This window comes from Cherax quadricarinatus, unplaced genomic scaffold (assembly GCF_038502225.1).
Source record: "Cherax quadricarinatus isolate ZL_2023a unplaced genomic scaffold, ASM3850222v1 Contig2419, whole genome shotgun sequence".
NCBI lineage: Eukaryota > Metazoa > Arthropoda > Malacostraca > Decapoda > Parastacidae > Cherax > Cherax quadricarinatus.
Genome location: NW_027197445.1, coordinates 1 through 61,457, shown reverse-complemented (window position 1 = coordinate 61,457; position 61,457 = coordinate 1). Strand labels below are relative to the sequence as shown.

The window sequence follows — 61,457 nt, the reverse complement described above, 5'->3', positions numbered from 1 at the left end:
TAAAATTTCTTTTTGGTCTTATTACATGCACAGAATTGCCATCCAATTTAATTTTTTTTTTTCAAAATATTTGGAGTGCAAGCAATGGAAACATGGATCAACATTTGGACAGTTCAGTTAAATTGGTTATAGCACTCTCAGAAATCTGAAGGCCACAACCCTGTTAGTAGAGCACTTTTCATGAAAGTGACCCATGTGAATTCTGATCGTCCACTGTACTAATGGACATCATGCGATGCAAGGCAGAAAGTTGAAAGTGAACATAGATAAGGGTAATGTGAAGAAGAAAAATTGAATATCACATTGCTGGGAGGGAGTATGGAAGAAGTGAATGTGTTCAGATATTTGGGAGTTGACTTGTCAGCAGATGGGTTAATGAAGGATGAGGTTAACCATAGAACTAATGAAGAAAATAAAGCAAGTGGTGCTTTGAGGTATCTGTGGAGACAAAAAAATGTTATCTATAGAGGCAAAGAAGGGAATGCATGAGAGTATAGTGGTACCAACACTCCTATATGGGTGTGAAACATGGGTTGTAAATGTTGCAGCAAGGAGGAGGCTGGAGGCAGTGGAGATGTTGTGTCTAGTGTGAATATTATGTAGAGAATTCATAGTGCGGAATTTAGGAGGTGTGAAGTTACTAAAAGTATTAAGTCAGAGGGGTGAAGAGGGGTTGTTGACTTGGAGAGCGTATAAATCTGTAGGGAAAGGAAGGTGGCGTAGGGGTCGTCCTAAAGAGAAAAGGCTGGAGGTAAAGAAGGTTTTGTGGGCGAGGGGATGGGACTTCCAGCAAGCGTGCATGAGCGCATTAGGAGTGAATGGAGATGAATGGTTTTTGGGACCTGATGAGTTGTTGGACTGTGAGCAGGGTAATATTTTCTGAAGAGATTCAGGGAAACAGGTTAGTTGGACTTGAGTCCTGGAGCTGGGAAGCACAATACCTGCACTTTAAAGAAGGGGTTTGTGACATTGGCTGTTTGGAGTGACATCTAAACTGTCATATCTGAGTGCCTCTGCAAAGACAGTGATTATATATGAATGATGGTGAAAGGGTTGAATGATGAATGTTTTTTTCTTTCTTTTTGGGTCACCCTGTCTAGGTGGGAAATGGCTGACATGTTAAAAAAAAAAAAGTATGTAAACTACATTACCTATATACTGCAGAAAAGAAATAAATTATTTGTATTTGTATAGAAGAGATACTCTCACATGTGACAATGGGTTATCTAGATCAAATATAAAAATTGCAGTTTGCATGCTCTTCAGATATGACTGCTTCCATCCTAAAAGCTTTCCAAAAATTCTATGTGAAATAGTGGCAACAGCCAACAATTTGATAAAAAGACTAATAAACAGAAGGACGTTTAATTATAAAAGTACACAATGCTTCTTTCACTTGTAGTAAGCTTTCTTGAGTGAATAAAGAAAATCAAAGACATTCTCATATGGTAGAGGAGGTAAGTTGGTCAGGTGAAGGTGAAGTGGCCAGTGCATTAAAGTGTGGAAGGGCTGGTAGGCCTACTGCAGTTCTCAGCTTCCTGAGAATGTTGATACAAGGCTTGAGTTGTACAAGTGTGTTAGCCTGAGGTTTGTTCCTATTTGTGAGTATGATACAAGTGAGGAGACACTGCTAAACTGAAAGCCTCTCTGCTCTTGGGCTCTCTTCAACTGACAAAGTCAGCCCCTTCCTGGTCCACAAGATGCAAGATTGTGTTCTTGTGTACTACACAAGCAATTTTGTTGATATGACAGGTGTTTGCCAATGGAAGTCTTTGGGTTTCTCCCAGTTTTCCCAATATACTTTGTTGCAGCCTTTTGCAAGGATGCTGCACACATGTGGAATGCTAGTCCATCATTTAGTTTAGGTCCTGTGAAGTCCCTGAGAGTTTTTGTGGCAACTGGAAACCCATCTCATCTTCTGCAAGATTAAGGCTTGAGTAAAGGCTGTCCACTCATCATCAGCAAGGAAAACCCTGTTGAGGTGTCTTTCTCAACTTTATGTATTTGGAGGCTAGTGGCCTCAAGTTGGCAAGTGTTCATGTTGTTTGACAATTTTAGGGATATGAAGGCTTTACCAATAGTTATGTAGGCAAGCTCATCGTTCAAGGACTTAGCATTGCACACTCTAAGGGCTCTGAAAATAAAAATACTGTATCATTATTAATTTAACTAATTTCTTAACATATTCTCTCTCACTAATACCTTCTTATTCAATATATACCAATATGCTCCCTTCGTTCGTCTCTAACATTTTTTTTTTATTTTATTAACACATCGGCCATCTCCCACCAAGGCAGGGTGTACCGAAAAAGAAAATCTTTCACCATCATTCACTCCATCACTGTCTTGTCAGAGGTTAGGTTAGGTAAGGTTTGTCAGGACACAGGACAAGTGTTTCCTGACGCAGGTCAGAGGCATGCTTACGCCAGTTATAAAACTGCAACATTAACCCTTTGACTGTCGCGGCCGTATATATACGTCTTACGAGGTACCGTGTTTGACGTATATATACTCATAAATTCTAGTGGCTTCAAATCAAGCAGGAGAAAGCTGGTAGGCTCACATGTGAGAGAATGGGTCTGTGTGGTCAGTGTGAACCATATAAAAAAATCCTGGAGCACGCAGTGCATAATGAGAAAAAAAAAACACCGACCGTTTTTTTTTAATTAAAATGCCGACTTTGGTCTATTTTCGTATAGTATTTATGGTTGTATTCTCGTTTTCTTGGTCTCATTTGATAGAATGGAAAACATATTATAGAAATAAAGGTGATTTTGATTGATTTTACTATAAAAAGAACCTAGAAATGGAGCTCAAAGTAGGGGAAATGTTTGATTTTTGCCAATGTTCAAAAGTAAACAAATGATGCCATTGTCCAATAAATGTCTAACTAGCCATTCTAATATGCAGTCATGAATGGGTTGATGTTATTTATACAATTATTACAGTATTGCAGTAGTCTGCATAATAGTAAGTCTTCTATTTTTTGTTTGAATAAAAATTCAAAATAGAAAGCAAGAGTAATATCAGAGGGGCCTGGAGACATGACTGATGAGCAAAGAAAATGTTATTTTAGAGCTAGGAATGTCTGCATTGTTCATTCTGGACCTTATTTTTAAATTGTCATATTTTTTAGTTTTCGTGAAATTGGCCAAATTACAAATTTCTGACCACATTATTAGGTAGTTGAAATCGGTAAATGGGAAGTTTCTTGTACTCAATCGATAGAAAAAATGGAGTTCTAAAGAAATAGCTGAGTTTGGGCAACTGGAACAATGGAATTAGCCGAAAATAGGGCTCAAAGTGGGCGAAATCGCCGATTTGTAAACAGCGCCGAGGTCGCTAACTTCACGAGAGCATAATTCCGTCAGTTTTCCATCAAATTTCGTTTTTTTTGGTGTCATTACAATCGGGAAAAGATTCTCTATCATTTCATAAGAAAAAATAATTTTTTTTTTTTAAATTTTGCGACACCAGGAGACACCTCAGGATTGGGGGTTGCGACAGTCAAAGGGTTAATACCCCTCCTTCAGAGTGCAGGCACTGTACTTACCATCTCCAGGACTCAAGTCTGGCCTGCCAGTTTCCCTGAATCCCTTCATAAATGTTACCTTGCTCACTCTCCAACAGCATGTCAAGTTCTAAAAACCATTTGCCTTCATTCGCTCCTATCTAACACGCTCACACATGCTTGCTGGAAGTCCAAGCCCCTCTCACACAAAACCTCCTTTACCCCCTCCCTCCAACCTTTTGTAGGCTGACCTCTACCCCGCCTTCCCTCCACTACAGGTTCATACACTCGTCATTCTATTTTGTTCCATCCTCTCTACATGTCTGAACCACCTCAACAACCCCTCCTCAGCCCCCTGGATAATAGTTTTGGTAATCCTGCACCTCCTTCTAATTTTCAAACTAGGGATTCTCTGCATTATATTCACACCACACATTGCTGTCAGACATGACATCTCCACTGCCTCCAGCCTTCTCCTTGTTGCAACATTCACCACCCATGCTTCATACCCATATAAGAGCATTGGTATAACTATGCTTTCAATACATTCCCCTCTTTTGAACAAATGCACTTTTTATTATTTTATTACACTGGCCATTTTCCACCAAGACAGGGTGATCAAAAAAAAAAAAAAAACTTTCACCATTAATATACCGGCGTATAAAAAAAAAAATCATTCATCTCACAGTCTTGTTGGACCATCCATTAGTTAATTTGCATACTTTTTTTTTTTTTTTTTTTCAACAAGTCGGTCGTCTCCCACCGTCGTCACCCTAAATAAATTTGCTTTTAATATAATCTGCCTTCCATTATTTTTTCCATTCCCAACAATATACACGTTTTCCAACTTTCCAAACATGCAAGAGGGCACACAAGTTTGACAAATGGATGAAGTAGTAGGTTGGTAGACAGCAACCACCCAGGGAGGTACTACCGTCCTGCCAAGTGAGTGTAAAACGAAAGCCTGTAATTGTTTTACATGATGGTAGGATTGCTGGTGTCTTTTGTCTGTCTCATAAATATGCAAGATTACAGGTACGTCTTGCTACTTCTACTTACACTTAGGTCACACTACACATACATGTACACATTTATTTATACACACTCATCTGAGTTTTCTTTGATTTTATCTTAATAGTTCTTGGTCTTATTACTTTTCCTTTTATATCCATGGGGAAGTGGAATAAGAATCTTTCCTCCGTAAGCCATGCGTGTTGTAAAAGTCAACTAAAATGCCGGGAACAATGGGCTAGTAACCCCTTTTCCTGTAATAATTACTAAAAAGAATAAGAAGAAAATTGTCAAAGTGGGAAGTCTGAATGTGCGTGGATGTTGTGCAAATGATAAGAAAGAGATGATTGTGGATGTTATGAATGAGAAGAAGCTGGATGTCCTGGCTTTAAGTGAAACAAAGCTGAAGGGGGTGGGAGAGTTTCAGTGGAGAGGAATAAATGGGATTAGGTCAGGGGTTTCAAATAGAGTTAGAGCTAAAGAAGGAGTAGCAATAATGTTGAAGGATAAGCTATGGCAGGAAAAGAGGGACTATAAATGTATTAATTCAAGGATTATGTGGAGTAAAATAAAGGTTGGATGTGAAAAGTGGGTTATAGTAAGCGTATATGCACCTGGAGAAGAGAGAAGTGTAGAGGAGAGAGAGAGATTTTGGGAAATGTTGAGTGAATGCATGGGGAGTTTTGAACCAAGTGTGAGAGTACTTGTGGTTGGGGATTTCAATGCTAAAGTGGGTAAAAATGTTGTGGAGGGAGTAGTAGGTAAATTTGGGGTGCCAGGGGTAAATGAAAATGGGGAGCCTTTAATTGAGCTATGTGTAGAAAGAGGTTTGGTAATAAGTAATACATATTTTATGAAAAAGAGGATAAATAAATATACAAGGTATGATATAGCACGTAATGAAAGTAGTTTGTTAGATTATGTATTGGTGGATAAAAGGTTGATGGGTAGGCTCCAGGATGTACATGTTTATAGAGGGGCAACTGATATATCGGATCATTATTTAGTTGTAGCTACAGTTAGAGTAAGAGGTAGATGGGACAAGAGGAAAATGGCAACACAAGTAAGAGGGAGGTGAAAGTGTATAAACTAAGGGAGGAGGAAGTCCGGGTGAGATATAAGCAACTATTGGCAGAAAGGTGGGCTAGTGCAAGGATGAGTAGTTGGGGGGTTAAAGAGGGATGAAATAGTTTTAAAAATGCAGTATTAGAATGTAGGGCAGAAGTTTTTGGTTATAGGAGGGTGAGTGCAGGAGGAAAGAGGAGTGATTGGTGGAATGATGAAGTAAAGGGTGTGATAAAAGAGAAAAAGGTAGCTTATGAGAGGTTTTTACAAAGCAGAAGTGTTATAAGAAGAGTAGAGTATATGGAGAGTAAAAGAAAGGTGAAGAGAGTGGTGAGAGAGTGCAAAAGGAGAGCAGATGATAGAGTGGGAGAGGCACTGTCAAGAAATTTTAATGAAAATAAGAAAAAATTTTGGAGTGAGTTAAACAAGTTAAGAAAGCCTAGAGAACGAATGGATTTGTCAGTTAAAAACAGAGTAGGGGAGTAAGTAGATGGGGAGATGGAGGTATTGGGTAGATGGCGAGAATATTTTGAGGAACTTTTAAATGTCGACGAAGAAAGGGAGGCGGTAATTTCATGCGCTGGCCAGGGAGGTATACCATCTTTTAGGAGTGAAGAAGAGCAGGATGTGAGTGTGGGGGACGTGCGTGAGGCATTACGTAGAATGAAAGGGGGTAAAGCAGCTGGAACTGATGGGATCATGACAGAAATGTTAAAAGCAGGGGGGGGTGTAGTGTTGGAGTGGTTGGTATTTTTGTTTAATAAATGTATGAAAGAGGGGAAGGTACCTAGGGATTGGCAGAGAGCATGTATAGTCCCTTTATATAAAGGGAAGGGGGACAAAAGAGATTGTAAAAATTATAGAGGAATAAGTTTACTGAGTATACCAGGAAAAGTGTACGGTAGGGTTATTATTGAAAGAATTAGAGGTAAGACAGAATGTAGGATTGCAGATGAGCAAGGAGGTTTTAGAGTGGGTAGGGGATGTGTAGATCAAGTGTTTACATTGAAGCATATATGTGAACAGTATTTAGATAAAGGTAGGGAAGTTTTTATTGCATTTATGGATTTAGAAAAGGCATATGATAGAGTGGATAGGGGAGCAATGTGGCAGATGTTGCAAGTATATGGAATAGGTGGTAAGTTACTAAATGCTGTAAAGAGTTTTTATGAGGATAGTGAGGCTCAGGTTAGGGTGTGTAGAAGAGAGGGAGACTACTTCCCGGTAAAAGTAGGTCTTAGACAGGGATGTGTAATGTCACCATGGTTGTTTAATATATTTATAGATGAGGTTGTAAAAGAAGTAAATGCTAGGGTGTTCGGGAGAGGGGTGGGATTAAATTATGGGGAATCAAATACAAACTGGGAATTGACACAGTTACTTTTTGCTGATGATACTGTGCTTATGGGAGATTCTAAAGAAAAATTGCAAAGGTTAGTGGACGAGTTTGGGAGTGTGTGTAAAGGTAGAAAGTTGAAAGTGAACATAGAAAAGAGTAAGGTGATGAGGGTATCAAATGATTTAGATAAAGAAAAATTGGATATCAAATTGGGGAGGAGGAGTATGGAAGAAGTGAATGTTTTCAGATATTTGGGAGTTGACGTGTCAGCGGATGGATTTATGAAGGATGAGGTTAATCATAGAATTGATGAAGGAAAAAAGGTGAGTGGTGCATTGAGGTATATGTGGAGACAAAAAACGTTATCTATGGAGGCAAAGAAGGGAATGTATGAAAGTATAGTAGTACCAACACTCTTATATGGGTGTGAAGCTTGGGTTGTAAATGCTGCAGCGAGGAGGCGGTTGGAGGCAGTGGAGATGTCCTGTCTAAGGGCAATGTGTGGTGTAAATATTATGCAGAAAATTCGGAGTGTGGAAATTAGGAGAAGGTGTGGAGTTAATAAAAGTATTAGTCAGAGGGCTGAAGAGGGGTTGTTGAGGTGGTTTGGTCATTTAGAGAGAATGGATCAAAGTAGAATGACATGGACTGCGTATAAATCTGTAGGGGAAGGAAGGCGGGGTAGGGGTCGTCCTCGAAAAGGTTGGAGGGAGGGGGTAAAGGAGGTTTCGTGGGCGAGGGGCTTGGACTTCCAGCAAGCGTGCGTGAGCGTGTTAGATAGGAGTGAATGGAGACGAATGGTATTTGGGACCTGACGAGCTGTTGGAGTGTGAGCAGGGTAATATTTAGTGAAGGGATTCAGGGAAACCGGTTATTTTTATATAGCCGGACTTGAGTCCTGGAAATGGGAAGTACAATGCCTGCACTTTAAAGGAGGGGTTTGGGATATTGGCAGTTTGGAGGGATATGTTGTGTATCTTTATACGTATATGCTTCTAAACTGTTGTATTCTGAGCACCTCTGCAAAAACAGTGATTATGTGTGAGTGAGGTGAAGGTGTCGAATGATGATGAAAGTATTTTCTTTTTGGGGATTTTCTTTGTTTTTGGGTCACCCTGCCTCAGTGGAAGATGGACAACTTGTTAAAAAAAAAAAAAAAAAAGTGATGCTCCAACTTACTCCAGCTTGTATCTACATATTTTACAATTCTTTCTTCAGATAACTTTTAAATGCACATTCCAACTTATTAAATTGAGAAAGGCCAGAATGATCCTCTGCTTTCACCATTACTTTTATTTTTCACTGTCAATAACACCATCACTCATTATTGCTGCACTGTAAGCCAGTCCAAACAGTGATGGTGGTAGCTGCATCTTCCATAGCTGAATTTTCTACTTTTGGGTTAACTGGATTAGAAATTTCCAAACTACATGGAAATTTTTCTCCTTGCTTTTCACCTGCAATGAAAAATTACATTAACACTGTATATTGTTCAAATAAGTTTAATATAAAGTTTCTTTAGCTTACTGACTGTTTCTAATTCAAGAAGAAACAATGTACCCTCACCCACTCTCCAGTTGCCTTTGACCCTCTAAGCTACAACCTGTCCATCCTAGTTGTGGGATACATTAACCCTTAAACTGTCCAAATGTTGATTTTATACAGTGGACCCCCGACCAATGATGGCATCAATTAACGATAAATCCGACTAGCGACACATTTTATCACAAAATTTTTGCCTCGACTAGCGCTAAAAAACCCGACCAACGCTATTCGTTCCGTTCGAGACGCGTCCACTTTGGCCTGAGCGCGCCTCACTTGTCCCATGGGTGCCAGTGTTTACAAGCCAGCCAGCCACCGCGGTCGCTTCCAAACATACAATTGGAACATTTCATATTATCACAGCCTTTGTAGTGATTGCACCTGCAAAATAAGTCACCATGGGCCCCAAGAAAGCTTCTAGTGCCAACCCTACAGCAAAAAGGGTGAGAATTACTATGGAGATGAAGAAAGAGATCATTGCTAAGTATGAAAGTGGAGTGCGTGTCTCCGAGCTGGTCAGGTTGTATAGTAAACCCCAATCAACCATCGCTACTATTGTGGGCAAGAAAACGGCAATCAAGGAAGCTGTTCTTGCCAAAGGTGCAACTATGTTTTCGAAACTGAGATCGCAAGTGATAGAAGATGTTGAGAGACTCTTATTGGTGTGGATAAACGAAAAACAGATAGCAGGAGATAGCATCTCTCAAGCGATCATATGTGAAAAGGCTAGGAAGTTGCATGACGATTTAATTAAAAAAATGCCAGCAACTAGTGGTGATGTGAGTGAATTTAAGGCCAGCAAAGGTTGGTTTGAGAGATTTAAGAAGCGTAGTGGCATTCATAGTGTGATAAGGCATGGTGAGGCTGCCAGTTCGGACCACAAAGCGGCTGAAAAATATGTGCAGGAATTCAAGGAGTACATAGACAGTGAAGGACTGAAACCTGAACAAGTGTTTAATTGTGACGAAACAGGCCTGTTTTGGAAGAAAATGCCAAGCAGGACCTACATTACTCAGGAGGAAAAGGCACTCCCAGGACATAAGCCTATGAAAGACAGGCTTACTCTGTTGATGTGTGCCAATGCTAGTGGTGATTGCAAAGTGAAGCCTTTATTGGTGTATCACTCTGAAACTCCCAGAGTGTTCAGGAAAAACAATGTCCTCAAGGCTAATTTGTGTGTGCTGTGGAGGGCAAACAGTAAGGCATGGGTCACTAGGGACTTTTTCTATGACTGGTTACACCATGCATTTGCCCCCACTGTGAAAAATTACCTAATTGAAAAGAAATTAGACCTTAAGTGCCTCCTGGTATTAGACAATGCTCCTGGTCATCCTTCAGACTTGGCAGAGCGACTTTCTAGGGACATGAGCTTCATTAAGGTGAAGTTTTTGCCTCCTAATACCACTCCTCTCCTGCAGCCCATGGACCAGCAGGTCATTTCCAACTTCAAGAAACTGTACACAAAAGCTATGTTTGAAAGGTGCTTTGTAGTGACCTCAGAAACTCAACTGACTCTAAGAGAGTTTTGGAAAGATCACTTTACCATCCTCAATTGTGTAAACATTATAGGTAAGGCTTGGGAGGAAGTGACTAAGAGGACCTTGAACTCTGCTTGGAAAAAACTGTGGCCAGAATGTGTAGACAAAAGGGATTTTGAAGGGTTTGAGGCTAACCCTGAGAATCCTATGCCAGTTGAGGAATCCATTGTGGCATTGGGGAAGTCCTTGGGGTTGGAGGTTAGTGGGGAGGATGTGGAAGAGTTGGTGGAGGAGGACAATGAAGAACTAACCACTGATGAGCTGCTAGATCATCTTCATCAGCATGAGGCCACACCTGAGGAAACTGCTTCGGAGGAGGGGAGAGAGAAATTGAAGAAGTTGCCTACTTCTAAGATTAAGGAAATCTGTGCAATGTGGCTTAAAGTGCAAACCTTTATGGATGAAAATCACCCTGACACAGCTACTGCAAGCCGTGTTGGCAACCTGTACACTGACAATGTTGTGAAACACTTTAGAAATGTCATAAAGGAACGGGAGGTACAGGCCTCTATGGACAGATATGTTGTGCGACAGAAGTCCAGTGACTCTGAAGCTGGTCCTAGTGGCATTAAAAGAACAAGGGAAGTAACCCCGGAAAAAGACTTGCTACCTCAAGTCCTAATGGAAGGGGATTCCCCTTCTAAACACTAAGAAGATCAACACTCTCCCCTCCTCCCATCCCATCAATCATCACCAGATCTTCAATAAAGGTAAGTGTCATGTAACTGTGCATGTCTTCTTCAGTTTGTGTGTATTAAAATTAATATTTCATGTGGTAAAAATTTTTTTTTTCAATACTTTGGGGTGTCAGGAACGGATTAATTTGATTTCCATTATTTCTTATGGGGAAAATTAACTCGACTAACGATAATTTCTATTACCAATGAGCTCTCAGGAACGAATTAATATCGTTGGTCGAGGGTCCACTGTATACAGTGGACCCCCGCCTAACGATCAGCTCCCAACTCGACCAATTATGTAAGTGTATTTTTGTAAGTGCTTTTGTAGGTGTATTTTTGGGGGTCTGAAACCGACTAATCTAATTCACAATATTTCTTATGGGAACAAATTCGGTCTATAATGGCACCCAAACAGACTTCTGGATTGAAATAATATCGTTAGGCGGGGGTCCACTGTACGTACTTTCATCATCATTCAACACTTTCACCTCACTCATACATAATCACTGTCTTTGTAGAGGCACTCAGATATGACAGTTTAAAAGTCCCTCCAAACTGTCAATATACCAGACCCCTCCTTTAAAGTGCAGGCATTGTACTTCCCATTTCCAGGGCTCAAGTCTGGCTAAATCTATAATAACCACGTCCCTTGTGACAATAATATCCTGCCCAATTTCATTAATTTCAGATTAAATCTATCATTATGCTTTTTTAGGATCATAAATCATTGCTTGTATTTCCTACTGGTACAAGTGATAGAATTATAAAATTCAAGAAAATGTTTCATAGCCCAGAAAATTGTTTCACTTATTTCTTACCTTGTTTTGGTGACTTTTCATTATCTTCAGAGTTAGGAAAAACATGATGCTCCATCTTACTCCAATTTGTATCAACATTTTTATTAGTTTCTTCTTCAAAGAACTCTTCTTTTGTAAATTCACATTCTGCTCCATCAAAGTGTGAGATATCGGAATAATCTGCCTCCTCTACTTTCAGGTTTTTAATACCACCATCACTGTTATTAGTTCTATTAATGCACTGGCCAGTCCAAACAGTAAGAGCTGGAGCAGAGTTTGCCTTAACTCTATTTTTAAAATAAACTTGAGATTGAACTGGACTAGAAAATCCCAAATCATGAGATATTTCTCCTTGCTTCTTTTCACCTGCAATGTAAAATTATACTTATAAAGTATATTATTTTCAAAGAACTTAAGCACAACATTTCTAAACTCTGACGTTTTCACACATACTAGCCATCTCCCACAGTGGCAGGGTGACCCAAAAAAGAAAAACTTTCACCATCATTCACACTATCATTGTCTTACCAGAGGCACACAGCTATGACAGTTTACATGTCCCTCTAAACAGCAAATGTTTGAAACCCTTCCTTTAACCCGCAAACGGTCCAAGCAGATCTACGTTCACATGTGTAGTGCTACAAAAGTAGATCTAAGTTTTTTTTACATATTTTCAAATATAACAAAAAAAAAAAGAGTAGATCAAAGTTTTTTTTCACATTTTTCAAAGGTAGAAAAACAAAAAGATGATCTACTTTTTTTACATACTACTTTCAAATGTTGAAAAAACGTATATATACGTTTGGACCGTTTACGGGTTAAAGTACATGCACTCTACCTCCCACCTCCAGGACTCAAGTCTTAGAATTATCCCATTCATATTACAAAAGGAAAACATCAACAAAGTTAAAGCAGATTCCTTCATAGTACAAAGCTGTTTTTACGAGGCATACAGCTTAAATTTTCTATTGTCATATCAAACAGATGTAAAAATCAAAGCACCATAAAATCCATTACAGATACCAAAATTCCTACTAAAGTGCCACGTCAGAAATTACCAGTGTAAAACAATCTGTAAAACTATGTATCTTCTTGGACAATAAATATTTTATTTACAGTGGACCCCAGCATAATGATCACCTCCCAATGCGACCAATTATGTAAGTGTATTTATGTAAGTGCGTTTGTACGTGTATGTTTGGGGGTCTGAAATGGACTAATCTACTTCACAATATTCCTTATGGGAACAAATTCGGTCAGCACTGGCACCTGAACATACTTCTGGAGTGAAAAAATATCGTTAACCGGGGGTCCACTGTATTTATTTACTAAGGCTACAACAAACCTTCAAGCTAATATTAGCCAAGTCTTTGAATGGGCCACAGAAAAGAATGATGTTCAGTGAAGATAAATATTAAATGATTGAGTTATGGAAAACTGAACAGGAATACAGTGGACCCCCGCTTAACGATCACCTCCCAATGCGACCAATTATGAAAATGTATTTATGTAAGTGCGTTTGTACGTGTATGTTTGGGGGTCTGAAATGGACTAATCTACTTCACAATATTCCTTATGGGAACAAATTCGGTCAGTACTGACACCTGAACATACTTCTGGAATGAAAAAATATCGTTAACCGGGGGTCCACTGTACTTTAGTACAAACTGCAAGCAAACCAAAGTGGAAGAGGAATGCAACAGACCTAACCATAATTATATAAGATTTTAAATTCAAGAAATAACTGCAAAAATCAAATAAATTTGGGAATTACACTTCTTACTGAATGGAAAAGTTTACAGTGGTACTTAAAAAATAATAGAGTTTGTAAGTTTATGAACAATTTAATACTGTCCTTGGATTGATGCATACCCTAGATATCAGCCCCCTGCCTATTGTCTGACAATAGTGTTAGTTTCAGGTGGGGCCTGGAGTGCTTGGCTATTTTTCAGATGCTGGTACCACACAATATCCCTTGTCTCAAATATTCTTGTTAAGTTTGTTACACCTGCACAGTTAAAAATACAGCATATACATTTTTTAATCTGATTAGGGATAATATATCATCATGCTTTCTTAGGAATGTAAATCCCTGATTTCTTACCTTGTTTTGATGACTTTTTATCTTTATGAGAGTTACAAAAAACAGGCTGTTCCACAATATTCAACTTTTTTTCTAAATTTATTTCAGTTTCTTCTTCTTCGTAGAACTCTTCTTTTGTAATTTCATTTTCTTCATCAAAATGAGAGAGATTAGAATAATTATGTGCTTGCTCCATTACTTTCAGGTTTTCAGTGCCATCATCAGTGTTATTACTACTACTTTTGTACTGTAAGCCTGTCCAAATAGTGCTAACTGGAGTAGAGTTCTCTACTGCTGCATTTTCAACTCGCAGTCGAACTGGATTCAAAATTTCCAAACCGTGCGATTTTTCTCCTTGCTTCCCTTCACCTGCAATGTAAAATCATATTAATACATATATATGTATGTGCAGATCAAGTGTTTACATTGAAGCATACATGTGAACAGTATCTAGATAAAGGTAGGGAAGTTTTTATTGCATTTATGGATTTAGAAAAGGCATATGATAGAGTGGATAGGGGAGTAATGTGGCAGATATTGCAAGTGTATGGAATAGGTGGTAAGTTATTAAATGCTGTAAAGAGTTTTTATGAGGATAGTGAGGCTCAGGTTAGGGTGTGTAGAAGAGAGGGAGAATACTTCCCGGTAAAAGTAGGTCTTAGACAGGGATGTGTAATGTCACCATGGTTGTTTAATATACAGTGGACCCCCGGTTAACGAACTTTTTTCATTCCAGTAGTATGTTCAGGTGCCAGTACTGACCGAATTTTTTCCCATAAGGAATATTGTGAAGTAGATTAGTCCATTTCAGACCCCCAAACATACACGTACAAATGCACTTACATAAATACACTTACATAATTGGTCGCATTTGGAGGTGATCGTTAAGCGGGGGTCCACTGTATTTATAGATGGGGTTGTAAAGGAAGTAAATGTTAGGGTGTTCGGGAGAGGGGTGGGATTAAATTATGGGGAATCAAATACAAAATGGGAATTGACACAGTTACTTTTTGCTGATGATACTGTGCTTATGGGAGATTCTAAAGAAAAATTGCAAAGGTTAGTGGATGAGTTTGGGAGTATGTGTAAAGGTAGAAAGTTGAAAGTGAACATAGAAAAGAGTAAGGTGATGAGGGTATCAAATGATTTAAAGAAAAATTGGATATCAAATTGGGGAGGAGGAGTATGGAAGAAGTGAATGTTTTCAGATACTTGGGAGTTAACGTGTCGGCGGATGGATTTATGAAGGATGAGGTTAATCATAGAATTGATGAGGGAAAAAAGGTGAGTGGTGCGTTGAGGTATATGTAGAGTCAAAAAACGTTATCTATGGAGGCAAAGAAGGGAATGTTATGAAAGTATAGTAGTACCAACACTGTTATATGAGTGTGAAGCTTGGGTTGTGAATGCTGCAGCGAGGAGGCGGTTGGAGGCAGTGGAGATGTCCTGTCTAAGGGCAATGTGTGGTGTAAATATTATGCAGAAAATTCAGAGTGTGGAAATTAAGAGAAGGTGTGGAGTTAATAAAAGTACTAGTCAGAGGGCTGAAGAGGGGTTGTTGAGGTGGTTTGGTCATTTAGAGAGAATGGATCAAAGTAGAATGACATGAAGAGAATTTAAATCTGTAGGAGAAGGAAGGCGGGGTAGGGGTCGTCCTTGAAAAGGTTGGAAGGAAGGGGTAAGGGAGGTTTTGTGGGCGAGGGGCTTGGACTTCCAGCAGGCATGCATGAGCGTGTTCGATAGGAGTGAATGGAGACGAATGGTATTTGGGATGGTGAAGGGATTCAGGGAAACCGGTTATTTTTATATAGCCGGACTTGAGTCCTGAAAATGGGAAGTACAATGCCTGCACTCTAAAGGAGGGGTTTTGAGATATTAGCAGTTTGGAGGGATACGTTGTGTATCTTTATACGTATATGCTTTTAAACTGTTGTGTTCTGAGCACCTCTGCAAAAACAGCAATTATGTGTGAGTGAGGTGAAAGTGTTGAATGATGATGAAAGTATTTTCTTTTTGGGGATTTTCTTTCTTTTTGGGTCACTCTGCCTCGGTGGGAGACGGTCGACTTGTTAAAAAAAAAAATATATGTATTTATGGGATACGGCCGGTTTGTTGAAAAAAAAAAAAAATCTTCTTAGGTAGTAGTTTGGTAGACAGCAACCACCCAGGGAAGTACTACTGTCCAGCCAAGTGAGTGTAAAAAGGAAGCCTGTAATTGTTTTACATGATGGTAGGATTGCTGGTGTCTTTTGTCTGTCTCATAAACCTGCAAGATTTTAGGTATGTCCTGCTACTTCTACTTACACTTTTTTCAACAAGTTGGCTGTCTCCCACCAAGGCAGGGTGACCCAAAAAGAAAAAAAAACCCTAAAAAGAAAACACTTTCATCATCATCCAACACTTTCACCTCAATCATACATAATCACTGTAGAATTTTGGTGGTCGCTGCCACAACCTGGCCAGTATGACTGTAGTTCTTGTTTATTTCCTCTTGTCTTCATGGGGAAGCAGAACAGAATTCTTCCTCCGTAAGCCATGCGTGTTGTAAGAGGCGACTAAAATGCTGGGAGCAAGGGGCTAGTAACCCCTTCTCCTGTATACATTACTAAAGTTAAAAAGACAAACTTTTGTTTTTCATTTTGGGCCACCCTGCCTCGGTGGGATACTGCCAGTGCGTTAAAAGGAAGAAATCCCAGATAACAAGTTTACAGTAACATATATTAAGTTAGCAACAGAACTAGGCATTAAAAAGCAAGAAAAAGTAAATTACACACACATAGTACACTCATTACTTACCACAAAATATCTGTAGTCTTAATGTTGGGCGAGAGGTGAATAGTAATTATTGTAAGAAGTCGGGTGTAGTAGGTAAGCTAGCCCACCTGGCCACCCCACACACATGTAATATACTACAACATTTAAAGCGCCCTACTGTGATAAAATGCATATACAGTACACTCATTACTTACCTTAAAATATTTGTAGTCTTAATGTAAGGTGAGAGGCGAGTAAACAAGATAAAAACGAATAAGCGAGAGAAAGAGGACAGAGTCTCAAAGTATGCAAACAAGCAGACAAAAGCATCTAGTTAAGGTTGATACATGTTTATTTCCATGTTTGTGAAGTTTATACCATAATACAAACACATTACATTGTGTACAAGTTGTCTCCACGTAGGTAAAGTAGAGTAAATAAAGAGCAACACTCCCATTCTCATGTAACACACCATTTTTAGAAGGAATGAAACTGAGTGAAGGCATACAAAAGGAATAATTTTCTACAGCTACCCCCAGTAATACTATTGCGTACACATTGTCTTTGGTGCTGAACTATAGAAAACGTTATTCTTTCCGACACTCCGGCAAGACGACTGGAATAACATCTCATATTTATGTTAATTTATTCAACTGTGGGGTATATTTATTATGTTAATATGTTACATAGCATGTTTATTATATAATTTAAAAAAAATCATAGATGGATTAATCAAAATGTCTATATTAACGTAATATACATCATTTAATGCGTCTCAGAGTGATTATTATTGTGTGCTAACATCATTATTAATATGACGTTTTCAAGACTAATAAGACACTCTTAGTGATTTTAGCATGTACCTGTATGCCAGCACAGTGTAAGTTTATTTAGATACAGGTATACACAAGTATAATTACCAGAGTACTATATATATAGTGTGAAATAATTTTAAAGCACTTGAAACTTTGGAAAGTTTCCAGACATAATGGAGAGACATGCTCACGAAGAATGTAAACAGACATGCTCACGAAGAATGTAAACACACTGGATGGCAACCAGTGACTATTAGAAAGTCAGGTGGGAGAGACATATAGAGTTTTTTAGTTACAATTTAAAATGTCCGTATTAGTGGAATGCCATAAAGCAAGGCCCTACTGCATATAAAAAAAAAAATGCAGTAGCATCAACCTACAATTCCACAAAAGCCCCCAGTATACACAACTCCTGAAAAATGCCCAGATTCACCTCAGTCAATTCTCTCATCCTTGTCAAATACTCTAAGTCAGCCTAGAATAAACAAGATCCAGTACATCCCTTTCAGTGAACAAGACAGGATCAACTTTTCAGACAAGTACTGGTAAAAATATGTATTAAATATTGAATCTTTATTTTATGGTTTAACATAACATCTTGTAGGAGTGAGGAAGAGCCAGTTGTGAGTGTGGGGGAAGTTCGTGAGGCAGTAGGTAAAATGAAAGGGGGTAAGGCAGCCGGGATTGATGGGATAAAGATAGAAATGTTAAAAGCAGGTGGGGATATAGTTTTGGAGTGGTTGGTGCAATTATTTAATAAATGTATGGAAGAGGGTAAGGTACCTAGGGATTGGCAGAGAGCATGCATAGTTCCTTTGTATAAAGGCAAAGGGGATAAAAGAGAGTGCAAAAATTATAGGGGGATAAGTCTGTTGAGTGTACCTGGTAAAGTGTATGGTAGAGTTATAATTGAAAGAATTAAGAGTAAGACGGAGAATAGGATAGCAGATGAACAAGGAGGCTTTAGGAAAGGTAGGGGGTGTGTGGACCAGGTGTTTACAGTGAAACATATAAGTGAACAGTATTTAGATAAGGCTAAAGAGGTCTTTGTGGCATTTATGGATTTGGAAAAGGCGTATGACAGGGTGGATAGGGGGGCAATGTGGCAGATGTTGCAAGTGTATGGTGTAGGAGGTAGGTTACTGAAAGCAGTGAAGAGTTTTTACGAGGATAGTGAGGCTCAAGTTAGAGTATGTAGAAAAGAGGGAAATTTTTTCCCAGTAAAAGTAGGCCTTAGACAAGGATGTGTGATGTCACCGTGGTTGTTTAATATATTTATAGATGGGGTTGTAAGAGAAGTAAATGCGAGGGTCTTGGCAAGAGGCGTGGAGTTAAAAGATAAAGAATCACACACAGGGTGGGAGTTGTCACAGCTGCTCTTTGCTGATGACACTGTGCTCTTGGGAGATTCTGAAGAGAAGCTGCAGAGATTGGTGGATGAATTTGGTAGGGTGTGCAAAAGAAGAAAATTAAAGGTGAATACAGGAAAGAGTAAGGTTATGAGGATAACAAAAAGATTAGGTGATGAAAGATTGAATATCAGATTGGAGGGAGAGAGTATGGAGGAGGTGAATGTATTCAGATATTTGGGAGTGGACGTGTCAGCGGATGGGTCTATGAAAGATGAGGTGAATCATAGAATTGATGAGGGAAAAAGAGTGAGTGGTGCACTTAGGAGTCTGTGGAGACAGAGAACTTTGTCCTTGGAGGCAAAGAGGGGAATGTATGAGAGTATAGTTTTACCAACGCTCTTATATGGGTGTGAAGCATGGGTGATGAATGTTGCAGCGAGGAGAAGGCTGGAGGCAGTGGAGATGTCATGTCTGAGGGCAATGTGTGGTGTGAATATAATGCAGAGAATTCGTAGTTTGGAAGTTAGGAGGAGGTGCGGGATTACCAAAACTGTTGTCCAGAGGGCTGAGGAAGGGTTGTTGAGGTGGTTCGGACATGTAGAGAGAATGGAGCGAAACAGAATAACTTCAAGAGTGTATCAGTCTGTAGTGGAAGGAAGGCGGGGTAGGGGTCGGCCTAGGAAGGGTTGGAGGGAGGGGGTAAAGGAGGTTTTGTGTGCGAGGGGCTTGGACTTCCAGCAGGCATGCGTGAGCGTGTTTGATAGGAGTGAATGGAGACAAATGGTTTTTAATACTTGACGTGCTGTTGGAGTGTGAGCAAAGTAACATTTATGAAGGGATTCAGGGAAACCGGCAGGCCGGACTTGAGTCCTGGAGATGGGAAGTACAGTGCCTGCACTCTGAAGGAGGGGTGTTAATGTTGCAGTTTAAAAACTGTAGTGTAAAGCACCCTTCTGGCAAGACAGTGATGGAGTGAATGATGGTGAAAGTTTTTCTTTTTCGGGCCACCCTGCCTTGGTGGGAATCGGCCAGTGTGATAATAAAAATAAAACATCACAGAAATTTTCATTTTTACTTTAACACACTAGTCATTGCCATTGACACCACCACCACACACAAAAAATAATTAACTGGCACTCATTCAATCACTGACTTGCCAGAAGCTTTCTGACATTACAGTTTGGATAGCTCTCCAAACATTACCACCCTTCCTTTAGAGTGTAGGCACTGCACTTCCCAGAGCCAGAACTTGTGTGTGACAAACCAGTTTTCCCTGAATCCCTTCAAAAATGTTACTTTGCTCATATTCCAACAGCACAGTGTCATAAAAACTGCATGCCTTCACTTACTCTTGTCTAACACATTCAACACAAGACTTATTATTCACACCACACATTGCCCTCAAACAAAATGTCTCCAATGCTTCTTGTACAATGTTAAAAACTGATGTCTCAAAGCAATACAACAATGCTGGTGCCATTATACTCTGGTACATTTTCCTTTCTCGTCTCCATGGATAGTCTGTCTCCACAGATTCCTCAATGAACCATCCACCATTCACTTCCCCACCCCCACTCTTTTATCAGTTCTATAGTTCTTTCACAGACCCATCTTCCAACATGTCCACTCCCAAATATCTGAACACATTTACTGCCAAAGCATATCAATACCTTTACCTTTGATATTGTTAAAAGATAAAGAATCACACATAAAGTGGGAGTTGTCACAGTTGCTCTTTGCTGATGACACTGTGCTCTTGGGAGATTCTGAAGAGAAGTTGCAGAGATTGGTGGATGAATTTGGTAGGGTGTGCAAAAGAAGAAAATTAAAAGTGAATACAGGAAAGAGTAAGGTTATGAGGATAACAAAAAGATTAGGCGATGAAAGATTGGATATCAGATTGGAGGGAGAGAGTATGGAGGAGGTGAATGTATTCAGATATTTGGGAGTGGACGTGTCAGCGGATGGGTCTATGAAAGATGAGGTGAATCATAGAATTGATGAGGGGAAAAGGGTGAGTGGTGCACTTAGGAGTCTGTGGAGACAAAGAACTTTGTCCTTGGAGGCAAAAAGGGGAATGTATGAGAGTATAGTTTTACCAACGCTCTTATATGGGTGTGAAGCATGGGTGATGAATGTTGCAGCGAGAAGGCTGGAGGCAGAGAGATGTCATGTCTGAGGGCAATGTGTGGTGTGAATATAATGCAGAGAATTTGTAGTTTGGAAGTTAGGAGGAGGTGCGGGATTACCAAAACTGTTGTCCAGAGGGCTGAGGAAGGGTTGTTGAGGTGGTTCGGACATGTAGAGAGAATGGAGCGAAACAGAGTGACTTCAAAAGTGTATCAGTCTGTAGTGGAAGGAAGGCGGGGTAGGGGTCAGCCTAGGAAAGGTTGGAGGGAGGGGGTAAAGGAGGTTCCGTGTGCGAGGGGCTTGGACTTCCAGCAGGCATGCGTGAGCGTGTTTGATAGGAGTGATTGGAGACAAATGGTTTTTAATACTTGACGTGCTGTTGGAGTGTGAGCAAAGTAACATTTATGAAGGGGTTCAGGGAAACCGGCAGGCCGGACTTGAGTCCTGGAGATGGGAAGTACAGTGCCTGCACTCTGAAGGAGGGGTGTTAATGTTGCAGTTTAAAAACTGTAGTGTAAAGCACCCTTCTGGCAAGACAGTGATGGAGTGAATGATGGTGAGTTTTTCTTTTTCGGGCCACCCTGCCTTGGTGGGAATCGGTCAGTGTGATTAAAAAAAAAAAAAAAAAAAATACCTTTGAAGAATTTCGAGAGTATATCTACTCTCTGAGCCCAGCCATGGGCCAGGCTCGTCTGGTGCTCGCCTGGTCAACCAGGCTGTTGCTGCTGGAGGCCCGCTGCCCCACATATCCATCACAGCCTGGTTGATCTGGCACCTGGTGAAGATACTTGTCTAGTTTTCTCTTGAAGGCTTCAACACTTGTTCCAGCAGTGTTTCTGATATCTTCTGGTAAGATGTTGAAAAGTCTGGGACCCCGAATGTTGATACAGTGTTCCCTTATTGTCCCCACCGCACCCCTGCTCCTCACTGGGTTTATTTTACACTTCCTCCCATATCTCTCACTCCAGTATGTTGTTATGGCAGTGTGCAGATTTGGGACCAGGCTCTCGAGTACCTTCCAGGTATTATCATGTACCTCTCTCTCCTCCGCTCCAATGAGTACATGCTCAAGACTTGCAGGCGTTCCCAGTAGTTTAGGTGCTTTACTGGCTCAATGTGAGCCGTAAATGGGATTCCCACAAAGCAATGCGGGTGCCCCGATTTTTTGTTTACTGTGCACACTGACCATGCAGACCAATCCTCGTATATGTAGGCCTACCAGCCTTCTCGCTCTAAATTTAAAGCTGGTAGAATTTTGGTGTAGATCTACGGCTTGGACCCTGGCTTCAAAGCCGTAGATCTATGGGATGGACCCTGAAAGGGTTAATCCCCGAAAAGTGAATAAATTAGCAGTTTATTTCATATTCAATATATATTTTATTTATTTTCTATGTGCAGTATAAAAATGTAGTTTACATGTAATAAAATAATGTTAAGCACAAAAATCCATTAGCATGCACGTGCATTTCGGACAGACTAAACCTAAGGCTTAGACTACATAATGGTGCAATTTTAAGTAGGAGTGTGAGCAGGGTAATATTTACAAAGGGATTCAAAGAAACAAGCAGGCCAGACTTGAGTCCTGGAGATGGGAAGTACAGTGCTTGCACTCTGAAGGAGGGGTGTTAATGTTGCAGTTTTAAAACTGTAGTGTAAGTGTGCCTCTGGCAAGACAGTGATGGTGTGAATGATGGTGAAAGTTTTTCTTTTTTGGGTCACCCTGCCTTGGTGGGAAACAGCCAATGTGTTAATAATAAAAAAAAATTTACAAAAAACAGAGGTAGCAAAAATAGTACAAATTTAAGTATGTATTAATACTCTAAACTGATTCAGGCTATGGAATGGTTTTATAATATATGGTGAAGAGACAATCATTACCATATCACTTAGGTGACAGACAAGAGAATCATGACCTTGGATATGGGAATAGTTTTACTCTGACTACCAGATACCAGCAGTTGCTCTGCTCAAATTTCACCTCACCTCTGTATTAGAGATCAACCACTGCCCAAGAAGTTCAAAACTTATTCTGGCTGCCAGAATGGAGTTCAACTTACGAATTATATAAGTTTAACTGCGAATCACTTGTCAGACATGACCTAAATGACTAAAGGATTACGGATATTTGTGTTTACTTAATATGTATTATTATTATTATTATAATCAAGGGGAAGCGCTAAACCCGTAGGATTATACAGCGCCTGTGGGGGGGATGTACTACTTAATATGTAGTCGAGCAATTTTAAAATGAGTGACATATGCACAAATAAGAGAAGTATGCATTTGGTGACTGAAAAATAAGCAAGGTGACTCTGCTGACTGCAGTAAGTCATCTCTGCTATTTACCATAATAACACAAAAGAATTAAAACGAACATTCCTATCTTTAATCTACACACACAAGTCATCAATCATCAAAATTAAGATTTTTGAATACTAAAATTCTTTATTAATGTACATATGAAATATAAAATAGGAAAAATTTCAGTATTATATGAAAAATTATCTAATATCTGCAGGGGTCAGGATTCTCATAGCCTCCAGGAACCTAACTCACTAATTTCAGGGTTCAACTGTAAAGATATTCAAACATAATCCACCGTTTTACTTTGTTAAAGTCTTAAATCAACACCTGTAACTACTACCAGTACGAAATAATTTTGTTTACTTCTTACCTCTTTTGGGTGGCTTTTCTTCATCATCTCTATGAGAGTTGGCAGAAACGTGTTTCAATTTATTCAAGCTCACACTTCCATTTTTCATAGTTTCTTCGCATTCTTTTCTAAATTCAGTTGCTATTCTCCTAGGGTGAGAAAGGCCAAGATGATCATTTGCTCTTTCAATACCATTTTTATTGTTTTTATTGTTCTGTAGGCCAGTCCAAACACTGAAGATGGGAGCAGGGTCTTCTATAGTTATATCTTCACTTTGAAGATTAAATGGAGTGGATATTTTCACATCATACTGTAAATTTTCTTCTTTCTCTTCACCTGCAATTTAAAATTATAGAATTATTAATGTATTCTTCAAAAAACTAATGTGCAGTATAAATTTTCTTCAAGTGTCTGTTTTCCACCTAGGCCAAGTGACCTAAAGAAATCTTTCACTCTTATCTCTAGCAACTTCTGACTTGCTAAAACAACCTTTCCCTCCCATTTTACATACACTATCCAGCAAACATTATATACTAAGCTTCCAAAACTCAAGTACAGTGGGTGCTCAATTACCTATCAGACAATTATCCAAAAGTTACAATGGAATGGCTGAACCTCTCTAGTTTTGCATGATAAATAATGCTAAAATGGCAACTTCAAAACACTGCTTTAAAGAGCTGCCTTATTTTATTAAGACTAACTTCATCCCTTTTCATGAGATGCCCATATGTTCTATAATGTACTGCACATTCACACCAGGACCAAGATTATTATAATCATAAGGATCATACACTGCTGAACCAGGACCAAGTGAGGCACAAGCACTGGATTCCTTGTAAGAGTACATACCTGTAGCCTAAGGATTGCCAGCCTACAGTTCCTCAGAGTGTAACTACATTGTCTGAGGGTTCAACCCCCTACAATTCTCACCAATACCCACTGCATCATCAACACTGCCAAACTGACTGCAGTCACCAGATATGCTGTCCTTCCCATTAGCAACATAGCCAGTAACTAGAGTAATAGCTGATGAACTCTCAAAGCAGCCATAACGACTCTGAAAAAGGCTAACCAGGCCATTTAATACCTGTGTACAGAATCCTTTACAAGAGGTGCAATAAAGTAATGCACAGTAAACTGTATATACACGAAACAGAGCCCTTGATCAATAAATTAAGGAACAGAGCTGTAGTGATAGAAAAAAAATTGCTCCTTATCCTGTTTCACATGAAAAAATATAACTTTGAAAGCCAAAACAAAAGGAGCTATAAAAGGTATTAACATTACTAACAAACTTACACTAAACATTGACAAAACCTACTTCATTCAGTTTGGTAACAGAGCTACAGATGTCCCTCTTAACATAATGATAAACGGATCACCTATCACAAAGCTAACAGAGGGAAAATTCTTAGGAATCCACCTTGATAATAGACTCAAATTTCATACACATATACAACAAATTTCTAAGAAAATTTCCAAGACTGTAGGCATACTATCGAAGATACGGTACTATGCTCCACAGTCAGCCCTCCTGGCCCTATATCACTCTCTTATTTACCCCTATCTCACCTATGGAATTTGTGCATGGGGCTCAACAACAAGTAACCATCTCAGACCACTAATTACCCAACAAAAGGCTGCAGTTAGAATGATAACAAATTCTCACTACAGGCAGCACACTCCACCAATATTCAATACACTCAACCTACTCACCATACAAAACATCCATACTTATTACTGCACCTATTACATACATATAACACTCAACTCTGATATTAACCCTCCCCTCAAACATCTCCTTGCCAACCTCAACAGAACACATGACCATAACACAAGGCACAGATCACTCTTTGATATTCCTCGTGTCCATCTCACGCTATGCAAAAACTCAATGCACATAAAAGGCCCTAAAATCTGGAATTCATTACCTGTTAATATAAAAGAAACACTACCTGTTTATAAATTCAAGTCTCTTCTCAAAGATCACTTACTCACCCAAAACCAAATAAATACTGAATAACTGAACCTTATAAATTGTATATCTTAAATGTTTCTCACAATTATATCACATAAATGTTAAACCTAAAACCCAATCTAACTTTATTATTTTTTAAATTCACTACCTAACAGAATACTCCATTCTACTGAATTTACAACAATGCATGCAACCATATGACCTGTCTTTGTAATACTCACTTGTGCTTTATAGTAATCAGTTTACATTAATGTTTTTCACTGATTTCATCATTGCTTAGTTAATCTTAAGTTAATTTTAAGCCAGCCCGTAATGCTATGCATAGTATAAGTGGCTTTGGCATGCTGCTCTTATCTGTATTTTTTTTTGTACCTCTGTAAGTGTGCTCAAATTATAAATAAATAAATAAATAAATAAATTACTGTTAATATTTTGTCATTTTCCCCTAAATTTTGATGACTTCTTGCATGTGCCTAAATCTGAATTCTGCTAAAGATAAAAAATAAGCAATATCCATAGTGACATACTTCATCAGTTCCTCTTTCAGCTTTGAGACAGACAAGGTTTCTCGCTTCTGAATGTCTTTCTTCACATTGTGCCATGCATTTTCTATCAGATTTAAGTCTGGGCTATCTACCAGGCCAATCATACACAACAATGTTATCAATAAATCCCTTTTTAACTATACTCAAATAAAATGCACAAAGGAGACAAACTTATAACAACATTTCAGTCAGACTTGGGGTTCAATTGGACCATTAACTAAGTCACACAGAAGCACAAAGGGAAGGGAGCCAGAATATATGGCTCTGTCTTAGAAGGTGCCTTCCTTTCTCATTACACTTTCAAATGCTCCAAACAGAACACTCGTGACCTGACCTGATCTCCATCTCCTCCTTTCCTCTTCTCCTTTCCTATATTTTCTTTACCTTTCCTATTTTCTGCCTAGGTGGGTTCTGTCCTACGGGGTTTTGTCCCGCTGGGTATGGTCCTACCCTCGTGGGCCACTAGCTCTCCTGCAATGCTCCTCTTTTCTCTTTATCTTAGACTACCTCCACTATTACTATCTCTTTGCTAAGTCTCCACTTTCTTCCCCTTTTTTTCCACTGCCACTTCTACCTTCTTATTGCCACTCCTATCACTGTTGCACTACTTTTTCCACTACCACTTCTACCTTCTTATTGCCCCTTCTATCACTGTTGCACTACTTTTTCCACTACCACTTCCACCACTATTACTACCACTACCAATTTAATACTATTCCTCCCCACGTTACACTTCTCCCATCCCTACCCCCACTCATGTTTATATTCTGGCTCCTTTCCCTTCACACTTGTGTAACTGGTTAATGGTCCAACTTGCACTGAAATGTTATCATAACTTTCAGTCTCCTACATGTGAGTTGTGTGTGCTGCTCCTTTTTATTCTTTAGAAGACACCTCCAGAAAACATTTAGATGACGTGTAGCATCAAGTATGCAATATGTATCTGGACACGTTTGTTGTTTATCATCACAGGCACTGTGGGAGAGATCACATAAAAACATTCAAAATACTGCACAGACTACAAATATCTTACCAAGTTTACACTCATGTAACAAGAGATTGTCCATCACCAGTTCACATTTGTAACACACAAACTCCCCATAAGGAATGAAAGAGCATCCTGGACACGCACATTCTCCTGGAAGAAATAATTCACGTTATTTAGGGAAAAAATACACAAGGAAAAATGTCTTCTCCAAAAATATTGATTTCACACATTAAATAATATATAAACAACATAAACCACTGCTAGTTATTAGCTTACCATCTAGACAATAGATTAGCCCACATGATCGACATTTATTATCTAGATGAGAAAATCTGATTCCTTCTTCTTTAACACACGATGAACACATGACAGCACACCTTGTCTCATCAACGTACCTCATTTCACAGCGGTCGCAGACCAGCATTATTCTGTGTAGGAGACTCAAATGTTAACATCTGTGAAAACTTTTGTTCTGACAGTTTTGAAACTTCAACAAAAACATTCACAAGTAAATGAACATTCTCGGCCTAGTAACATTATGAGTTTGGTATTATGAACCACCACCTTCACATTTGATATATCCTAGAATTTCTAGTTTTTTTCTACTCGGAGAGCAAAGCCCAGCCCTGGGCTAGACTTGTATGGTGCTTCCCTGGTTAACCAAGTTGTTACTGCTGGCTTGCTGGCACACACATCCATCACAGCCTGGTTTATCTGGCACTTGGGGGAGATACTTGGCCAGTTTTCTCTTGACTTTTGCACTTGTCCCAGCAGTGTTTCTGGTAAAATCTTAAACAATTTGTGACCACGGATATTGATGCAATGTTCATGTTGTGCCCAAAGTGCCCTGGCCCTTCACTGGGTTTATTTTACACTTCCTCCCATATCTCTCACTCCAGTTGAGTTATGGCAGTGTGCAGGTCTGGGACCAAGCCCTCAAATACTACTCTCCACATATACAGTAGACCTTTACCTTTCATGCCTTCACCTACTACATTTCCACCTATTCACAATTCATTTTTTTTTTTTTGCATATTTCCACCTTTCACGGTAGTTCTAACATCCAGCAGGAAAAAAGTAGCGGCTACGATTTGATATGCTGTTGGGATGTAAGTAAGGCAATGTTTATGAAAAGGGCTCATTTGAATTGCAATGTCTGTGCACATATATCAGGATAGCTATTGAATGAGTGATGGTCAACATTTAAACCAATCACTGTCTGCCCATGGAAGACTTAGGTCTCGAGATACTCCCCAGATAGGGAGCCAAGGCCGGGTCACCACTACTTGGAAAAGACCTGGGCCGGGAGAATACCGGCGTATAAGAAAAAAAAAAATCACTGTCTCTTACATAGATTTAAATTACTGACACCAGTGACATAAGTAAATTTGTGGTTTAAGCACAGCACCCTCAAACATGCTGTGAGTGGTAAATTTTGGCCAAGATATACATGTATAAGATTGGGTGTGTGTGGCTTGTATTTACAGAATAAAAAATCTGCCCTATGTGGTGTATGATGGGAAAAGCAAACCTCTGACTGTGTTTGGTTTGAAGTAACAGTTTTGGAGAGAATGGTTCTCATGCTTTTATTGGCTGTTTTTTGGGGGTTATCCCATGTAATTTACACTATGATAATTGTACTTGTGTACCTGATTATTATTATAATCAAGGGGGAAACGCTAAACCCGTAGGATTATACAGCGCCCAGGGGGGGGATGTGGAAGGCATTCAGGCTTAATTCGGGGAACTGAAGCACAGATCCAATTCCCTAAATCAAGAGCCCCTCACCAACATCAAGGAACCTTCCATGAGGGGTTGTGTACCTGAGCTTAAATAAACTTACTGAAACAAAGCTCAAAGTAGCAAAAAACATCTGATTTTTGAAGATTTTCCTGTAGAAAGGTAATGCTGCCTACCCCTACCCCTACCCTGGTCTGTTCTATGGATTTTTACTAAGTTTACTTCAGTTATTGAGAATGCCTTAAACCATGACCAATCATTCCTGGTAAGCTTACCTGAAGTGCATTCCATGCTAATTGCTTTCTTTTTTGCCTACCAGTGTTTTATTATATGTAAACTACATTGTTTTTGTAATGCATAAAACATAAAAATTCGTATTTGTAAGAAATAGAGCAAAACTTTTTTTTCTTTTTTTTTTGCTTGATGGATTTAAAATGGAGGACCTGAGGACATGATTAATGCACAGAGTAAAGATTGCTTCAGTTGCTGGAATGCAGTTTTTACTTCAGATTCTATTTTTAAATTGGAATTTGTTGAATTTTGTGTAAAACTGACCAAATTATACATTGTGTTTCTGATAGCTGAATGGCAGTTTCTTGTGCTCATTCAACAGAACAGATGGTATACCAGTGAAATAGCTAAGAATTTGGTTGAACTGAACAATGGAATTAGCTTAAAATAGGACTATAAGTGGACAAAATTATCGATGTGTATATTTCACCAAGACCATCAGCCTTGTGCTGGCAAAATTCTTTAAATTTTCAGTAATATTTCATAATTTCAGTGCCATTGCCTCCGGAAAAAAATTCTCAGCGATTTAAGAACGCTTTCTTTAAATACTGTCATTGCCAACAGTTAATTTCTTGGATCCCTACAGTGAAAGGGTTAATTTTTTTGGATCACTTTACCTTTGTGGAAGATGGCAATGCAAAATGCCCCCAATAAAAAGTAGGGGCGCCATTGGTACACTAAGAGAAAACACCATAAGTGTCCGGGGCCCAAAACTGTTCAACAGCCTCCCATCAAGCATTAGGGGAATTGCCAATAAACCCCTGGCTGCCTTCAAGAGAGAGCTGGACAGATACCTAAAGTCAGTGCCGGATCAGCCGGGCTGTGGCTCGTATGTTGGACTGCGTGCGGCCAGCAGTAACAGCCTAGTTGATCAGGCCCTGATCCATCGGGAGGCCTGGTCATGGACCGGGCCGCGGGGGCGTTGATCCCCGGAATAACCTCCAGGTAACCTCCAGGTATCCAGGTATGTGAAAAAATTTAAGGGAAAACTCTAAAGGATTACACATTTAATCAGAGTAAGGGGAGGATATTTCTAATTCTTGGATTTACATGTACTAGGTAATCTACATATGTGCTATGTATGATAATTTATGTAACTGTATCTGTGTACCTATACCTGAATAAACTTACTTACTAAATCCCTTCACTAGCATCAAGGTACTGTACTATCCTTGTAAAGTAAAAGGACACAAGTGCAACTAATGTGACATTTTATTGTGGCTATGTTTCGCTCTCCAGGATTATTATTATTATAATCAAAAAAGAAGCGCTAAGCCACAAGGACTATACAGCGTCGCTCTCCAGGAGCTTTATCAAGCTGATACAAACAATACATGGACACAGAGGGTATATATAGGCTTAGAGTGAGGTGTTATACTAGAGGTAGTAGTAGTAGTAATGGTAGCAGTTGTAATAGTAGTAGTAATACAATATGGTAGAACAATCAACTTGCACATGAGTAAAAGGTTATAAAAGCTATTACTTGGGTAACATAAAAATAGGTTAGACAAATATTTCTGTAGGTGGTTGGATCTGAGATGGTCTGTTTCAGTGTTCCTCCTGTCATGTTCTTGTGTAGATGAATGGTTCACAGAACCGACACGTTGATAAATTAGACACATATGCAACTCTTGAATATCTTTATTAAGGAAATATTTTGCCACACAGTGGCTTCATCAGTCCATACACAGGAGAAACTTGAAGAACAGGAGGAGGACTGATTACCTCATTCTCCTCCTGTTCTTCAAGTTTCTCCTGTGTATGGACTGATGAAGCCACTGTGTGGCGAAACGTTTCCTTAATAAAGATACCCAAGAGTTGCACATGTGTCTAATTTATCATCATGTTCTTGTGTAGCAGAGACTATGTGATGGCAGGATGAGGAGGATTTTTGCTAATACTTCAGAGATGAAGAAGCTGCCTTTATTTTGGTTGAAGGGTAAACATTACACAGAAATACAGCAGACTCGTGTTACAACATGCATTTGTGTTACCACCTAAACACTTCTTATATGAGCCAAACCAATTATTATTATAATCAAAAAGAAGCGCTAAGCCACAAGGACTATACAGCGAGCCAAACCAAATCAGCATTAGAATTCAGACTTCGCATTGCAGTAATAGTAAAGTCTCAGTTTAAACAATAAAAGTCTCCCTAGAGTTTACCATATGAAAATTGTGAAATTACATTTTACAACAATTTACAACTTTTGTGAACGTGAGTATTTTTATTAACAATGAAATGATTCCTGCATCAACAATTTGCATATCACTGTTGAATAATTATCAGGTTAGGTTAAGGTTTGGGTGTGGTTATTGGGTTAGAATCCAACCTAACCTAACAACAACAAAAAGTCCGTTTAATAATTTAGCCCCAAAAATACAATGTCAATTGCTGAACATACTGGAAACTAAAACCTCAATTTTCACCCAACTCTGTCAGGCAGAAGTAAATTGTGACCATTTGCTGCGTTTCTCCAATACATTAACAACTATTCTGGAAATTTATCCTTAACTTGTCATACTGTAAAACACTCATTAACAACTTACCTTTGCCAGTCTTTTATATTACTGTTCTGAGTACTTAGGAACAGGTGTGTATGAGCGTTGCGTTGAAACCCAGGTGAAGTGTCAAGGTTGCCTCCATGATATCCACATGTATATTCTGCTGTTACTTGTGCAACTGCTAAATCTAGACTCCTCTTGTTTCTGTATTGTCCCTCTGGGCAGTAAGTCCATACTCTCTGGTGGAAATTCTCGCTGGGATTTTTGGTTCTTCCGTCTAGGTGATGATGCATTGTATCTTCTTCACTCAAATTCTCGTAAGCTCTTTGTACTTGGTTTTGGTGCACAGTCCTCGACTGAACAGAAAACTTTGTGCTGCTAGAGGATGTTCCTTCATTGTCAGCAACAGCTTCATTTGGTAGTGCTGTTACTTGTGCAGCTTCTAAATCTAGTTCATTTCTGTTTTCTCCGTTGGGGCTGCAAGTCCATACTCTCCCTTGGAAATTTTCATTGTGAAGAACCAAATTTTCTCCTAAGCAACGTTGCATCATATCATCCTCGGTCAAGTCTTTGTAAACTCTTAACACTTGTTCATGGTGGGCTGGCTTTAAATGGACTACAACTTTCATAGTGCTGTGCGAGGGTATTTCCACATTTTTGGCAATGGCTTTATTGTAGAAGCACCAAGATGATTTGGAAGTAGGACATAAATTATGATTTGGCTCTGCATCTGATGATGTGCAATGGAAATACCTTGCTAAGATGGTATTTCTCATTGTTTCTATGCTCGTTCCAATGGACTCCTTTATTGCTCGACCAAAATAATAAACTAATTTATCAACAACATCATCTGAGAGTTTTCCCTTTCCTTTCATTAAAAACATTTTAGTTTTCTTCCCATTTATTTCCCTGACAACATGATTTTCTTCAATCAATTTTATTAGACGGCTTTTCAGTCTTTTCGCATAGTGGTCCACCCACTCCACTTCATTCACTTTAGGACCAAAATAAGGACCTAGACCATTGTTCATATTGTTAAGTACTGTATATGGAGTAACATCACCTTCACTAATGAGATTCAAGTATCGCATGTTATAAGTTAATGATCGTCCCCATATCGCCTCAGCTGCTCTAGCTTCCATATCACTTGAACTACTAGCATCAAAAATCTTACAAACTGGTTCATGCTTTGCACGTTGTAACAAAAAATGCTCTGTGGTTATTTTCTTATCGTTGTACAAGGTATGTAGGTTTGAACAACGGTTGCAATACTTTGTCAATGTTTGATAGTCAAGAACGAGGCCAGTATCTGCTTCAGTTACTACACATAACCCCATCTTTGTGTAAAAGTCACGACTCTGCCAGGTAACGTTAAACGACACATTAACATCAAGTACTCCGTTATTGTCTGGTAGTATTCCATTCTTTGCATACTCAGCAAACACACTGTCACGACTTTCTTGCAATATTTTCTTACACTCTGCAACGGCTCTCTCAGTAATGAATCGTGTAAACTTTCTAAATGTATTTAGATCAAGGTTCTCCCTTAAATCATTATATTTCACAAAATTTTGGTAGCCGCCACCATTCAAAAGTTCAGCATAAATATTCAAACATGTCTGTCTATTTATTTCACCGAGTTTATGAGTTGCAGCATTAGTCACAATGTTACATTTATTGCAAGACACAGTTACAAATAGTTCTTGACCACGAGTTACAAAATCAGGAGTCATCTCTTCTGAACCACAGTTATAACAATTATCTTTAGCTATTTGCAACAAGTTAGAGTACATCGTCATGACTAGCGAATCGTTTTCTGCAGACTATGTTACTTGCTGGACCACATCAGATGTTACTTGCTGGACCACATCAGATGTTACTTGCTGGACCACATCAGATGTTCCTTGCTGGACCACATCAGATGTTCCTTGCTGGACCACATCAGATGTTCCTTGCTGGACCACATCAGATGTTCCTTGCTGGACCATATCAGATGTTCCTTGCTGGACCACATCAGATGTTCCTTGCTGGACCACATCAGATGTTCCTTGCTGGACCACATCAGATGTTACTTGCTGGACATCAGATGTTACTTGCTGGACCACATCAGATGTTACTTGCTGGACATCAGATGTTACTTGCTGGACCACATCAGATGTTCCTTGCTGGACCACATCAGATGTTCCTTGCTGGACCACATCAGAAGTTCCTTGCTGGACCACATCAGATGTTCCTTGCTGGACCACATCAGAAGTTACTTGCTGGACCACATCAGATGTTACTTGCTGGACCACATCACTAGTAGCAGCATCAAATAATGAAGAATTTCCATACATTTTTGCTGGTAACATCCGTCGTCTTTTCATTAGTAATCCAGACGAGAGTTTAGCAACATCTTTCCTCTTCTTGCTCACTTCACACACACTCTCCTGATCCTCTTCAAAGGTGTCAATGTCTTCGGAAAACGTAGCTTCATTCTCACATGTGTAAAATATATTAGTGTCCAGCATCTCAATAGGATTGTTGTTGTCTAGGACAGTTGTAGTGGCTGGTGTAACCTTGAGATTTTGTCTTATTTGTTCTTTTCTGGCAGTGAGCATCTTCAAATGGCCCTTCCTCTTGTCTTGGGACATGGTCAACATCTCTGAGGCAGAATATGGGTGAAATAAATAAGTTTGAGGGTAGTGGGTGGGTAATATCATGGAGGCCGCCGCTGTGACACTTACTCGTCACTTGATTCACAAACACTGAGCTGCTGCCGCTGTACCAGCGCTTATACATACGATTTTTTTTTTTTTTTGCGGGGGGACTAAACGTGTAGGGATTATACAGCGCTTGTGTAAGTTTATTCAGGTATACACAAATAAAGTTACATAGATTATCATACATAGCAGCATATGTGTAAAATACCTAGGATAACCCAAAAAAAGTCACCTAGGATAACCCAAAAGCCACCTAGGATAACCCAAAAGTCACCTAGGATAACCCAAAAAAAGTCACCTAGGATAAACCCAAAAAAATCACCTAGGATAACCCAAAAAAATCACCTAGGATAAACCCCAAAAAATCACCTAGGATAACCCAAAAAAATCACCTAGGATAACCCCAAAAAATCAACTAGGATAACCCAAAAGTCACCTAGAATAACCCAAAAGTCACCTAGGATAACCCAAAAAAGTCACCTAGGATAACCCAAAAAAGTCACCTAGAATAACCCAAAAAAGTCACCTAGGATAACCCAAAAAAGTCAGTGTGACTTATTTCCATTGGGAAGATAATATTTCTTTCAACAAGTATACATAGAAGGCATACAGGCCTAGCTGACATCAATGTTATTATTATTATTATTACAATCATAAACACTGACATCACTGCAGGTGTCCCATAGCTGGATCACAACCCACTCAGCTCACACACTGAGGTCCGAAGTTTGAATCTCCGGTTGGGTTGGAAAATGTTAAGGACGTGTTTCCGTAAGACACCTGTTGTCTATGTTCACCCACCAGTATAAAATGGGTACCTGGGTGTTAGTAGACTGGTGTGAGTCGCATCCTGGAAGGCAAAATTGAGGACCCCAATGGAAATAAGACAGTCCCTCGATGACGCACTGCTTCTCTCGAGTTAAATGCAAAGCATTTTGGGTAAATTAGGTCAATTTTGTCCCCAGGATGCGACTCCAATGGAAAGGTCCCTGACTTTTCAGGTTATCGTAGGTAATCTACACACATACTGCTTTGTATGATAATTTAACTATTTGTGTGTACCTGTACCTGAATAAATTACCCATACCGGGGATCGAACCACGGACCTAATATGTGAGCTGAGCACACTAGCAATTCGAGCACAGATCCAGTTCCGTAGGTAGAGAGCCCCTCACCAGCATCAAGGAATTTCCCTTGAGTGCCAGATCTGAGAAATGTTAAACAGCAGAAGTGGCATCTAAAAGTAGCGAAACTGCTCAACATTAGCCCAATACACACATATACTTTAAAATAAATACAGTGGACCCCCGCATAGCGAACTTAATCCGTGCAAGAGGGCTGGTCGTTATGCGAAATGTTCGCTATGCGAATTAATTTTCCCCATAAGAAATAATGGAAATAAAATTAATCCGTGCAAGACACCCAAAAGTATGAAAAAAAAAATTTTTTACCACAAAAAAATGTTAATTTTAGTACACACAAACTGAAAAAGGCATGCACAATTACATGACACTTACTTTTATTGAAGATCTGGTGATGATTGATGGGATGGGAGGAGGGGAGAGAGAGTGTTAGTGTTTAGAAGGGGAATCCCCTTCCATTAACACTTGAGGAGGCAAGTCCTTTTCCGGGGTTACTTCCCTTCTTCTTTTAATGCCACTAGGACCAGCTTCAGAGTCACTGGACTTCTTTCTGTCCATAGAGCTCTGTACCTCCCGTTCCTTTACGATTTGTCTAAAATGGGCCATAACATTGTCATTGAAATAGTCACCAGCACGCCTTGCAACAGCTGTGTCAGGGTGATTTTCATCCATAAAGGTTTGCAGTTCAACCCACTGTGCACACATTTCCTTAATTTTTGAAGTAGGCACAATGGATTCCACAACTGGCATAGGCTTCTCAGGGTTAGCCCCAAACCCTTCAAAATCTTTCTTAATTTCCATACTAATTCTCACCCTTTTTACCACAGGGTTGGCACTAGAAGCTTTCTTGGGGCCCATGGTCACTTATTTTCAACAAACAGAACCGAAAACACTGTAATAATACGAAATATTCCGAGTGTATGCTTGAATGTTACCGCGGAGGCTAGCTGGTAAACAATGGGACAGGCGGCACATGTGAGGCTGGCTGAGGCCGCACATTGGACGCGTCTCGGACGAAGTTCGCTGAGCGGGTTTTTGTCTACTATGCGGGGCAAAATTTTAGCGATCAAAGCGTTCGCTATGCGGAATGTTCGCTATGCAAGGCGTTCGCTATGCGGGGGTCCACTGTAATTTAAGCGCTGAACTCATGTAGGTCACTCAGTACTAAGACGTGGTGGAGGCTTGACCTTCCATGTACCAAGTGCCAGATACACACACTTCCTGTTTGTTTCCTCCCATCAAATTAATTACTAAAAAAAAATACATTAAACCCACTAGCATCACACAGCCCAATCAGCTTTGAACTTTGTTTGTCAAGCTTAGAATGATTATTATTATAATCATGGGGAAGCACTAAACCTGTAGGATTATACAGCGCCTGTAGGGAAGGGGGATGGAAGACACTCAGGCTTAATTCAGGGAACTGGAGCACAGATCCAATTCCCTAGATCAAGAGCCCCTCACCAGCATCAAGGAACCTCCCTCAAGGGGAAGCTTAGAATGAATGAATGGACAAAAAGGAAAGGCTGATAAGTGAGGGGTGTGTCAACTGAAAGTAAACTGAGGTGAAGCATTTCATGATTCAGTTTGAGCAGGCAGTGTAGGGCAGAAGGGGTGGTACCAATTCTCAGATTACTGATTATTATTATTATAATCAAGGGGGAAGCACTAAACCCGTAGGATTATACAGCGCCTATGGGGGGATGGAAGGCATTCAGGCTTAATTCAGGGAACTGGAGCACAGATCCAACTGGAGCACAGATCCAATTCCCTAGATCAAGAGCCCCTCACCATCAGATTACTGAAAAGTATATTCTAAAAAAGAAAAACTTTTTTGTAGTACAGGCCCGTTAACACTGGCTCATTGCGAGGCCTATGAGAGGGGTGTTCAGCAGGTACATTGGTCCAGGGCTCGGCTGGAAAACCAGAACTGAAACCTTTAGAATTGCCAAATTTATTATCAGACAGGCATAAACCTTGGTAACAGATACTGACAAATTGGTTTAGAAAGAGGTAAGAAAAAACTAAGACACACATGTTAGAAAATGTTTCAGTCCTGGGATTACAAACCGAGGGATATTTCCAAATGTTTGTGTTAGTTTGAGGACATGTATTGTTGATTATTATAATAAAAAAGTAAGTGCTAAACCATAAGGGTTATACAGTGCAGCAGGGCAGGGAAGGATGTAGGGGTAATGGGTAGCAAGAGGGATGATTAATAAGTTATGGAGTGCAGCAGGGCAGTGGATAGTGCAGGTGTAGAGGGTAGCTAGAGATTAAAGTTGAAAGGACTGAGGAGAGTGCTAGAGGCATCATCATCAGAGTTTGTGTAGTAAATCAGTTGCTGTCAAAAAGTGTATGAGTCTGGGTTAGAGGAGGATCCATCAACAAGGAGGGAAGGTAAAGAAAGGGCAGCAGAGTGCAGATGACATTGGAGGTATGTATGTATTGTTGAAAATTCCAGCTACAGCAGCATCAGCAGAAAGATCATTTAGCAAACTCAAACATGTCAAAAAAACTAAGGTTTACTTTGCCTCATACCAGACTTGTTGATTTAGTAAATGCTCATTTCACTAAGTAGTCCAAGTAAATATGTATTAAACTTAAGAATTTATTTTAATTTGAAAGAATTTATTAAACATTTAAAAAATTTAGGCACTTGTATAGTTGTAGGTCAACAAAAATGTTCAAAATCAGTATAGTATAAAACACATGTATATGTATATGTCACCCTGCCTCGGTGGGAGACGGCCGACTTGTTGAAAAAAAAAAAAAAAAAAATGTTATCTGGTCATCCTGCTGTGCAGGAAATAAAGCATTGATGAAAGTTTACCAACTTTTTTACTGGACTCCAAATTCTCAATTTTGAGAGAAGCCTCAGCCTGTCCCCAGGAGCCCCAAAGCAATCTTGTTCTGCCTTGCAAAATTTGTCTTGGACACCCTGCTCATTAGGAGTGGGGAGAGTTTATGGGTCAGAGTAGATAGGGATAGGTAAATAGAATAGGTGGAAGGTGCTTAGTGGTTTCCTAATTCCTTAGATAGGTCATCCACATACTCATGATGAATTTCTAGCATGTCCATCTATTTGTTGCTAACCATGTTCCCCGGTGTTTTGAGTTAGAATATTTATCCTGGTGTGGGGGAGACACGATCCTGCTAGTTAGTGCTAAATATCCAGCATAAAGCCTTGTTCTGGACATGTTGTACTACAACAAACCTCTATTTTTAATAATTTTTTTATCTCAGTTCAACAAAAAAATAAAAAATTTGCTCGTAAATACATTGAAAACAACGTACAACAGATTTTTCCTATAGTATTTGTCAGTTGCAAATTATTTTAGCGTAAGGTTGATGAAGTCATATGTCTGGCAGTGAGCATCTGGGAAAACTGCAGCTCTGTAGCTCTTATGGATAAGCCACCACTGATTTATTCAGCATTAGAATTGTCAGGAAGTTGAACAATCTGGAGAGTTAAGTCGTAGAGGCAACACACTCACATAACAGAGCTATGATAAATAGGACAAAGCCAGGAACAGGTGGGGCTTATTATAATAAAAAGTGAAGCACTAAAGGGTGGGGCTTGAACCCAAGGAAAGTGAGTCCAAAAACCCATAGGTCAGTGTTCTGAGACTCATCATGAGTTCAAGCCTCACATTTTTATTCTCCCATCAGTCATATGCTGGGTCAAAGAGAACATGGTAAGTATATTTTTATAAAAGGATAATAACAGCAAAGTGTATAAATTTTATTTATTTAAAGAAAAGCATACAGGAATATACATCTATATTCAAGCTATATATTGCATAATAAATGCAAATTTCAATACTAATTAACAATCAAATGTGGCAGCATTTGATTAATGAGGGTCATTTAACCCTTGACAGGTACATGTGCTTCACCATTCCTCACTACCTGACTGAGGTTGGGCAGGTGGGAAAGATTGAGAGATAGAGACTTAAGTCTCCCAGTATAGAGAATACTATATCACAGGTAATATTTACTGGCTATACAATAATTATGGATCCACATAATGGACAGACTGAAAAAAAAATATGATGTATCACACCCACATTTTTATTATTTTTTTATTTGCAAATTATACTGGCCAGTTTTCTAATGTTATTTATTTCTGGGTTTCACTTTCGTTGAGGGTTATAACAGAATAGTTCATGAGATCACATTAATAATGGGGTCTATTAGTAAATACTTGATCCCCAACATCATATAGATCTTCACTTGCTTGCAAGAGAGAGTAGTTTGCTTGTGGTACTTTGAGTTAATTATTTAATTTAGCCAGTAATGTCTTTCCTACAGTGAGTCTACTGCTCATTTTATATGGACAAACCTTAGGTTTAAGAGTGATGACCTCTCTTAACAGTTTACTACCTGTCTCATATTGAAGCAATACCAGGTTGCCTTCTCCAAAACTATCAATTTATGGTTCTTGAGAAATTTCAAGATATCCATATCCAGCAGGGCCCTAATTTATGATGATCTTCCCAATTTACACCAATGGCACCCCTTTTAAAAAATTATTTACTTGTAAACAATGATCTGCAGAAAATGTTATAGACTGGCCATTCCAAGACATTCTGACTAGCGATGTTTGCTCAAACTTTTAATTTTTATGAAATTTTGAAAGTCCAGATGTTATTCTTACTAACAAGGGACTGGGAGCCAGCCTCTTCCAGGTCCAGAACTACACTGCTTCGCATCTCAACTCTACACTTGCTTCACGAGTGAAGAATTTAGATGTGAAGGGACTTATTACAACATCGTTATCTTACCACTTCTACTGTCTTCAATCCGCTGAAGAAGCCCAACGTGTAGTTGAAATGTTTCAACAATAATGATGTCCAACTAATGCACATGCGTCTTACTCACCAAGGTCAAGGTAGAGCAAAGATCAGAAGTAATGGTGCTGCAGGGTTAAGGGGCCTAGGAGGCAAATCATGACCTGGACTATCCATGAATTATGACTTTCTAAGGGGGTAGAGTGGGGAAGGGGAAATAAACAAAAGTGGGAGGAGGGAAAAGGGGGGCAGCTCTGAGGAGAAACGAGTACTAAATATTCCCCCTCTATGTCCAAGAGCACCTACATTGCAGCATGCAGTGCTGATGCAGTATGGAAAACTTCCTACCCTACCCTTCATGCCAGTAATCCAGGATGGGACGACCTGCATCACCCATGTCACCTTGGTTGACGAGATATGGGCGATTGGGAAACTGACCTTGGCTGCCACCTGGAACTGACAGGAAGCCTCCTGGGATACTTCCATCACCCTTAGACACTAGGTCAGGCAGCCCAGCACATTCCCAGATAATCCAATTGCATGGGTAATAATGCCACAGATATCATTGACCGAATGGGACGGGCAATTCCTTTTCAATCAGCCTAGGAGCTGGAATTATACGGAAAATATTCCGAGGGCAAAATGGAGAGGGGTTAGGCTGCTTGCTAATTAACTTAGTAAATGTACCCCTCCATGGGGAAGTGGAACAGAATTCTTCCTCCGTAAGCCATGCGTGTTGTAAGAGGCAACTAAAATGCCAGGGGCAAGGGGCTAGTAACCCCTTCTCCTGTATATATTACTAAATGTAAAAGGAGAAACTTTTGTTTTTCCTTTTGGGCCACCCTGCCTTGGTGGGATACGGCCGATGTGTTGAAAGAAGAAAGAAGTCTGTTGAGTATACCTGGTAAAGTGTATGGTAGAGTTATTATTGAAAGAATTAAGAGTAAGACGGAGAATAGGATAGCAGATGAACAAGGAGGCTTTAGGAAAGGTAGGGGGTGTGTGGACCAGGTGTTTACAGTGAAACATATAAGTGAACAGTATTTAGATAAGGCTAAAGAGGTTTTTGTGGCATTTATGGATTTGGAAAAGGCATATGACAGGGTGGATAGGGGGGCAATGTGGCAGATGTTGCAGGTGTATGGTGTAGGAGGTAGGTTACTGAAAGCAGTGAAGAGTTTTTACGAGGATAGTGAGGCTCAAGTTAGAGTATGTAGGAAAGAGGGAGATTATTTCCCAGTAAAAGTAGGCCTTAGACAAGGATGTGTGATGTCACCGTGGTTGTTTAATATATTTATAGATGGGGTTGTAAGAGAAGTAAATGCGAGGGTCTTGGCAAGAGGCATGGAGTTAAAAGATAAAGAATCACACATAAAGTGGGAGTTGTCACAGTTGCTCTTTGCTGATGACACTGTGCTCTTGGGAGATTCTGAAGAGAAGTTGCAGAGGTTGGTGGATGAATTTGGTAGGGTATGCAAAAGAAGAAAATTAAAAGTGAATACAGGAAAGAGTAAGGTTATGAGGATAACAAAAAGATTAGGTGATGAAAGATTGGATATCAGATTGGAGGGAGAGAGTATGGAGGAGGTGAATGTATTCAGATATTTGGGAGTGGACGTGTCAGCGGATGGGTCTATGAAAGATGAGGTGAATCATAGAATTGATGAGGGGAAAAGGGTGAGCGGTGCACTTAGGAGTCTGTGGAGACAAAGAACTTTGTCCTTGGAGGCAAAGAGGGGAATGTATGAGAGTATAGTTTTACCAACGCTCTTATATGGGTGTGAAGCATGGGTGATGAATGTTGCAGCGAGGAGAAGGCTGGAGGCAGTGGAGATGTCATGTCTGAGGGCAATGTGTGGTGTGAATATAATGCAGAGAATTCGTAGTTTGGAAGTTAGGAGGAGGTGCGGGATTACCAAAACTGTTGTCCAGAGGGCTGAGGAAGGGTTGTTGAGGTGGTTCGGACATGTAGAGAGAATGGAGCGAAACAGAATGACTTCAACAGTGTATCAGTCTGTAGTGGAAGGAAGGCGGGGTAGGGGTCAGCCTAGGAAAGGTTGGAGGGAGGGGGTAAAGGAGGTTTTGTGTGCGAGGGGCTTGGACTTCCAGCAGGCATGCGTGAGCGTGTTTGATAGGAGTGAATGGAGACAAATGGTTTTTAATACTTGACGTGCTGTTGGAGTGTGAGCAAAGTAACATTTATGAAGGGATTCAGGGAAACCGGCAGGCCAGACTTGAGTCCTGGAGATGGGAAGTACAGTGCCTGCACTCTGAAGGAGGGGTGTTAATGTTGCAGTTTAAAAACTGTAGTGTAAAGCACCCTTCTGGCAAGACAGTGATGGAGTGAATGATGGTGAAAGTTTTTCTTTTTCGGGCCACCCTGCCTTGGTGGGAATCGGCCAGTGTGTTAATAATAACCATACATCATATAAACTAAATAATGTAAATCTTAATCTTACTGATTGCAAAAAGGATTTGGGAGTTCTGGTTAGCAGTAATCCAAAACCAAGACAACAGTGCATAAGTGTTCGAAATAAAGCGAACAGAATCCTTGGCTTCATATCAAGAAGCATAAATAATAGAAGTCCTCAGGTTGTTCTTCAACTCTGTATATCTTTGGTTAGGCTTCATTTAGATTATGAATATAAATGCACTGGAAAACGTACAAAAGAGATGACAAAGTTGATCCCATGTATCAGAAGTCTTCCGTATGAGGATAGACTGAGGGCCCTGAATCTGCATTTTCTAGAAAGGCGTAGAATTAGGGGAGATATGATTGAGGTGTATAAATGGAAACTGGAATAAATAAAGGTAATGTAAATAGCGTGTAAAAAATATCTAGTTAAGACAGGACTCACAGCAATGGTTTTATGTTGGAAAAATTCAGATTCAGGAAGGATATAGGAAAGCACTGCTATGGTAAGAGTTGTGGATGAGTGGAGCAAACTCCCGAGTAGTCATGGAAGCTAAAACGTTGTGTAGTTTTAAAAATAGGTTTGATAAATGTATGAGAGGGTGTGGGGTAGGTGTGAGTTGGACCTAATAGCTTGTGCTACCAGGTCGGTTGCCGTGTTCCTCCCTTAAGTCAATGTGACCTGACCTGACTAGGTTGGGTGCATTGGCTTAAGCCGGTAGGAGACTTGGACCTGCCTCGCATGGGCCAGTAGGCCTTCTGCAGTGTTCCTTCGTTCTTATGTTCTTATGTGGATGTCATTTTCAACTCTTAAAGTCTGGTGGATGCTAGTGATTTAACAATAAGAAATTTTAGGGACTGGAAGGCAAGTTCATCATTTGGCAACTCAGTATTGCACATTCTAAGGGCTCTAAGAAAAAGTTGAAAAATAAAAATTTTATGAATGAATATAAAAAAATTACCATTAACTACACAATTTTCCAAAAATATTCCCTTCTTCCCTAATATTTCTTAGTTTGCTTTCTTGGTTCATCAACATATGTCCTTGTTCTCAGCAAAAAGTTATGTACTTTAATCACCCATTAGCTAATTTCCATACTTTTTTGCAATATTTTCATCACTCCTTTTTCATATAATCTGCCTTCAATTTTTTTTCCGTTTCCAATAACATATACAAATACTCTCCAAACAGGAAACAGGCACATGCAAATTCAACAAACAGGTGAATCAACTTGACTTGGCTGCTGAGTGTAACTCAGACATTTTTGAAGATACAATTTAGACAACTGTATGATTGACAATGTATTTATGAATGAAAGATTTGTTTGAATAAATTCTTTCATCAGTGACACTATAAAATGTTAAAACACTGTGTACTCATTATATAAAACTGAAAGAGAAATTTGATTTACCCGCAGGAGTATACACCTGAGAGTAAATCAAACCTCCAGAGCCTTGGATTAATGTCAGCCTGTTACCTTCTCTACTACTAGATACTTGGGAGTTGACGTGTCGGCGGATGGATTTATGAAGGATGAGGTTAATCATAGAATTGATGAGGGAAAAAAGGTGAGTGGTGCGTTGAGGTATATGTGGAGTCAAAAAACGTTATCTATGGAGGCAAAGAAGGGAATGTATGAAAGTATAGTAGTACCAACACTCTTATATGGATGTGAAGCTTGGGTGGTAAATGCAGCAGCGAGGAGACGGTTGGAGGCAGTGGAGATGTCCTGTCTAAGGGCAATGTGTGGTGTAAATATTATGCAGAAAATTCGGAGTGTGGAAATTAGGAGAAGGTGTGGAGTTAATAAAAGCATTAGTCAGAGGGCAGAAGAGGGGTTGTTGAGGTGGTTTGGTCATTTAGAGAGAATGGATCAAAGTAGAATGACATGGAAAGCATATAAATCTATAGGGGAAGGAAAGAGGGGTAGGGGTCGTCCTCGAAAGGGTTGGAAAGAGGGGGTAAAGGAGGTTTTGTGGGCGAGGGGCTTGGACTTCCAGCAAGCGTGCATGAGCGTGTTAGATAGGAGTGAATGGAGACGAATGATACTTGGGACCTGACGATCTGTTGGAGTGTGAGCAGGGTAATATTTAGTGAAGGGATTCAGGGAAACCGGTTATTTTCATATAGTCGGACTTGAGTCCTGGAAATGGGAAGTACAATGCCTGCACTTTAAAGGAGGGGTTTGTTTTTTTTATTATCACACCGGCCGATTCCCACCAAGGCAGGGTGGCCCGAAAAAGAAAAACTTTCACCATCATTCACTCCATCACTGTCTTGCCAGAAGGGTGCTTTACACTACAGTTTTTAAACTGCAACATTAACACCCCTCCTTCAGAGTGCAGGCACTGTACTTCCCATCTCCAGGACTCAAGTCCGGCCTGCCGGTTTCCCTGAATCCCTTCATAAATGTTACTTTGCTCACACTCCAACAGCACGTCAAGTATTAAAAACCATTTGTCTCCATTCACTCCTATCAAACACGCTCACGCATGCCTGCTGGAAGTCCAAGCCCCTCGCACACAAAACCTCCTTTACCCCCTCCCTCCAACCCTTCCTAGGCCGACCCCTACCCCGCCTTCCTTCCACTACAGACTGATACACTCTTGAAGTCATTCTGTTTCGCTCCATTCTCTCTACATGTCCGAACCACCTCAACAACCCTTCCTCAGCCCTCTGGACAACAGTTTTGGTAATCCCGCACCTCCTCCTAACTTCCAAACTACGAATTCTCTGCATTATATTCACACCACACATTGCCCTCAGACATGACATCTCCACTGCCTCCAGCCTTCTCCTCGCTGCAACATTCATCACCCACGCTTCACACCCATATAAGAGCGTTGGTAAAACTATACTCTCATACATTCCCCTCTTTGCCTCCAAGGACAAAGTTCTTTGTCTCCACAGACTCCTAAGTGCACCACTCACTCTTTTTCCCTCATCAATTCTATGATTCACCTCATCTTTCATAGACCCATCCGCTGACACGTCCACTCCCAAATATCTGAATACGTTCACCTCCTCCATACTCTCTCCCTCCAATCTGATATTCAATCTTTCATCACCTAATCTTTTTGTTATCCTCATAACCTTACTCTTTCCTGTATTCACCTTTAATTTTCTTCTTTTGCACACCCTACCAAATTCATCCACCAATCTCTGCAACTTCTCTTCAGAATCTCCCAAGAGCACAGTGTCATCAGCAAAGAGCAGCTGTGACAACTCCCACTTTGTGTGTGATTCTTTATCTTTTAACTCCACGCCTCTTGCCAAGACCCTCGCATTTACTTCTCTTACAACCCCATCTATAAATATATTAAACAACCACGGTGACATCACACATCCTTGTCTAAGGCCTACTTTTACTGGGAAAAAATTTCCCTCTTTCCTACATACTCTAACTTGAGCCTCACTATCCTCGTAAAAACTCTTCACTGCTTTCAGTAACCTACCTCCTACACCATACACTTGCAACATCTGCCACATTGCCCCCCTATCCACCCTGTCATACGCCTTTTCCAAATCCATAAATGCCACAAAGACCTCTTTAGCCTTATCTAAATACTGTTCACTTATATGTTTCACTGTAAACACCTGGTCCACACACCCCCTACCTTTCCTAAAGCCTCCTTGTTCATCTGCTATCCTATTCTCCGTCTTACTCTTAATTCTTTCAATTATAACTCTACCATACACTTTACCAGGTACACTCAACAGACTTATCCCCCTATAATTTTTGCACTCTCTTTTATCCCCTTTGCCTTTATACAAAGGAACTATGCATGCTCTCTGCCAATCCCTAGGTACCTTACCCTCTTCCATACATTTATTAAATAATTGCACCAACCACTCCAAAACTATATCCCCACCTGCTTTTAACATTTCTATCTTTATCCCATCAATCCCGGCTGCCTTACCCCCTTTCATTTTACCTACTGCCTCACGAACTTCCCCCACACTCACAACTGGCTCTTCCTCACTCCTACAAGATGTTATTCCTCCTTGCCCTATACACGAAATCACAGCTTCCCTATCTTCATCAACATTTAACAATTCCTCAAAATATTCCTTCCATCTTCCCAATACCTCTAACTCTCCATTTAATAACTCTCCTCTCCTATTTTTAACTGACAAATCCATTTGTTCTCTAGGCTTTCTTAACTTGTTAATCTCACTCCAAAACTTTTTCTTATTTTCAACAAAATTTGTTGATAACATCTCACCCACTCTCTCATTTGCTCTCTTTTTACATTGCTTCACCACTCTCTTAACTTCTCTCTTTTTCTCCATATACTCTTCCCTCCTTGCATCACTTCTACTTTGTAAAAACTTCTCATATGCTAACTTTTTCTCCCTTACTACTCTCTTTACATCATCATTCCACCAATCGCTCCTCTTCCCTCCTGCACCCACTTTCCTGTAACCACAAACTTCTGCTGAACACTCTAACACTACATTTTTAAACCTACCCCATACCTCTTCGACCCCATTGCCTATGCTCTCATTAGCCCATCTATCCTCCAATAGCTGTTTATATCTTACCCTAACTGCCTCCTCTTTTAGTTTATAAACCTTCACCTCTCTCTTCCCTGATGCTTCTATTCTCCTTGTATCCCATCTACCTTTTACTCTCAGTGTAGCTACAACTAGAAAGTGATCTGATATATCTGTGGCCCCTCTATAAACATGTACATCCTGAAGTCTACTCAACAGTCTTTTATCTACCAATACATAATCCAACAAACTACTGTCATTTCGCCCTACATCATATCGTGTATACTTATTTATCCTCTTTTTCTTAAAATATGTATTACCTATAACTAAACCCCTTTCTATACAAAGTTCAATCAAAGGGCTCCCATTATCATTTACACCTGGCACCCCAAACTTACCTACCACACCCTCTCTAAAAGTTTCTCCTACTTTAGCATTCAAGTCCCCTACCACAATTACTCTCTCACTTGGTTCAAAGGCTCCTATACATTCACTTAACATCTCCCAAAATCTCTCTCTCTCCTCTGCATTCCTCTCTTCTCCAGGTGCATACACGCTTATTATGACCCACTTCTCGCATCCAACCTTTACTTTAATCCACATAATTCTTGAATTTACACATTCATATTCTCTTTTCTCCTTCCATAACTGATCATTTAACATTACTGCTACCCCTTCCTTTGCTCTAACTCTCTCAGATACTCCAGATTTAATCCCATTTATTTCCCCCCACTGAAACTCTCCTACCCCCTTCAGCTTTGTTTCGCTTAGGGCCAGGACATCCAACTTCTTTTCATTCATAACATCAGCAATCATCTGTTTCTTGTCATCCGCACTACATCCACGCACATTTAAGCAACCCAGTTTTATAAAGTTTTTCTTCTTCTCTTTTTTAGTAATTGTATACAGGAGAAGGGGTTACTAGCCCATTGCTCCCGGCATTTTAGTCGCCTCATACGACACGCATGGCTTACGGAGGAAAGATTCTTTTCCACTTCCCCATGGACAATAGAAGAAATAAAAAAGAACAAGAGCTATTTAGAAAAAGGAGAAAAACCTAGATGTATGTATATATATATATGCATGTGCGTGTCTGTGAAGTGTGACCAAAGTGTAAGTAGGAGTAGCAAGATATCCCTGTTATCTTAGCGTGTTTATGAGACAGAAAAAGAAACCAGCAATCCTACCATCATGCAAAACAGTTACAGGTTTTTGTTTCACAGTCATCTGGCAGGACGGTAGTACTTCCCTGGGTGGTTGCTGTCTACCAACCTACTACCTATATATATATATATATGTATATATATATATATATATATATATATGTATATATATATATATATAGTAGGTTGGTAGACAGCAACCACCCAGGGAGGTACTACCGTCCTGCCAAGTGAGTGTAAAACGAAAGCCTGTAATTGTTTTACATGATGGTAGGATTGCTGGTGTCTTTTGTCTGTCTCATAAATATGCAAGATTACAGGTACGTCTTGCTACTTCTACTTACACTTAGGTCACACTACACATACATGTACACGTTTATTTATACACACTCATCTGAGTTTTCTTTGATTTTATCTTAATAGTTCTTGGTCTTATTACTTTTCCTTTTATATCCATGGGGAAGTGGAATAAGAATCTTTCCTCCGTAAGCCATGCGTGTTGTAAAAGTCAACTAAAATGCCGGGAACAATGGGCTAGTAACCCCTTTTCCTGTAAAGATTACTAAAAAGAATAAGAAGAAGAAAATTGTCAAAGTGGGAAGTCTGAATGTGCGTGGATGTTGTGCAAATGATAAGAAAGAGATGATTGTGGATGTTATGAATGAGAAGAAACTGGATGTCCTGGCTTTAAGTGAAACAAAGCTGAAGGGGGTGGGAGAGTTTCAATGGAGAGGAATAAATGGGATTAGGTCAGGGGTTTCAAATAGAGTTAGAGCTAAAGAAGGAGTAGCAATAATGTTGAAGGATAAGCTATGGCAGGAAAAGAGGGACTACAAATGTATAAATTCAAGGATTATGTGGAGTAAAATAAAGATTGGATGTGAAAAGTGGGTTATAGTAAGCGTGTATGCACCTGGAGAAGAGAGAAGTGTAGAGGAGAGAGAGAGATTCTGGGAAATGTTGAGTGAATGCGTGGGGAGTTTTGAATCAAGTGTGAGAGTAATGGTGGTTGGGGATTTCAATGCTAAAGTGGGTAAAAATGTTATGGAGGGAGTAGTAGGTAAATTTGGGGTGCCAGGGGTAAATGTAAATGGGGAGCCTTTAATTGAGCTATGTGTAGAAAGAAATTTGGTAATAAGTAATACATATTTTATGAAAAAGAGGATAAATAAATATACAAGGTATGATGTAGCACGTAATGAAAGTAGTTTGTTAGATTATGTATTGGTGGATAAAAGGTTGATGGGTAGGCTCCAGGATGTACATGTTTATAGAGGGGCAACTGATATATCGGATCATTATTTAGTTGTAGCTACAGTTAGAGTAAGAGGTAGATGGGAAAAGAGGAAGGTGGCAACAACAAGTAAGAGGGAGGTGAAAGTGTATAAACTAAGGGAGGAGGAAGTTCGGGTGAGATATAAGCGACTATTGGCAGAAAGGTGGGCTAGTGCAAAGATGAGTAGTGGGGGGGTTGAAGAGGGTTGGAATAGTTTTAAAAATGCAGTATTAGAATGTGGGGCAGAAGTTTGTGGTTATAGGAGGGTGGGGGCAGGAGGAAAGAGGAGTGATTGGTGGAATGATGAAGTAAAGGGTGTGATAAAAGAGAAAAAGGTAGCTTATGAGAGGTTTTTACAAAGCAGAAGTGTTATAAGAAGAGCAGAGTATATGGAGAGTAAAAGAAAGGTGAAGAGAGTGGTGAGAGAGTGCAAAAGGAGAGCAGATGAAAGAGTGGGAGAGGCACTGTCAAGAAATTTTAATGAAAATAAGAAAAAATTTTGGAGTGAGTTAAACAAGTTAAGAAAGCCTAGGGAAAGTATGGATTTGTCAGTTAAAAACAGAGTAGGGGAGTTAGTAGATGGGGAGAGGGAGGTATTAGGTAGATGGCGAGAATATTTTGAGGAACTTTTAAATGTTGAGGAAGAAAGGGAGGCGGTAATTTCATGCACTGGCCAGGGAGGTATACCATCTTTTAGGAGTGAAGAAGAGCAGAATGTAAGTGTGGTGGAGGTACGTGAGGCATTACGTAGAATGAAAGGGGGTAAAGCAGCTGGAACTGATGGGATCATGACAGAAATGTTAAAAGCAGGGGGGGATATAGTGTTGGAGTGGTTGGTACTTTTGTTTAATAAATGTATGAAAGAGGGGAAGGTACCTAGGGATTGGCGGAGAGCATGTATAGTCCCTTTATATAAAGGGAAAGGGGACAAAAGAGATTGTAAAAATTATAGAGGAATAAGTTTACTGAGTATACCAGGAAAAGTATACGGTAGGGTTATAATTGAAAGAATTAGAGGTAAGACAGAATGTAGGATTGCGGATGAGCAAGGAGGCTTCAGAGTGGGTAGGGGATGTGTAGATCAAGTGTTTACATTGAAGCATATATGTGAACAGTATTTAGATAAAGGTAGGGAAGTTTTTATTGCATTTATGGATTTAGAAAAGGCATATGATAGAGTGGATAGAGGAGCAATGTGGCAGATGTTGCAAGTATATGGAATAGGTGGTAAGTTACTAAATGCTGTAAAGAGCTTTTATGAGGATAGTGAGGCTCAGGTTAGGGTGTGTAGAAGAGAGGGAGAATACTTCCCGGTAAAAGTAGGTCTTAGACAGGGATGTGTAATGTCACCATGGTTGTTTAATATATTTATAGATGGGGTTGTAAAAGAAGTAAATGCTAGGGTGTTCGGGAGAGGGGTGGGATTAAATTATGGGGAATCAAATTCAAAATGGGAATTGACACAGTTACTTTTTGCTGATGATACTGTGCTTATGGGAGATTCTAAAGAAAAATTGCAAAGGTTAGTGGATGAGTTTGAGAATGTGTGTAAAGGTAGAAAGTTGAAAGTGAACATAGAAAAGAGTAAGGTGATGAGGGTATCAAATGATTTAGATAAAGAAAAATTGGATATCAAATTGGGGAGGAGGAGTATGGAAGAAGTGAATGTTTTCAGATACTTGGGAGTTGACGTGTCGGCGGATGGATTTATGAAGGATGAGGTTAATCATAGAATTGATGAGGGAAAAAAGGTGAGTGGTGCGTTGAGGTATATGTGGAGTCAAAAAACGTTATCTATGGAGGCAAAGAAGGGAATGTATGAAAGTATAGTAGTACCAACACTCTTATATGGATGTGAAGCTTGGGTGGTAAATGCAGCAGCGAGGAGACGGTTGGAGGCAGTGGAGATGTCCTGTCTAAGGGCAATGTGTGGTGTAAATATTATGCAGAAAATTCGGAGTGTGGAAATTAGGAGAAGGTGTGGAGTTAATAAAAGCATTAGTCAGAGGGCAGAAGAGGGGTTGTTGAGGTGGTTTGGTCATTTAGAGAGAATGGATCAAAGTAGAATGACATGGAAAGCATATAAATCTATAGGGGAAGGAAGGAGGGGTAGGGGTCGTCCTCGAAAGGGTTGGAAAGAGGGGGTAAAGGAGGTTTTGTGGGCGAGGGGCTTGGACTTCCAGCAAGCGTGCATGAGCGTGTTAGATAGGAGTGAATGGAGACGAATGATACTTGGGACCTGACGATCTGTTGGAGTGTGAGCAGGGTAATATTTAGTGAAGGGATTCAGGGAAACCGGTTATTTTCATATAGTCGGACTTGAGTCCTGGAAATGGGAAGTACAATGCCTGCACTTTAAAGGAGGGGTTTGGGATATTGGCAGTTTGGAGGGATATGTTGTGTATCTTTATACGTATATGCTTCTAAACTGTTGTATTCTGAGCACCTCTGCAAAAGCAGTGATAATGTGTGAGTGTGGTGAAAGTGTTGAATGATGATGAAAGTATTTTCTTTTTGGGGATTTTCTTTCTTTTTTGGGTCACCCTGCCTCGGTGGGAGACGGCCGACTTGTTAACCCTTTCAGGGTCCAAGGCCCAAATCTGAACTGGTGCCACAGTGTCCAAGAATTTTCAAAAAAAAATTTGTTATTTTTTCTTATGAAATGGTAGAGAATCTATTTGTGAAGGTAATAAAACAAAAAGTACGAAATTTGATGGAAAATTGACGAAATTATGCTCTCGCGAATTTTGATGTGTCAGCGATATTTACGAATCGGCGATTTTGCCGACTTTGACTCCCATTTTAGGCCAATTACATTATTCCAGTCAACCAAATTCTTAGCTATTTCACTAGTATTACTTCTATTCTATCGATTGAGCACAAGAAATCGCCAAGTCAACTGTTTCAACTACAAAATAAAGTGATCGGAAATTGGTAATTTGGCCAATTTAACACAAAGTTCAAAATATTCCAATTTCAAAATAGGGTCCAGAATAAACAATGTAGGTATTCCTGGCACTAAACTAACATTTCCTCTGTTCATTAGTTACGTTTTGAGGCTTTACAAATAAATTCCATTTTGATTTTTTATTCACATAATGAATTTTTATTCACACCAAAAAATAGAAGATTTACTGTTATGCAATACTGTAATAATTGTATAAATATCATCACCATATTTGTGAATGTATATTAGACCCACCAGCTGACGTGTATTAGACGTGTGAGGTCGTTTGTTTACTCTTGAATATCGGCAAAAATTTAACATTTCTGCTACTTTGAGCTCAGTTTCAAGCCATTTCCAGTGCTAAAACCAATCAAAATCATCTCTATTTCTGTAATATGTCTTCCATTCTATCAAATGAGACCAAGAAATCGCAAATACAACTATAAAAAACATACGAAAAAACACTGCAAAGTCGCTGTTTTAATCGAAAAATCATGATTTCAGTTTTTTTTCTCTCATTATACACAGTGTGCTGCAGGATCTGTTTTATGTGGTGCACACATACCACATAGATGTATTCTCTCATATCTAGGCCCAAATGTACCACTCACAGTTTATCAGAGTGAGCTGAGCTCATGGCGTAGATCTACGGTTTGGACCCTGAACGTAAAGCCGTAGATCTACGGGACGGACCCTGAAAGGGTTAAGTATAAATTCACCAAGTTCAATTGAGGTAGTAGGTTGGTAGACAGCAACCACCCAGGGAGGTACTACAGTACTGCCAAGCGAGTGAAACAGAAACCTGTAATTATTTTATATTATGGAAAGATTGCTGGTGTCTTTTGTCTCAAACACATGGAATAACATGTATATCCTGCTACTTATACTTACACTTAGGTCACTATACAAGCATGTACAGTGGACCCTCAAATATCGAACTTTCTTTGGTCCAGAAGGCTGTTCGAGTGCCTTTACCGAATGAATTTATTCCCATGAGGAATAATGTAAATTAGGTTAGTCCATTTCAGGCCCTCAAAAATACACTTATAAAAGCACTCACAAAAATACACTTACATAATTGGTTGTATTGGGAGCAGTTCGATTTTTGAGGTTCCACTGTTTTCAGGAAAATTAGTGAATAGAAAAAGAAATAATAACAGACAAACAAACACTTTATTATATAGAAAATATAAAATGTAAAACACTTAAATATGAAATATTAATCCTACATTAAAGAAAATGAAAAATGAAAAATATAAATGATAACTGAATTCAACGCTAATTTAAATGTATATAAAACGTGGGTGTCTGGTGTTGGCGACACTGTTGTTGAAATAGTAGCCGTTGCTGATGATGGGGGGGGGGGAGGGGGTCGCAGGTGTTGGTGACCACCACTGGCTAGATCTTCACAGATTATTGCCGTGAGTATAATATCCCGATGACAGGAAAGCAGGTTCTTTACCGCTGCAATGATGTGGGGTTATGTCCTGCAATTTCATACAGGTGCACAGGTACATCAATACAAAATGGAGAAGTCTCTGGACGTTAGTCCTTCTCCTGTTCTGCTCGTTGATTGACAGGTGACCCTCACTGTCATCCAAGCTGAAAAGATAGACAGGTTACCCACTGCTTAAATAATCACTCTCCATGGCAGTGTACATTACTCAAAAGACGTGGTGATTATTACAAGTCAACATAGAGCAAGGCTGAAAGGACTAAGTTTATTATTGGTCAAAAGTGAAGCTTTTAACCAATAAATCCACTAGAATACAAGGCAGGCATGTACTTACAGTAGTGTTGGGAGCTGTGAGTCGAGTGATTTACTGTTTGACCAGAGCCCCACACGTCACCTTTCGAGGGGGGGGGAAGAGGGAGGGGAAGGGATAGCGGGAGCTAGACTGACCCTACGTTAACAAGCAGCCGGCAATCAAACTATCACTTTATGGGTGGGGGAGAAAAGGCGGGAAAAACGGGAGCGTGACTCTCCCTACCTTAACTAGTAGCCGGCAATGAAACTATCACTTTCAGGGAGGGGAAAGAAAGGCGGGAGCGTGACTTACCCTACCTTAACTAGTAGCCGGTAATGAAACTATCGTTACTATATCTCTACTCCTATCTATTGAACTTTTCCCTCACAACTGTATATGTATCTGTACACACCCATCTGAATTTTCTTCTATTTCCCTAATAGTTCTTGTCTATTTCCTTTTATCTCTATGAAAAAAGCAGAACAGAATTCTTCCTCCGTAAGTCATGCACGTCATAAAAGGTGACTTTAATGCCGGGATCAAGGGGCTAGTAACCCCTTCTCCTGTATAAATTACTAAATGTAAAAGAAAAACTTAAGTTTTTCTTGTTAGGTCACCCTGCCTTGGTGGGAGATGGCAGATTCATGAGGGGGCTTGAGTTCAAGTTACCAATGTTATCAATAATACAAAATCCTTCTATAATCGTCGCAGATTTTATAATATAAAAATCTATATAATTTTACCACTTTTTGATCCTTAACTTTTAGGAGTACATAGGAAATTGTCAGAATGCTCAAGAGGTACAGAGGAACCAAAAGGATGGAAACCCCTGGTCTACATAGTAAAGATACCCAGATGTTGCACATGTGTAATTTATCTGACCTAGGATTTTTTTTTTTTTTTTAACAAGTCGGCCGTCTCCCACCGAGGCAGGGTGACGCAAAAAGAAAGAAAATCCCCAAAAACAAAATACTTTCATCATCATTCAACACTTTCGCCTCACTCACACATAATCACTGTTTTTGCAGAGGTGCTCAGAATACAACAGTTTAGAAGCATATACATATAAAGATACACAACACTTAAATGGAAAATGATTTCTTCAGATTTGGAAAATTCATTTTAGTACTGCAATTGAAAAATAATATAATCAGTTTAAGGGTCTTATGATACATTACTATGTCCTTGGCTTGATGCATGGTACAGATTCTGCCTACTATCTGGTACCTATGCTAATAGGCCTATGTTCCAAGACTTTTTTTTTGTTTTTTGGTTCAGATGGTGCCTCATGCTGTCAATTTTATGGATTTGATGCCAAATCAACCAGACTGATAGATATGTGAGTCAGAGGTCTACCAGACAAGCCTGGCCCCAGACCAGGCTCCAGGAGTAGGAAAACTCAAGATACACAAGTAACCCGTACACAGGAGAAAAACTTATTACGTACAACGTTTTGGACTGACTTGAACGCCATCGTAAGTTTCTTTCTCCCATGTGCGGGTTATTTGTGTATTGTTCTAGTCATGGTATTGTGCCTTTTTGTTCTTTATTAACCCCCAGAACTCAAAGGTATCAAAGGGGTTACATTCTAACATACCCTTCACACACAAATAGCCCGCACATAGAAGAGAGAAGCTTACGACGACGTTTCGGTCCGACTTGGACCATTTACAAAGTCACACTAACCAGAAGTGGAACAGGACGGCTATATATAGGCAGGAAGAGGTGGTGGTGGTAGTAGTAGTAGTAGTAGTGGTAGTAGTAGTAGTAGTAGTAGTGGTAGTAGTAGTGGTAGTAGTAGTAGTAGTAGTAGTAGTGGTAGTAGTAGTGGTAGTAGTAGTGGTAGTAGTAGTGGTAGTAGTAGTGGTAGTAGTAGTGGTAGTAGTAGTGGTAGTAGTGGTAGTAGTAGTAGTGGTAGTAGTAGCAGTGGTAGTGGTAGTAGTAGTAGTGGTAGTAGTAGTAGTGGTAGTGGTAGTAGTAGTAGTGGTAGTAGTAGTAGTGGTAGTAGTAGTAGTGGTGGTAGTAGTAGTGGTGGTAGTAGTAGTGGTGGTAGTAGTAGTGGTGGTAGTAGTGGTGGTAGTAGTGGTGGTAGTAGTAGTGGTGGTAGTAGTAGTGGTGGTAGTAGTAGTGGTGGTAGTAGTAGTGGTGGTAGTAGTAGTGGTGGTAGTAGTAGTAGTGGTGGTGGTAGTAGTAGTGGTGGTAGTGGTGGTGGTAGTAGTGGTGGTAGTAGTGGTGGTGGTAGTGGTGGTGGTAGTGGTGGTGGTAGTGGTGGTGGTAGTGGTGGTGGTAGTGGTGGTGGTAGTGGTGGTGGTAGTGGTGGTAGTAGTGGTGGTAGTAGTGGTGGTAGTAGTGGTGGTAGTAGTGGTGGTAGTAGTGGTGGTAGTAGTGGTGGTAGTAGTGGTGGTAGTAGTGGTGGTAGTGGTGGTAGTAGTGGTGGTAGTAGTGGTAGTGGGGAACTAAGGAGGAGGAGCCAGTCAAATATAAAGAAAGGGGAGCACTGCAAGGGAGCTAGGTGGTCCAAGTCGGACCGAAACGTCGTGGTAAGCTCCTCTCTTCTATGTGCGGGTTATTTGTGTATCGTTCCAGTCACGGTATTGTGCCTTTTTTTGTTATTTATAAACCCTTCACATTGAATGTGAATGTGATATGCTAAATAAGTAAATAAATAACTGCCATCACTAAAGTAAATAAATAAATAATTACCAAAATAAATAAATACCAGTACTGAAAAATAAAAAAACAATGTATTCAAGTTATGGACTTGCCACCTACATGCTGGGTAATTATCTAAAGTTTCATACCCAAAGTACCGTATTTCACGGCTTATAAGTCGCTCCGATACATTAGATGCATCCCAATTTAGAAGGTAATAATCAGACAAAAAAAAGTTAAGAGTGCCTAATACCAAGTAATATTTATTCCACTGAAACCTATGGTAATTTTACATGCAGAAATGAGGTTACGTCTGAGTTATGGGTCGGTCAAAACATACGATAGGCCTAGTGCTCACCTTATTTTAGCTTGAAATCCTCACCAATCTTGACAAATTCATCACAGGTATTAAATTTACATTAAGTAAAATTTACTAGTACCTGGAATGTTAATTCTAACAATTAATCTGATTTATGGGTTGGTTAAAACACTACAGCCACAAACACCACTCCACACGTGACAAAAACACTTTCAGATATGAGAGGTGTTTCTATAGCAATGTTAGCAAACACCAGCAAAAACCTGTCTCAAAACCAGAAAAAATCACTGTTTTCATCATTCCGACGATCACTTTCAGAGTTGTTCTCTGCATTCACACCAATGGGGTCATCAATATCAGACTCTGAACTGTCACTAATCTCATAAACAAGGTCATCTTCTGTTCCTAGTGTAGGTCCTCATTGATAATCCACTGCGTTTCATAAACCGGTAACACCAGCTTGCGGTGCCATGAAAATCTTCAATCCCATTTTGTTCTGCTCAAGCTCTGGCCTCATTCATTATAACTGATTTAGACACAGCACGACCACAATTCCTTTCATTTATTACCCAGTTTTTAATTTCATCTTCCAGTGCTGGCCATCTTGCTGGTTTGTGACGAAGATTATGCTTTTTCTTCTGTGCTGTCCTCAATCTGTCTTCTTGTTGACGCCACGCTCTTATCACCTTCTCAGAAGGTGGCGGCCCAAACTCCCTCTCTGCAGGTCTGTTGCCATGTATTTTGGCATAATCAACTACCATTAATTTAAAATGTATGGTGTATGCATGTCTCTTCTTCCCAGGCATCATACAAAAAATGGGTACCATATCTGAAAATGTAAAAATCTATGGTACCTCAAAATGGAGGAGATAATCTTATTACTATTCATTTCTCATTGATCCTGGATTATCAAAATATTTCACTGCCAGTTATAAACAAATGGTACAGGACTACCTTACCCCGATGATCTCTCAATTTGAACTGGTGAAACCGTCACTGGTGGCTGAGTTGCTGCTGTGTGCAATTCTATACAGTGAGGGGCCCAGAGTGCATACTGATGCATCTTTGCCAGTGACTATTGGTATAGACAAAACTGACTGCTTCAGTTGTTGTTGGGCCACCATATTTACTTGGCACTATTTGACACTAAGCACCATAACATACTGTAAATATGATTACCGGTACCTAGTAATAATGAAAATACCCAGCATGTCCTAACAATAGCGTAGTATAGGGTAGCATTATTTTAAAGTGCCTACCATAAATAACTGCTTTGTGACTTCATAGCTTAAGAAATAAGAAAGGAAGGTGTTACTTAAGGAGGAGTTTCGTTTTCTGTCAATATACCAGTACAGTATCCGTATTTCATAAATAGCTTGTCTCAAAACGTTATTAATTTAGTGTAATTTTGAAACACTGGACTTGTTTTAGTTTCAATGGCTCGGCATCAGATGTAACTGGGAGAGCTACAGCCCACCTCACACCTCAAACTTATAGCTCCCGTCACTGACCTCCAGTTTATAGGACGAAGGGTTGTTTTTGGAGACTCGTGGAAAAAATGTGTCTTATAAACTGTGAAATATGGTAAATGCTTTTGCACCCTCAAAGTCAAAACATCCTAAGACAAACAATCATAAGTCAAGGAACACCTGAACAGTGGAACCTCAAATATCGAACTTTCTTCAGTACAGAAGGCTGTTCGAGTGCCTTTACCGAATGAATTTATTCCCATCAGGAATAATGTAAATTAGATTAGTCCATTTCAGACCCTCAAAAATACACTTACAAAAGCACTTACAAAAATACACTTACATAATTGGTTGTGTTGGGAGCAGTTCGATTTTTGAGGTTCCACTGTATATTGAAGGTTATGCTTTGTTACGATCATGAATCAGTGCCCGTATTTCCTACTGGCACACGTGATGGAACTGTAAAAACTAAGGATACATTTCACAGCCCAGAAAATTCTTTCAGTGGTTTCTTACCTTGTGTTGATGACTTTTCTTCTCCACTGGAGACAGAAGAAATATGATGATCCATCTTACTCACATTCGTATCTTCATCTTCATTAGTGTCTTCCTTGAAGAACTCTTCTTTTGAAAATTTATTTTCTACTTCCATGAGAGAAAGATCAGAATAATCTGCTTCCTCCTTTACTTTTAGCAGTTCAATGCCAACATTACTGTTATTTTTTTTATTGCATTGTAATCCAGCCCAAACAGTTGTAACTGGAGTAGACTTTGCTATAGATGCATTTTTAACTTGTTGAACTGGATTGGAAATTTGCTTCTCTTCACCTGCAATGTAGAATTAAATTAATATACAGTATATTTATTCTTCATCAAAGAATTTAAGTTTAATACTTCTAATTTTTTTTTTTTACAATTATGCAAGGTGGAAATAAAGCCTTCCCATCTCTCTCCCAGTGTTAATACACTTCCCAGCTTACAAAACTTAAGGGATTCCGTTGTCTTGCCAAAGGTGTGCAGATACGACAGTTTAGATGTTACTGGACAGCAAATATCCCAAACCCCTCCTTTAGAGTGCAAGCACTGTACTTCCCACCTCTAGGACTCGAGTCCATCTAACCAGTTTACCTGAATCCCTTCACAAAATATACCTGCTCACACTCCAACAGCTCATCAAGCCCCAAAAACCATTCATCTCCATTCCAATTTAACGATCACACATGCCTGCTTTATGTCCAAGCCCCTTGCACACAAAACCTCCCTACATCCTTTCCAGGGATGACCCCAAACTTACCTTCCCTTCACTACAAATTGATATCCCCCCCCCAAGCTATCCTATATTGGTCCATCCTCTCAAAATGACCAAACCACCTTAATAACCCCTCCTCAGCCCTGTGAATAATACTTTCAGTAACTCCACACCACCACTTAATTTTCACACTACGAATTCTCTGCATAATATTTATATCATTACACACATCTCGACTGCCTCTGGCCTTCTCACTGCAAAATTCACAACCAGTGGAGATGTGTCTAAGGGCAATGTGTGGAGCAAATATTATGCAGAGAATTCGTAGTGTGGAGTTACTGAAAGTATTATTGAGAGGGCTGAGGAGGCGTTGCTGAAGTGGTTTTGTCATTTACTAATCTAGTCTATTACGTTAGAGAATCTTACGAGAGCCAGCTGGCCGAGTGGTTAATGCAATGGCCCGCGAGTTTATGGACTCGCCTGCCATGGGTTCAAACCCCACCCATTCCATGACTTAAGTTTACATATCCCCAGTGATCAACTTTCATAAAACAGATCCAAAGCAGATAAAAATTGAACGACAGCAGTAATACGATGATCTTATAAATACAGCCCAGAGATTCCACTGAATGCCAGACAAAAGTCTAGTTTGAAAACCACTTTTCAAGTAATTAATGAGCTGAATTAAAAAAAATATTTATGTATAAAATAAGCCATGGAGATGTAATATCTGAGGGCAATGTGTGGTGTGAATATAATGCAGAGAATTCGTAGTTTGGAAGTTAGGAGGAGGTGCGGGATTACCAAAACTGTTGTCCAGAGGGCTGAGGAAGGGTTGTTGAGGTGGTTCGGACATGTAGAGAGAATGGAGCGAAACAGAATGACTTCAAGAGTGTATCAGTCTGTAGTGGAAGGAAGGCGGGGTAGGGGTCGGCCTAGGAAAGGTTGGAGGGAGGGGGTAAAGGAGGTTTTGTGTGCGAGGGGCTTGGACTTCCAGCAGGCATGCGTGAGCGTGTTTGATAGGAGTGAACGGAGACAAATGGTTTTTAATACTTGATGTGCTGTTGGAGTGTGAGCAAAGTAACATTTATGAAGGGGTTCAGGGAAACCGGCAGGCCGGACTTGAGTCCTGGAGATGGGAAGTACAGTGCCTGCACTCTGAAGGAGGGGTGTAAATGTTGCAGTTTAAAAACTGTAGTGTAAAGCACCCTTCTGGCAAGACAGTGATGGAGTGAATGATGGTGAAAGTTTTTCTTTTTCGGGCCACCCTGCCTTGGTGGGAATCGGCCAGTGTGATAATAAAAAAAAAAAAAATAAAATAAGCCAATGGTCAATTAACCCTTAAACTGTCCAAACGTAGATCTACGTTATTTTACATAAGAAAGCATGTAAAAATCAAGCTTAGATTTACATTCAGAGCGCTATGCGAGTGAACGTAGATCCACGTTTGGGCAGTTTAAGGGCTAAAAGAGCAATCTTGCTCAGATATAATCTTTCAATAAGGAAGAGCTCTTAATCAAACAGCCAGAAATATTGAAAAAAAATCTTTGTAAAGAAACACTTCACAAACAATTGTAATAAAAAATTCCCTTATACAGGAGGGTCCTGCTTATACAGGTCAGGTTCTGAGGTACCGTTGTCAAGCAAAAATTGCTGTCATGTGAAACGTCTATTACAGTTGGGAATTAATAAAAGTAAAAAGTGTTTCTTCTTTTTCTGGGGTCACTGTGCCTCGGTGGGAAATGGTCACTTTGCCATAAAAAAAAAAA

The 61,457-nt window shown here is 39.7% G+C and overlaps 2 protein-coding genes across 2 annotated transcripts; both read right to left on the bottom strand.

The window, feature by feature from the left end:
* Positions 1 to 8,088: 8,088 nt before the first annotated feature.
* On the bottom strand, positions 8,089 to 33,133 carry LOC128706489 (uncharacterized). The gene is made up of 7 exons (XM_070081352.1): positions 31,363 to 33,133; positions 27,058 to 27,209; positions 26,827 to 26,931; positions 23,292 to 23,606; positions 13,588 to 13,935; positions 11,505 to 11,849; positions 8,089 to 8,383 (listed from the first exon to the last, which is right to left on the bottom strand). Exons 1-7 carry the CDS (start codon positions 33,114 to 33,116, stop codon positions 8,244 to 8,246), a joined length of 3,159 nt encoding a protein of 1,052 aa, XP_069937453.1. The 5' UTR covers positions 33,117 to 33,133; the 3' UTR covers positions 8,089 to 8,243.
* Positions 33,134 to 56,425: 23,292 nt separating this feature from the next.
* On the bottom strand, positions 56,426 to 59,686 carry LOC138851851 (uncharacterized). Its single transcript, XM_070081351.1, has 2 exons — positions 58,956 to 59,686; positions 56,426 to 57,799 (listed from the first exon to the last, which is right to left on the bottom strand). The coding sequence occupies exons 1-2, from the start codon at positions 59,089 to 59,091 to the stop codon at positions 57,471 to 57,473; spliced, it is 465 nt and encodes a 154-aa protein (XP_069937452.1). The 5' UTR covers positions 59,092 to 59,686; the 3' UTR covers positions 56,426 to 57,470.
* Between the last annotated feature and the right edge of the window lie 1,771 nt (positions 59,687 to 61,457).

Bases quoted from the DNA above. Each gene is read 5' to 3' on its own strand.
- LOC138851851 (XM_070081351.1), bottom strand. From the start codon at position 59,091: ATGGAAGTAGAAAATAAATTTTCAAAAGAAGAGTTCTTCAAGGAAGAC. The intron at 57,800-58,955 runs GTAAGAAACCAC...TTACATTTTCAG, and splicing joins AGAAAAGTCATCAACACAAG to ATATGGTACCCATTTTTTGT.
- LOC128706489 (XM_070081352.1), bottom strand. From the start codon at position 33,116: ATGACGATGTACTCTAACTTGTTGCAAATAGCTAAAGATAATTGTTAT. The intron at 26,932-27,057 runs GTAAGCTAATAA...TATTTCTTCCAG, and splicing joins GCTAATCTATTGTCTAGATG to GAGAATGTGCGTGTCCAGGA. The intron at 11,850-13,587 runs GTAAGAAATCAG...TTTACATTGCAG, and splicing joins TAAAAAGTCATCAAAACAAG to GTGAAAAGAAGCAAGGAGAA.